This window comes from Lepeophtheirus salmonis, chromosome 3 (genome assembly GCF_016086655.4).
Source record: "Lepeophtheirus salmonis chromosome 3, UVic_Lsal_1.4, whole genome shotgun sequence".
NCBI classification, from domain to species: domain Eukaryota; kingdom Metazoa; phylum Arthropoda; class Copepoda; order Siphonostomatoida; family Caligidae; genus Lepeophtheirus; species Lepeophtheirus salmonis.
Window position 1 is genome coordinate 22,161,435 of NC_052133.2, and position 72,089 is coordinate 22,233,523.

At 31.1% G+C, this 72,089-nt stretch overlaps 5 protein-coding genes and 1 long non-coding RNA gene across 7 annotated transcripts; 4 read left to right on the forward strand and 2 right to left on the reverse strand.

The window, feature by feature from the left end:
* The first annotated feature begins 25,291 nt into the window (after positions 1-25,291).
* Positions 25,292-27,125, forward strand: LOC121114651 (uncharacterized). The gene is made up of 2 exons (XR_005863311.2): positions 25,292-25,422; positions 25,483-27,125. It is a non-coding gene; the product is annotated as an uncharacterized lncRNA (long non-coding RNA).
* A 6,875-nt stretch (positions 27,126-34,000) lies between these two features.
* On the forward strand, positions 34,001-37,270 carry LOC121114652 (actin-like protein 6B). 2 transcript variants are annotated; one of them, XM_040708685.1, is made up of 4 exons: positions 34,001-34,025; positions 35,624-35,826; positions 35,889-36,744; positions 36,802-37,270. In XM_040708685.1, the coding sequence occupies exons 1-4, from the start codon at positions 34,016-34,018 to the stop codon at positions 37,089-37,091; spliced, it is 1,359 nt and encodes a 452-aa protein (XP_040564619.1). In that variant the 5' UTR covers positions 34,001-34,015; the 3' UTR covers positions 37,092-37,270. The 2 variants fall into 2 exon arrangements, with proteins under 2 accessions (XP_040564619.1, XP_040564618.1); XM_040708684.1 differs by lacking the exon at positions 34,001-34,025 and adding an exon at positions 35,269-35,320.
* On the reverse strand, positions 37,113-39,486 carry LOC121114653 (transmembrane protein 164-like; the record flags this gene model as incomplete). The annotated part of the gene is given in 3 exon segments (XM_040708686.2): positions 37,113-38,960; positions 38,962-39,038; positions 39,099-39,486. Coding segments are annotated over 3 exon segments (852 nt in total), but the record flags the coding sequence as incomplete, so codon positions are not given.
* Positions 39,487-44,542: 5,056 nt separating this feature from the next.
* Positions 44,543-49,638, forward strand: LOC121114655 (juvenile hormone esterase-like). Its single transcript, XM_040708688.2, is given in 8 exon segments — positions 44,543-45,217; positions 45,271-45,454; positions 45,520-45,843; positions 45,913-46,078; positions 46,080-46,093; positions 48,960-49,057; positions 49,060-49,147; positions 49,209-49,638. Coding segments are annotated over 8 exon segments (1,761 nt in total). The 5' UTR covers positions 44,543-44,604; the 3' UTR covers positions 49,483-49,638.
* Positions 49,639-51,338: 1,700 nt separating this feature from the next.
* On the reverse strand, positions 51,339-52,422 carry LOC121114656 (uncharacterized). The gene is made up of 2 exons (XM_040708689.2): positions 51,814-52,422; positions 51,339-51,754 (listed from the first exon to the last, which is right to left on the reverse strand). The coding sequence occupies exons 1-2, from the start codon at positions 52,326-52,328 to the stop codon at positions 51,619-51,621; spliced, it is 651 nt and encodes a 216-aa protein (XP_040564623.1). The 5' UTR covers positions 52,329-52,422; the 3' UTR covers positions 51,339-51,618.
* Positions 52,423-70,379: 17,957 nt separating this feature from the next.
* LOC121114372 (general transcription factor II-I repeat domain-containing protein 2B-like) lies at positions 70,380-71,300 on the forward strand. The gene is made up of 2 exons (XM_040708321.1): positions 70,380-70,580; positions 70,845-71,300. The coding sequence occupies exons 1-2, from the start codon at positions 70,380-70,382 to the stop codon at positions 71,298-71,300; spliced, it is 657 nt and encodes a 218-aa protein (XP_040564255.1).
* Positions 71,301-72,089: the final 789 nt, after the last annotated feature.

The following is a 72,089-nucleotide window of genomic DNA, read 5'->3' on the forward strand; positions in this document are numbered from 1 at the left end:
ACAATATGAAAAATAGAAATAGGTAATTACTGTAAGTGACACTTTATTTTGAAGTTGATTGATTTCCAATAACAATATTTAAATATGGGATTCTTTGTTGTTGAAATATCTACTACACCTTTACAAATAATCTTTTTCGAAATATAATAAACATCAGTTATTTGAAAAGCATGGTTTTTTTCTGCACTCAAACTAAGATGAACTAAGTTTTGTAATTATTGTCACGCCGTTTTGATATTTTGAGGATGTTTCTGTCAAATTTTTAACTGCTCTTTCGACAGGTTTAGTATGCAATTCATGTTCAAGGACGTTCACAGGCTTTAGTCCCCTACCCAACAAAAAAAAAAGAATTTGGGCTTTTCACAAGATTTTTTTTTATTTGAATTTTTCTCAAAAATTTAATATTTGAAACTTAATTTTTTCCAAAAGTTTAATTTTCTATAAATTATTAAGGATTTATCAAATTTTTCTCAAATAAAAATTTAATTTTAGAAATTTTTTCCGGAAAATTTAATTTTTGAAATTTTTTCCAAAAACTTAATATTCCGTAAATTATTAATGATTTCTCAAATTTTTCTCAAAAAAAATTTTTTTTTTAAATTTTTTTAACTTTTTCCAAAAAATTTAATTTTGAGACTTTTTTCCCGAAAATGTAATTTTTGTGAATAGCTGTGGAGTTTTGACTTTTTTTCAAAAAATTTAACATTTGAAGTTTAATTTTTGATTTCTTTTTTCAAAAAATTTAATATTTGAAATTTAATTTTTTCAATTTTTTTCAAAAAAAATTCAATTATGCATTTCCTTAGAACAAAAAATATTTACCAACGGGTAGGAAATATGAGACGTTAAACTTATTTAGAAGTGGGTACGTCAATAAAAAAGATTGAGAACCACTGATTTATACTTTAAAATTATTTTAACCAAGATACTAATTAAAAATGGAATAATTTATTTACTATTGAGTATGAATTGTTCGAATTACCATGCATCGTAGGTCTGTATTTATTCATCAATTTTTATGTTTTCCCCTTCAAAGTAATCCCCTTCAGATACAATACACTTCTGCCAACCCTTTTTCCAATCCTTGAAGCAGTACTCATAAGCATTTTTCGGTATAGCCTTCAGATCTTTCAGCGATGCGGTCCTTATCTCCTCAGTCGTTACAAATCTCCGTCCTTTCAAAGGTCTCTACAGGTTTTGGGAACAAGAAAATATCACAAGGGGCCAAATCTATTGAATATGGGGGCTGAGGCATGATTGTATTGTTTTTGTTTTATTATGCCAACAAATATCTTAACATCAAAGATAAGTGAGCAGGAGCATCATTGTGAGGCAAAAACCATGAATTACAGGGAGCGGGGATCAAATTGTTGCCAAAATATTTTTCTACAAAAAACAACACAAAATATTTTTTAACTTTTTTATTGAAAATCAAAACTATGACGAGCATATAGGTATAGAGTAGCCATTCATTCGATATAATCACCGTTGGCATCAATAACGGCCTCAATACGGCCTCTGAACCGGCCGCAGGCTCTTCTGACTATCTTTTGTCCATGTTGCCGAATACCTCTTTGATGGAATACATCAGGCTGGCCTTGGTGCTATGGGGATGTCTGTTGTTATGTCTCTCGACATAGTTCCAGACAAAATAGTCCACAGGATTAAGGTCGGGAGAGTTAGGAGGCCACAAATCCTTGGTTACGACGTCATAACAGTTCTCGGTTAACCACTACATGGAGATTTTGGACATATGGCAGGGTGCTGAGTCCTGTTGCCACACCCAGGGCTTGTCTCCGGTCACCCCAAGGATCCAGGGCAGAACTACCTTCTCCATAACATCCAGGTAGACCTCTGTGTTGACCTTTAGACCCGTTTCAAACATGTGGGGAGGCATAACATGACCTTCACTGATGACCACCCCGAACACCATGACCATTGCAGGAAACTTGGTCTTCATTACCTTCCTCACATGGCTGGTGCAGGTGGCTATCCACATGTTGTTCTGCTTGTTGACCTTCTGATCTTGACAGAAATTATTTTCATCAGAGAAAAACCAAAGCATCCAGGGCTACTTTGGGTGCTTGAGCTTGTTGAGCAATTTTGTTGACTTTTGATGTCCTTTGCCTTCTGGGTCAAGATCTCAGATACACAGTCCCTTATTGTTTTCTCATGGCAGCCCAGATCCCTCGCCATGGCCTTCATGGAACTTGTTGGGTCATCCTCAACCATCTTCTTCACCTTGTCGACAAAGTCGGTGTCCCTGACCTTCCTGTCGGCGCCCTCCTCCTTGGGTGCCCTCTTTATGGTGGCATCAACATCCCAGGTGTCCTCGAGTTTCTTACGGATACGCTGAACAGTCCGTAAATTCACTTCTAAGGTTGAAGCAATCGTTGAATTGGATATTTCACCTCCATTATTAACCAATGCCATGACTACGGGGGACCTCGAAAGCTCCTCGTTCCACTTATAGCTCTTTATCTCCTCATATGATGCTAACTGAACTGCGTATCGTCAGCTGTCGAGAATAGCTTTCTTATTTGGTAACAAGTTTTTTATTTGATAAGTTCGTCTTCAAGTTATCAAGGTTTAAAGTAGTAGCCGTGTTATTATGATTATTTTTTTAATAAACTAAATCAAATTAAATGTAATTTTATAACTTTATATATATTTTATGTTTATTTTTTTATAAAATTTCATGTTTTATTTTACTAACTTTATGTGTACAAATATAACTGATAGTATTGTGTGTCCATGAAAAATTTGTAAAGAAAGGCAGGGAAAACTATATGGGAAGCATGGTTCTGATGAATAAAATCAATAGCGGTCGAAAATAAGTTTTAAAGGACTATATAATTACCCATCCCGTAAGGGACAAAATTTTAAAAATAGGAACCCCGTAACAGGACAGGGGTGGCCCATTCATTGCAAGAACACAGTGCCATGTTTCTTTAATAATCAACTCTCTGCCTTCCTTCCTTTAACTGGGAGAGGTCCAGGGTTCCCAATCCCAGACCAGCCTAAGCTTTTTTCAGTTTATTTTTTTTAACATACATATATAATATTCATCACTGATTATCATTATCCTCCCACGCCCTTTTAGGTTACAATTTCATAACTTTATTGGAATACCGATATTTTCTAAAGGATATTCAAATACAGAGACGCAAAAATAGAAAAAAAATCGTTGCAATAATTTGAGAATGGGTTTTGAATGAAAAAAATAATAATGACACATAAACTAATAAGCTGTTAATAATTGAGAGAAGTTTAGATTTTTGGTACAATGAGATGAAAGATTATTTACAGATTTGCATTCCTAAGTTACAATTTCTATAAAAAAGTATTTGATGAAAGTTGATTGTCCAATCCAAATGTTCCTTTGAACTAAATCTTGTGTAACATTTATTTCATAAAATAGGGGTTTAGTCGGAAGTCTACAATTTTGAATCTATCAGATTTTTCTCTTAATATATGGGATTGAGCCACTTCACTTCCATCTATCAACTTTATATAAATAGTTGCTAAATTTATCTGCATTTATCAAATAATAAAGACAGGGAGAAATATTTCATATAAAAAATCAATCTCCTCCATATAAATTAATTAAGTTGAATTCGAGTACCTTGGAGATTGTTTTTGTCTTTAAAGATTTTTCTTAAGTTTGCAATTAAGTTTATCTTCTCCTCCAGATTTAACGAATTCCTCTGGTTGTTTAATAAAATGGTGTTTGGTGATTTGTCTATTGAGGATTTTGAAAAAAAAAATATTTTGCAAATGCAGCCTTGCTTTGTAACTCAGATGGTGACCTTTCTCATCTTTCTTAATTTGGAAACCCCATTTTATAAACAACAATTTACCTTTGAGCATTCTTAATAAGATTCTAAACTTCGTTTCAGTTCAAGGAGTTCATTCTTCCATTTTTTTTTCTTTTCTCCAGTGTATAAGTATTTTTATTTGCCTCCTTACTCAACCGTCATATCGATCAGGATACATTCGTTTACGTCCAGATTTTCTTACGATTGGTATAGCAGTTCCAGATTTATATAAGTCAGAATCGGATATACTAATTTTTTATTAAACAAAACATCGCTACTGTAAAGAATTTTTCTCTTATATTTATCAGAAAGAATATCCCATCATCTCAATATCTTGCAATGAGGAAGATTCTTCAAATAAATTTAAAACGTATTCAGCTTCAATGTCAGGATGTGATATCTTAATGATCTTGCTAGTTTCCTTCTCAACCACTTTCTTATATGACATTGTACTACCTCTTAATTCAGACTCAACAGATTTTAGATTCTCATTTCATAATATTTCAATTACAATATCCCATTTTGGAACTTTTTCATGCTCATCCAATCCAGCTATTAGAACACTGTGACTCTTCAGAAGACTTTCCAATTGGTAAAAAAAACAACTAGTTCTCAAACTCTACTGGACTTTTAACAACGTTCATAAAGTTATGCTTTATATACATATATGCTGATTATGTGGAGTAATATCATTACAATACATTATCTTATAAGATATGAAAAGTCCATTGATTTATAAACTATGGATTATGTATTGTATTCTGTAGAAGCAACATTTTGACAATTAGAATTACTATTTCAAGGTAATGACTTCAAATACATGTCTTGTTAATGATAGAGCCTATATCTTTGCAACATATCGGGACACTTCATATCAATTAACATCATTATTATTAGATAGCAAATATCATTCATAAAAAAAGTTCAAATTTTCATTTATTATATTTTATTTATTCTTCTCAGTATTATCTTAGTTTGTCCATGATATATTAAGATTAGTCACATCTATATATTCTCTGTATTATATTTTTGTCCTATAAAGATATATTTACATTTATTAAAACAAATAAATCAATTAATGCAATTAAACATTGACAAAGGAATCTATATATTAATATTAGTTATACACATAAATAAAGTGGGAGCCAGATTATCATTCTGAATTGGAATGAATGTATGTATTAAGTTGTAATTTTAATATTGCTTGATAAATATCACTGAAGTTTATTACTAGAAATGAAGTTACATATTGAAATATCATTGTATCATATTATGAAAATACATTCAAAAATTTGTTGAAGGAGTGCACAAGTCAATTGTTAAGGTCTTGTAACTTGGCTTAAGATCAATTTGAGGTATGAATTCCTAGTTCTAGATATATAAATATTGTGATTCAAGTCTCTGGTCTGACAACGTAGTGCAACCTGCTTCCTACTCTTCAATTAAGAAAGAAGATAAACGAAGAGACGAAGAACATCTTTCACATCTATTTAGATTTCAATTCTAGGTTGCTCCAAACGTACTGAGATGTATATGTCCCCTCCCTTACATCTCTCATTTTCTCGTGCTCTCGTACAATCCTACCTTTGAGTGCCTCCTCAAATCGTCACAATGATTTGCTTCACAACATCCAACCATCTCTTCTGTGAATGAAATTTCCTGAAATTCAAAAATACTATTAATAAAATCCATTAATATTGTATTACTGTTTAACAAATTTTTGGGAATTCGAAGGTATTTATATATCGTTTTAAAATAAATAAATTTAATGAGAAATGCTAATGCTAAGTGGGCCAAATGGGACAAAAGGTACTTTTTGGCCGTTTCGACCTGTATTACAATTCCACATTTGGTTCAATAACCCCAAGACACGCAATCAGATTAAAATGAAGTTCAACTCTTAGGTTTGCCTTAACCATAGCTTTTCAACAAAGATTGTTTCGAGTTTGTACTATTATCCAGTCCAGAGATATGGAAGGAGGTTATTACATAAACCGTTCCAAATTGAAGATTTTACTTCAATCTAAAACTTCCAAAACTATTGTTTGATTTTAAAATAAATTACATATTTGGAATGAGTGTATCAAGACACAAATTTTGATAACCAATTTACGATAAAAAAATATTTCTGTACGCGAATTTAATCTATGTTAATAATATCTATGTCTGAAACAGCAGTTGTGGCCAAGTGGTTAAGGATTTAACTATGGAAAATGTATTACAATTGCAAAGTGGTGTATAACATTGATTAAGTCAGCCCCTACAAATTTTTTGATATTGCAGTAGATGTAAAATTGCCTTCCCGAGGTCCTGCGTAATTTTTTTTCAAAAATTTAGAAATATGAAAAACTTTAGTAAAATAAACTGGATTTTACTAAATAAACTTTTAGCTCCCTTAATTTGGCTTAAATCGTCCATGGCAGGTCAGAGCCAGCACAGATCTTTAACCTTGCAGATCGATTGATACCGTTTTCAGCGAAATATTTTTTTCAGAAAAGACACTTTGATGTATTTTTTTTCATATATTCAATAAATATATCATCATTCACCTCAAAGTTAGAACCAGATGCAATCTGGAAAAACGTAATATAACATATCCTCCTGCCTTTGACGAGGAATCTAATAATGCCTTCAAATTTTGGATATCTTGATGGTAAGTGGGCCAAATGGGCCAAAATGTACTTTTTGGCCAAGTCGACCTGTATTACAATTCCACATTTGGTTGAATAACTCCAAGACACGCAATCACAAAATGAAATTCAACACTTAAGGTTGCCTATACCATAGCTTTTAAACAATGTATATTTTGAATTTTTACTATTATCCAGCCCTGAGATATGGAAGGAGGTTATTACATAAACTGTGCCAAATTGAAGATTTTACTTTCGTGTAGTACTTTGGAAAATATTGTTTGATTTTAAAATAAATTACATATTTGTAATGAGTGTATCAAGACACAAATTGTGATATCCAATTTACGCTCAAAAAATATTTCTGTACACAAATCTAATAAAGGTTAATAATATCTATGTCTGAGACAGCAGTCGTGGCCAAGTGGTTAAGGATTTAACTACGGAAATGACCAACATTTTATTTCGCAGTAAAAGAGTTCTTCTTTTACACAACTGTAATCTATTGGAAGCTAAGTTTTTTTTCTCGTGTAAAATGCACAAAAAGTAAATATGGGAACTGTTTCACTGTGGATTAATCAGGTCTATTCCAATCAAGTATTCGTTTTAAGATACTTAAGTTTAATTAAATCATTATATAAACAATGTTTATTATGATTTTTTGTTTTAAATTTATAATCCCTAGTGTATGTAATTATATTGCACTTTATCACAATGCCTATTCTTTAATGCCGGGAGTGACAAAGTAACACTATCTTTTTTTTAGATTGAACTCCACACATTCTCCAAGGAGTTTTCATCTAGTATCTTCTATTTTATGAAGAATGAGTATTATGATAATTTATAGCCATTCTAACAAATGGCAGTCAATACGAATAACTTATATGTAATTAAAATATATATGGATTGAATATATTGTTCTTGGATTGAATGAGATAATTGATGATGACAAGGCTGAAGAGTTAACACAGAATGGCTAATAAATAATAACAAATAAGCCTTCAATTTAATTTTCTGGATGGCTTTGAATGAAATACGACAATCTTCTTCGTTCTTCGTTGTAGTCGACTATGGCAAAGTGATCCTCTTTAGTTACTGTGACTTAGCTTCATATGCTTCACTATGGTATGGAAGATCCTCAATGGGTTTAATGTCTTTTAATAAAATGAAGACCTTATGAGTTGTAGAATCAAGAATGTAGATCGTTTCTTTTTTTATACGATGGAAAAATTAATAAAAAACACGCAACTAGTTATACACTATGACGTGACTATTAAAAGCGAGGTGAAAGTCAAGCATCAGTCGTAAACACGTTATGGTTAAGATTCATAATTTTAGTAAGGATACAAAAGCGTGCAAGGAGGAGGGCATAAACACTTATGGTATCATTGTCCATTGACTAAAATAATAAACATCTTCCTCTATCAAGAGCGTTATCAATTACCACCTTTGTTCTTCAATATTAAAATAATGTTAGATACTAATAGTCGATAGAGAACTGAATAAAATGCCTAAAATAACGTCTCCTCCTGTCTGGATTTCTGGAAATGGAGGCCTAGGAATTTGGAAATACTTATTGTACAAGAATCAGATGGCTTGTTTGATTTGTCGATATAAATGTGCCATTAATCCCCTGTCTAGAATTAAACGCCACTCATTATCCTCAATTGTGAAGTAGAGATAATTTTCAAAATGTTTTGAGTCATCCACACCAAATTACGATGAGAGTTTCCAGTAAAAAGTATAAAATATTTACTTACTTCAAAATGGAACTCTCAATTTTGTACCATCTAAAAGTAAGTATTCATTTTTTATTTTTTTTAAGTCTAACCATAAAATATGATTCTATTTTAGCTCAAAATATCAATAATTATGATATGCAACTTGTTAAATGTTAGAAACAACTACTGAAATGGTCACAACAAGGGGGGTAGTAGCTTTGGACGATTGACAACTAGTTAGTCTGACATTAATTTATTCACTTAAGGATTTGGTATGATCATTAGGTTTTCCAATATTACATAGTCAATAAATATTACTTTTTCATCACTGAAGGATTAGCTATGGTTGATAAGCTCTAAAAAATGGTGTTCAGAAAACTCATAAAAGGCAAAAACAACTCCTTAAATGGTCACACCAATGGGGGTAGTTGCATTCAATGTAGCATTACAAAGCAATTCTGTATATCCTTCATGATAATAATATGTTGTTATACAGGCATAAATAAAGGGAAAAATCTATTTTGATGCTCATAATAAGGAGTAATATCGCTGGACATTACAACATAATTAGCGTTTGCTCTAAATTTTTACAATGCCTTAAATTCTAACATTTTTTTATTACTATAACTTTTGTCTAATTTTATAATTTTGATATTTAGATTATTATAAATATATAAATAATTATTTAGATCTCATCGGTAGAGATAAATCTATCCTGTGCACAATTGCGAAGAGCAACTTCCACATGAAGAAGAGGATTTTGATTGAACTCTTGTTATTTTTCAATCTAAACTTATAACATATTTAACTGAATTCCGATGTCAGAACCAGAAAATATTATTTGGAGCAATCTATTATTTCAATATTCTGTATTTATAATTTATTGTAATTATTAATTATTATGATTCTAATTGTTTAATTTTGTATATTTAAAATAAATGTATGATGGTTTATTTTTTAGTATGTAGATTATAATCAATTTAACCCTTGTATTTTAAACTTGGAACTTCAAATATATTTCGAAATACTCTACTTTGTCGTATCATTAGTTATTACTCTCACAATATGGTTGATAATGAATTACAATTTCATGGAGTGTGACGTTTTCAAATCTACTGTGACAGATAAAAAACGTCTAAGTTAATTTATACATAGTATATCTTTATTAAACATTTTGCTAATAAATACTTTTCGTTATACCCTCAAAAATCATAATAAAGCAGGCAGCTGATAATCCCATCAGTATTTTAAAGAATGATACCATAAGTATTTTCACCCCCGTAAAGTTCACTTCCCTCTTTTCATCCCAAGGCAAGTTCATGCCAATACAAGTTTATCCTGAAGCAAGTTCATTGCGAAGAAATTTCATCCCAAAACAAGTCCATTGCGAAGCGAGTTCATCACGAGAAAAGCTCATCCCAAAACAAGTTCATCCCGAGGAAAATTCATACTGACAATATAATATTTGGAATATATCTTAATGAAAAAAAAAATCATCTATGATGTAGTACTTTATTTTAATTTTAATACAAAGATTTAAAAATTCAGTAATATATTTATTATCTTAGTAAAGAAGTTCCTAATTGAAATAAGAACTTAAATTTTTAAACTTAACGATAACCACCAATTGCAACAAATTTACAATATAGCTTTATGTTATTTTTACTTTCTTAATTGAATATAGATATCTTAGTAATTTAGAGTGATCATTGTCTCAAATTATCTAGACAAATTGAAATACAAAAAAAAAACTGGTTTAAAATGGTTTTTTATGACTATAAAAATGTTTTTATTGATTCTGTAATTTTTTTTGAACTCGACATATTTACATTTTAGACTGATTAAGAATAAAAAATGACTCTCTTCTTTATACCCTTATTACATATTTATCATTCTTAAGGATAAGGAATTTCATGCTTATATTATAGAAATATATACGATATATTATTCAAAAAAAGATCAAAGATTAAAAAAATATGCATATCATAGAATTTCGGTTGAATTTTATATTTTTGGGTGATCCTAATTTTTGTATGTTTAAAATATTTTAATTTTTTTAAAGTGGATTAGCAAATATATAAAATTATCTTAATAATATTTACTATTTCAATGTGACGATAAATAAGTCATAACCCATAATAAATAATAATAATTAATACCACAATGTCAAGAAGAGTATAATAATTAATACCGTGCTTCGTACAAATTCAAATAAAGTAATTACTAATTATATTTAAAATATTGAAATTCCCTACTCATTGTGAATAAATCTCTTCATTGTTGCACTCCTTGAACCTTTTTTGCCAAGGAAGGAGTCAACTTGGCTCTGTTATGAAGCCTGGTAGTTGGGTGAATTTTTATCCCGTTGTCGCCCATGGTATACGGCATTTTGATTAAAAATATCTTTAAGATGGATGATCAATTTAGGAGTATCTCTCTCTAATTCCCTCGATCTGCCTTCTTTGGTCCTAACTCTTGGAAAAAATATAAGTCTACTTCTTCCTGCCTGAATGAATGAAGAATGATCTTAGTCCTTAACAATTCTCAAATTAAGAATTCATTTAAATTTCAAATTGATGTACATTTTATTTATATGGTTATATCTTCAAATTGTTGCAGTACCTTATTAACATATCTTTATTTTATATTTCATATCCAGAACATTTTATCTTAATGTAAATGTAAACTGAACCCGTCATAGTTTCAACCCTTGAATCAGAAGCGCGCCCGCAAATACAACTTCCACTTTCTGGTTACTTTGTTTTCTTTCGGACATAAGCAAACCTTTATTCATAATTCATACTTGATGGATGATGGGTAATTTCGAGCATACTTATAAAAATATATCAATTATATATGCCTGACTATCTTCGGTTAAATTGATACATGTGTAGGAGAACAAGTTGACAAAGGAACAAAATTGTTATGGTTAGAAGTAGATGGAAACACAAAATCGTAATCTTAAGAAGAAGGAATATTAACTTATTTTGGGTCAGATAAGTTAGATTTGTTTTTATAGACTATAAGAAAAACTATTTTTTTTTTTCATTACAATAAACCAAAGTAACGACATTTTTCATAAAGTATTCCATTCTTTCCTCCGGTAATTTATTTTTTGTGGTAATATATTCTTCAGGAATAGATAATGGCAAATTAGAATATGGAATTCCAAGTTTTAATTAATTTATAGGAATAGCTAGTGTACTATCGGACCATTTTTTAACGTATTCAACTCCAAGAAAAGCAGATGTGAGGTAAATGTGTGATAATTTTCTATTCCTTTTGAAAGGCGGGAATAATTGTCTGAAAATGTAGGACAATTATACCACTGAATTAGTGGGCATCCTCTCTTCTGGGATGATATCACACTAAATTTAGTTATATGCATTTTGGACTACTTCCACTAAATATCAACAAAATCAAGTTTTTGATGATTATACTAGGACTTTGAAATGAGACCGAAGCTGGGGTCTGGCGAAAACTTTGAATTATTTTCAGCAAGAAAGTGAATAGAAATTTCATCAAATGTACAACAAATAACCATGTATGCCACAAATGCCATTATATTGTAATTTTTATTCTGTCCTCTGTAAAGAAAAATCGAATGTAGAAAGTGGAAAAAATTAAAAACTTATTAAAAATTCCTTACAATTATGCACTTATACTCTGTAGATAAGAGAGATGCTACACAATTTGATTCTTTCTTACATGTTCCCTATAAATATTTTAGAATAAGATTATATAAATTCAGAATGTTAGAAATCGAAATGTACCTGTTAGCCCCATCAAACATATATGTTTTGGACGTTCGTAATCCTTCATTCTCAATAGCTTATGATTAACTTTATAAATTGGAAAAAAATAAGTTTTCCCAATTGTATTGACGTATTAGGAATTGATGTATCTTCAACAAAGGCCATAGTTAATAATGTAACAGATTCTGATTTATTTTTGGCGTATTCAATCCTCAAATTGTAATATCTACGTTCAGTTTGGACATGGTCATTAATAATTGAGGTATTTAAGGGAAGAGACACTCCATAAAACGTAAGACCCCTTTTCAAATTCATATTTTGACTTTTTTCAGACTTTGTAACATATCTACACATCTTCCAACCCATTATCACAATGAAGAAAGAGCTATGGTCTGTCCAGTTAAATACCAGATATGATGACGATGAGTCTTTAACACGCACCAATATTTCAATATTGATTTGTTTCATTTTAATAAAAGCCAAATTAGGATTGAACTGACGGTAATTGAGAATCAAAAAATTAAGATAGAGATCATTTCTAGCTGCTAAAATTGTCACTGCTGAGTGGTGATTCTAACCAATACTTTGACATATAAATCAATCCGTTATGATTTAATATATATATTTTTTGATCTTTCCTAATTTGAACTTTTAAGCCAGCATTAAACATTTACTCATCCAGCGAGCAATATACTCTGCTCCAGGGAGAAGAAACGAAAACTTATCAATATTTCAATCAAGATAGACTACAGACAACTAAAGAAGTTCCTTGCAATCAACTTGTGTGAAAACTATAGCATTGAAAACGTTCACACCCCAACTAAGAATCTTGTCTGATTCCCATATCTTGCCCATGATTGTTAACTCAACATATTTTACGGTAAAAAAGTTCCATCTCTTTTCAATCTTCTAAATAACTCCCCTCAGAGATCTCAAATGGGGCTAAAAATACAACTCCCAGTTTTTCTTTGATAATCCACTCGGTTATGTGGTATCGACACACACACCATAAGGCAGCAAGATCACAATACTTCTCAAGATATTTTGTAACAACCAATCTTTTTTGATTTATTGGATCTAGTAGTATTAAAGTTAATGCATTTAACCGGATGAAAACTTGAAACTTACACACTTAGAAAAAAAAAATAGTCTATCATTCTTTAACTATACATTTAGCAAAAATCTTTAATAATCTTTTTCTGATACATAGACAAAGGCAAATTGATTTATTTTATTCGGCCACCATTGGCCTCACAAATGTCGACAGCCTTTTGCAAAAGGAGTTGCAAGTATTGCAAATGAAGTTCAGGTCCATGCCAGCTCATTCCTTGTCGAAGGAGGCCTTCATGGCTTCTACATTCGGGTGATGGATGCTATAGGGCCGATGTGCAGTCAGAAGGAAAAGTCGAGGGGATTGATATCCAGACTGTATGGAGGCTAAATTCTCTTGTCTCAGAAAGGCAATGTTGTTAGCTAAGAATTATGAGTAATGTTTGCAGTGGGGTGGGGGCAAATTTGCTGAAAAAAGACACATGATAACATCGATATACATGGCTGCCTTGAGCCTTTAACCCTCTGTGGAACTAAATCAGGGACGCCACAATCCAGTTAGAGGTAACAACGTCTAGCACCATGCTGATGCCGTGTGTTTGGTAGTAGTCACCATTCTAATGTCCTCCTTGATTTCCTTGTAGATGGCATAACGTTAATTACGGCGATTGTATACCTCGGTTTAAGTGTGACTCACACAAGGAAAAGGTAGATGCCATAAACCTTGAATCTAGCTGCAATGACAGTTTCTCGTCCGCTTTAAAAAAATCTAAATGACTCAGATGCTTAAGATATATGGCTACCTATATAGTTATAGACAGTTTTATTTCTTCATACAGAACCTCTCAACTCAATATAATATAAGAGAGTTAGTTTTAAATTTCCAAACGATAAATGTAAATGCTATTCCCCCAAATACAAATATTTTATCTCACTCTAAATGCATCTTTTTACAATATTCCTAAATTATCAGGGACGAAAGCTATTCATAAGTGGTACAATGGGTTTAAACTCTTTAGGAGATAAATATGATGCCGAAAAGACTCCATCATGAGTGGCATAAAAAACATTCATAAAATGGTTGATGATATTTTTGGTATTTGGAGAGTGTCTCATAATAGGAAAAAACGATGTTAAAGTGTATCTATATAAAATCGACACACACATAGAAAAAATTTAGTATCATGTGTTTTGGAGTTATTGAACCAAATGTGGAATTGTAATACAGGTCAACTTCCCCAACAAGTACATTTTTGACCATTTGGCCCACTAACCATCAATAAATCCAAAATTTGAAAGTATCATTAAATTGTTTGTCTAAAGCTGGAGAATATGTAATTTTACGTCTTTCCAGATTGCATCCAGGTCGGACTTTCAGGTGAGTTATAAAATATTTATTGAATATATAATAAAAAAATTCATGAAAGTGTCTTGTTTGAAAAAAATATTACGCAAATAACAGTACCAATCGACCTTCAATGTTAAATGTCTGTGCCGGCTCTGACCTGCGATGGACGATCCAAGCAAAATTGAAGGAGCTAGAGCACATTAAGTAAAATACAGTTTATTTAACAAAAGTTTTTCATTTTTCAAAATTTTGGAAAAAAATTACGCAGTGACCTCAGGAAGGCAATTTAACATCTGTTGCAATATCCAAAAAAATTGTAGTGCCTGATATAACCAATGTTATACAACACTTTGTAATTGTAATACATTTTCCATAGGTAAATCCCGTAACCAGATGGCCACGACTACTGCCTCAGACAGAGATATTATTAACGTTGATTAAATTTGTGTACAGAAATATTTTTTTATCGTAATTGAATCAAAATTTGTGTCTTGATACATTGATTCCAAATATGTACTTTATTTTAAAATCAAACAATTTTTCCAAAGTACTAAACAGAAGTATAATCTACAATTTGTCACGGAATATGTAATAAAACCTCTTTATATTTCTGGACTGAATAATAGTAATAACTCAAAACATATCTTGGTCAGAACTATGGTTAAGGCAAACTTAAGTGCTGAACTTCTGTTTTATCTGATTGCGTGTCTTTGAGTTATTGATCCAAATGTGGACTTGTAATACAGGTCGACTTGGCCAAAAAGTAAATTATGGCCCATCTGGCTTTTTTTATATCAAGATACATAAAATTTGAAAACATAACTAGATTCTTCGTCAAAAGCTGCAAGATGTGAATTATATATATGACGTTTTTCCAGATTGCATGAGTTCGGACTTTGAGGAGAGTTATGAAATATTTTTTAATATATGAAAAAAATATATCAAACCGTCTTGTCTAAAAAAATTTTTCCACTAAAAACGGTACCAATCGATCGGCAAAGGTTACAGATCTGTGCTGGCTCTGATCTGCAATGGACGATCCAAGCAAAATTGAGGGAGCTAAAGTTGATTAAGTAAAATCAAGTTTATTTTACTAAAGTTTTTCATTTTTCAAAATTAAAAAAAAAAAAATTACGCAGGGACCTCTGGAAGGCAATTTTACATCTATTGCATTGTCAATAAAAATGTAGTGCTGATTTAACCAATGTTATACACCACTTTGTAATTGTAATACATTTTCCATAGTTAAATCCTTAACCAAACAGCCACGACTGCTGTTTCAGACATAGATATTATTAACCTTGATTAAATTTGTGTACAGAAATATTTTTTTATCGTAAATTGGATATCAAAATTTGTGTCTTGATACACTCATTCCAAATATGTAATTTATTTTAAAATCAAACAATGTTTTCCAAATACTAAGGACAGAAGTATAATCTCAATTTGTCACGGTTTATGTAATAACTCCTGCTATATTTCTGGACTGAATAATAGTAAAAAAAAAAACATATCTTCTTAAAAACCTATGGTAAAGGCAAACTCAATTGTTGAATTTCATTGTAATCTAATCGTGTCTTGGAGTAATTGAACCAAATGTGGAATTGTAATACAGGTCGACTTGGCTAAAAAGTACATTTTGGCCCATTTGGCTTTTTTTTATATCAAGATACACAAAATTTGAAAACATAACTAGATTCTTTGTCAAAAGCAGCAGGATATGTATGTTATATAACGTTTTTCTAGATTGCATATGGTTTGGGATTTAAGGTGAGTTATGAAATATTTGTTGAATATATGAAAAAAAATATATCAAAGTGTCTTGTCTAAAAAATATATTCCAAAAACGGTACCAATTTATTTTAAAATCAAAATATCTGTTCTGGCTTGATCTGCAATGGACGATCCAAGCAAAATTGAGGGAGCTAAAGTTGATTTGTAAAATCAAGTTTATTTAATAAAGTTTTCATTTTTCAAAATTTTTGAAAAAAAATTACGCAGGGACCTCGGGAAGGCAATTTTACATCTGTTGCAATATCAAAAAAATTGTAGTGGCTGATTTAACCAATGTTATACACCACTTTGTAATTGTAATACATTTTCCATAGTTAAATCCTTAACCAAACAGCCACGACTGCTGTCTCAGACATAGATATTATTAACCTTGATTAAATTTGTGTACAGAAATATTTTTTATCGTAAATTGGATATCAAAATTTGTGTCTTGATACATTCATTCCAAATATGGAATTTATTTTAAAATGTGGACTTGTAATACAGGTCGACTTGGCCAAAAAGTAAATTATGGCCCATTTGGCTTTTTTTATATCAAGATACACAAAATTTGAAAACATAATTAGGTTTTTTGTCAAAAGCTGGAGGATATGTTTGGTCTATGACGTTTTTCTAGATTGCATGCAGTTCGGGATTTGAGGTGAGTTATGCAATATTTGTTAATTATATGAAAAAAAAATATATCGAACCGTCTTGTCTAAAGAAAAATTTTCCGCTAAACACGGTACCATGACGGAGACCTCCAGTGCGCTAAATACGATCAAGGATAACCAGAAGCCCATACATCGTGGAACTGGCAAAGAAGAAGAATGTTTTTACAACAAATTTTTTATTTGAAAAGATAACAAAATTCGCAAATAATAAGTGTTACCCAAACTGCTGGTTCAAAAAAAACATATTTTAATCGTCCTTGACGTTAAATCTCTATAATTCTCCAAGCATACTCCTTTTGTGGTATATACGGCCAACATCATTTGCTCCAGATCCTGATAAAGTAGTGTTCCCTCAACTCATTGCAGCCAATGACGCTCCAGTAGAAATTTGTGGAGTGAGAAATCTCTCTGTTAGGCTCGACCCTGTAGGAGAGGTATAATGGGAGTTTATTGTTAAAATAATTATAAATTTCTTAATTTCGAAATTTCTCACTGAAATATTGATAATATTACAAAAAAAAAAAAAAAAAGCTGATGATAATTGATATACTAAGAAGGGATTTGCTTATGCAACAAATAAATTGTGTTGAAATTTTCTTTTCTTATTGCGTCTTGAATAGTAATTTTGGTGTTTAGTCGCAACCTATTCAAATGTATTTTTAAAAATAAATGAAAAAAAAATGAGATCTACAGTACTCCAAAGCATTATATCATTCATATTAATTGACTGGAAAATGAATTAAGTGATGTAATTATATTGAAAAAAAAATCCAGTTGTCCTATTTTAATACTTTTTGCATACTTTTAACCCAAAATTTTATGTTCTACAACTTTTACTAAGATAAATTTTTTTCTAAAGTAAAATTAAGACTTTCTAAAATAGTTATTCAAATTTTACCAAATTTTTCAGATTTTAATTCCCAATCCAGACAAATCATACAAAAATATTTTGAATTAGAAAATAAACTAATCAAACTATTGTCTATCACGCATCGCTTAGAATATTTCATCTTCCATATTTTGATGATTGATCCAAACTCAAAATCATCTTGTACAAAAAAACTAGACAAAGTGACAGATGGGCCTTTAATTAATTTTTTGAATAGTTTCAAATTTACAAGTTTTTATAAAACATTTGTAACATCAGAAGACGCTATTCAAAAGGATGCATATTTTAATTCAACACTTAAGTTTGCCTTAACCATAGTTCTGACCAAGATATGTTTCGAGTTATTACTATTATTCAGTCCAGAAATATAGCAGGAGTTTATTACATAATCCGTGACAAATTGTAGATTATACTTCTGTTTAGTACTTTGGAAAACATTGTTTGATTTTAAAATAAATTCCATATTTGGGATGAATGTATCAAGACACAAATTTGGATATCCAATTTACGATAAAAAAATATTTCTGTACACAAATTTAATCAAGGTTAATAATATCTCTATCTGAGGCAGTAGTCGTGGCCATCTGGTTAAGGATCTAACTATGAAAAATGTATTACAATTGCAAAGTGGTGTATAACATTGGTTAAATCAGGCACTACATTTTTATTGACAATGCAATAGATGTAAAATTGCCTTCCAGAGGTCCCTGCGTAATTTTTTTTCAAAATTTTTGAAAAATGAAAAACTTTATTAAAATAAACTTGATTTTACTTAATCAACTTTAGCTCCCTCAATTTTGCTTGGATCGTCCATTGCAGATCAGAGCCAGCACAGATCTGTAACCTTTGCCGATCGATTGGTACCGTTTTTAGTGGAAAAATTTTCTTTAGACAAGACGGTTTGATATATTTTTTTTCATATATTAAACAAATATTTCATAACTCTCCTCAAAGTCCGAACTCATGCAATCTGGAAAAACGTCATATATATAATTCACATCTTGCAGCTTTTGACGAAGAATCTAGTTATGTTTTCAAATTTTATGTATCTTGATATAAAAAAAGCCAGATGGGCCATAATTTACTTTTTGGCCAAGTCGACCTGTATTACAAGTCCACATTTGGATCAATAACTCAAAGACAGGCAATCAGATAAAACAGAAGTTCAGCACTTAAGTTTGCCTTAACCATAGTTCTGACCAAGATATGTTTCGAGTTATTACTATTATTCAGTCCAGAAATATAGCAGGTGTTTATTACATATTCCGTGACAAATTGTAGATTATACTTCTGTTTAGTACTTTGGAAAACATTGTTTGATTTTAAAATAAAGTCCATATTTGGAATCAATGTATCAAGACACAAATTTGGATATTCAATTTACGATGAAAAAATATTTCTGTACACAAATTTAATCAACGTTAATAATATCTCTATCTGAGGCAGTAGTCGTGGCCATCTGGTTACGGATCTAACTATGGAAAATGTATTACAATTGCAAAGTGGTGTATAACATTGGTTAAGTCAGGCACTACAATTTTTTTTTGATATTGCAACAAATGTAAAATTGCCTTCCTGAGGTCACTGCGTAATTTTTTTTCCAAAATTTTGAAAAATGAAAAACTTTTGTTAAATAAACTGTATTTTACTTAATGTGCTCTAGCTCCTTCAATTTTGCTTGGATCGTCCATCGCAGGTCAGAGCCGGCACAGACATTTAACATTGAAGGTCGATTGGTACTGTTATTTGCGTAATATTTTTTTCAAACAAGACACTTTCATGAATTTTTTTATTATATATTCAATAAATATTTTATAACTCACCTGAAAGTCCGACCTGGATGCAATCTGGAAAGACGTAAAATTACATATTCTCCAGCTTTAGACAAACAATTTAATGATACTTTCAAATTTTGGATTTATTGATGGTTAGTGGGCCAAATGGTCACTTGTTGGGGAAGTTGACCTGTATTACAATTCCACATTTGGTTCAATAACTCCAAAACACATGATACTAAATTTTTTCTATGTGTGTGTCGATTTTATATAGATACACTTTAACATCGTTTTTTCCTATTATGAGACACTCTCCAAATACCAAAAATATCATCAACCATTTTATGAATGTTTTTTATGCCACTCATGATGGAGTCTTTTCGGCATCATATTTATCTCCTAAAGAGTTTAAACCCATTGTACCACTTATGAATAGCTTTCGTCCCTGATAATTTAGGAATATTGTAAAAAAGATGCATTTAGAGTGAGATAAAATATTTGTATTTGGGGGAATAGCATTTACATTTATCGTTTGAAATTTAAAACTAACTCACTTATATTATATTGAGTTGAGAGGTTCTGTATGAGGAAATAAAACTGTCTATAATTATATAGGTAGCCATGTATCTTAAGCATCTGACGCATTTAGATTTTTTAAAGCGGCCTGATTTAGTTCCACGGAGGGTTAAAGGCTCAAGGCAGCCATGTATATCGACGTTCTCATATGTCTTTTTCCAGTAAATTTCTAAGATAGCAATGTTTTCTTTCAGCAAACTGCAAAAATTACTCAGACCTTCTTAGCTAATAACATTGCTTTCTGAGACAAGAGAATTTAGCCTCAATACAGTCTGGATATCAATCCCCTCGACTTTTCCTTCTGACTGCACATCGGGCCTATAGCATCCGTCACCCAAATGTACAAGCCATGAAGGCCTTCGTTGACAAGGAATGGGCTGACATGGACCCGAACTTCATTTGCAATACTTGCAACTCCTTTTGCAAGACGCTGTTGATATTTGTGAGGCCAATGGTGTCGGAAAAAAATAGATCATTTTGCCTTTGTCTATGTATCAGAAAAAGATTATTAAAGATTTTTGGTAAATGTATAATTAAAGAATGATAGACTTTTTTTTTTCTAAGTGTGTAAGTTTCAAGTTTTCATCCGGTTAAATGCATTATCTTTAATACTACTAGATCCAATAAATCAAATAAGATTGGTTGTTACAAAATATCTTGAGAAGTATTGTGATCTTGCTGCCTTATGGTGTATGTGTCGATACCACATAACCGAGTGGATTATCAAAGAAAAACTGGGAGTTGTATTTTTAGCCCCATTTGAGATCTCTGAGGGGAGTTATTTAGAAGATTGAAAAGAGATGGAACTTTTTTACCGTAAAATATGTTGAGTTAACAATCATGGGCAAGATATGGAAATCAGACAAGATTCTTAGTTGGGGTGTGAACGTTTTCAATGCTATAGTTTTCACACAAGTTGATTGCAAGGAACTTCTTTAGTTGTCTGTTGTCTATCTAGATTGAAATATTGATAAGTTTTCGTTTCTTCTCCCTGGAGCAGAGTATATTGCTCGCTGGATGAGTAAATGCCTTAATGCTGGCTTAAAAGTTCAAATTAGGAAAGATCAAAAAAATATATATATCAAATCATAACAAATTGATTTATATGCAAAGTATTGGTTAGAATCACGACTCAGCAGTGACAATCTTAGCAGCTAGAAATGATCTCTATCTTAATTGTTTGATTCTCAATTACCGTCAGTTCAATCCTAATTTGGCTTTTATTAAAATGAAACAAATCAATATTGAAATATTGGTGCGTGTTAAAGACTCATCGTCCTCATATCTGGTATTTAACTGGACAGATGATACTCTTCTTCAATGTGTAATGGGTTGGATATGTGTAGATATGTTACAAAGTCTGAAAAAAGTCAAAATATGAATTTGAAAAGGGGTTCTTACGTTGTGTATGGAGTGTTTAAATACCTCAATTATTAATGACCATGTCCAAACTGAACGTAGATATTACAATTCGAGGATTGAATACGCCAAAAATAAATCAGAATCTGTTACATTATTAACTATGGCCTTTGTTGAAGATAAATCAATTCCTAATACGTCAATACAATTGGAAAAACTAATTTTATTTCACTTTATAAAGTTAATCATAAGCTATTGAGAATGAAGGATTAAGAACGTCCAAAACATATATGTTTGATGGGGCTAACAGGTACATTTCGATTTCTAACATTCTGAATCTATATAATCTTATTCTAAAATATTTATAGGAAACATGTAAGAATGAATCAAATTGTGTAGCATCTCTCTTATCTACAGAGTATAAGTGCGATAATTGTAAGGAATTTTTAATAGGTTTTTAATTTTTTCCACTTTCTACATTCGATTTTTCTTTACAGAGGACAGAATAAAAATTACATTATAATAACATTGGGGCATACATGGTTATTTGTTGTACATTTGATGAAATTTCTATTCACTTTCTTGCTGAAAATAATTCAAAGTCTTCTCCAGACCCCAGCTTCGGTCTCATTTCAAAGTTCTAGTATAATCATCAAAAACTTGATTATTTGAATATTTAGTGGAAGTATTCCAAAATGCATATAACTAAATTTAGTTGGATATCATCCCAGAAGAGAGGATGCCCACTAATTCAGTGGTATAATTGGCCAACATTTTCAGACAATTATTTCCGCCCTTTAAAAGGAATAGAAAATTATCACACATTTACCTCACATCTGCTTTTCTTGGAGTTGTATACGTTAAAAAATGGTCTGATAGTACACTATCTATTCCTATAAATTAATTAAAACTTGGAATTCCATATTCTAATTTGCCATTATCCATTCCTGAAGAATATATTATTCTAACCATAACAATTTCGTTCCTTCGTCAACTTGTTCTCCTACACATGTATCAATTTAACCGAAGATAGTCAGGCATATATAATTGATATATCTTTATAAGTATGCTCGAAATTACCCCAGCCATCAAGTATGAATTATGAATAAAGGTTTGCTTATGTCCGAAAGAAAACAAAGGAACCAGAAAGTTGATGATTAAAAGATGAATTTCTAATAAAATTCATTAAATTTGGAGTTTTTTCGAAAAATATGGTCATTTTAAGCCATATTTCACTTGAATTTCATGAAAAAAGCTTCAAATTGCGATATTTCTTTGCTCAAACGCCTGTATAGGTCCTCAAAGTGCTATATTTGATGATTAACAGATGAATTTGTAATAAAATAGGCAAAATTTGGAGTTTTTCGAGAAATATGGTCTTTTAAGCCATATTTGACTTGAAATAGCTTGGATATTTCTTTGCTTTTAAGGTCCTCAAAGTGCTATATTTTTGATTTGAATGTCTTTTTTCATGAAAAAAGCTTCAAATTGCGATATTTCTTTGCTCAAACGCCTTTATAGGTCCTCAAAGTGCTATATTTTATGATTTAAAGATTAATGTCTTTTAAAATTCACAAAATTTGGAGTAATTTCGAAAAATATAATAAAATTTAACTTGAATTTCATGAAAAAATTTGCGATATTTCTTTGCTCAAAGCCTTTTTTGAAAAATGATTTAAAGATGAATTTCTAATAAAATTCACGAAATTTAGAGTTTTTGAAAAATATAGTCATTTGAAGCCACATTTGACTTGAATTTTATGAAAAAAGCTTAAAATTGCGATATTTCTTTGCTCAAACGCGTTTAGAGGTCCTCAAAGTGCTATATTTGATGATTAAAAGATGAATTTGTAATTTAATACACAAAATTTATATATCTATACGTAATATATCTTCATTAAACATTTTGCTAATAAATACTTTCGTTATACCCTCAAATATCATTATAAAGCTGGCAGATGATAATCACATCAGTATTTTAAACAATGATACCATATGTATTTCCCCCCCCCCTTCTCCTTGCATGCGTTTTTCTCTACAATAATATCAAATTTACAAATGAGGAGATAAAGAGCTTTAAGTGGAACGGGGAGCTTGGTAGGTCTGCCGTAGTCATGGCATTGGTTAATAATGGAGGTGAAATCTCTAATTCAACGATTGCTTTAACCTTAGGAGTGAATTTATGGACTGTTCAGCGTATTTGTAAGAAGCTAGAGGACACCTGGGATGTTGATGCCACCATAAAGAGGGCACCCAAGGTGGAGGGCGCTGACAGGAAGGTCAGGGACACTGATTTTGTTGATAAGGTGAAGAAGATGGTTAAGGATGACCCTACCAGGTCCATGAAGGCCATGGCGAGTGATCTGGGCTGCCATGAGAAAACAATAAGGGACTGTTTATCTGATCTGTTTCAAACATGTGGGGAGGCATAACATGACCTTCAGTGCTTACCACCCCGAACACCATGACCATTGCAGGGAACATGGTCTTCATTACCTTCCTCACAAGGCTGGTGCAGGTGGCTAACCACCTGTTGTTCTGCTTGTTGACCTTCTGATCTTGACAAAAAAAAAAAAATTTCATCAGAGAAAAACCCCAGGTGCAGGTGGACCAGATTTTGACCCAGAAGGCAAAGGACAACAGGCTGATGAAGTCAACAAAATTGCTCTACAAACTCAAGCACCCAAAGCAGCCCGGGATGCTGTGGTTTTTCCCTGATGAAAAGAATTTTTGTCAAGATCAGAAGGTCAACAAGCAGAACAACAGGTGGTTAGCCACCTGCACCAGCCTTGTGAGGAAGGTAATGAAGACCATGTTCCCTGCAATGGTCATGGTGTTCGGGGTGGTAAGCACTGAAGGTCATGTTATGCCTCCCCACATGTTTGAAACGGATCTAAAGGTCAATACAGAGGTCTATGTGGATGTTATGGAGAAGGTGGTCCTGCCCTGGATCCAAGGGGTGGCGGAGACAGGCTGTGGGTGTGGCAACAGGACTCAGCAACCTGCCATGTGTCCAAAATCTCCATGCAGTGGTTAACCGAGAAATGTTATGACGTCGTAACCAAGGATTTGTGGCCTCCTAACTCTCCCGACCTTAATACTTTGGACTATTTTGGCTTGGGCTATGTCGAGAGACATACCAACAGACATCCCCATAGCACCAAGGCCAGCCTGATGGACTCCATCAAGGAAGTATTCGGCAACATGGACAATGAGATGGTCAGAAGAGCCTGCGGCCGGTTCAGAGGCTGTTCTTGATGCCAACGGTGATTATATCGAATGAATGGCTACTCTATACCTATATGCTCGTCATAGTTTTGATTTTTAATAAAAAAGGTAAAAAATGTATATTTTGTGTTGTTTTTTGTAGAAAAATATTTTGGCGACAATTTGATCCCCGCTCCCTTTACATGCAATAAGCATTTTTGTAAGATCAGAGTTGAAGTCTGACATGATGTATTCATCGTTAACTTGATTTTATAGATGAATATCCATACTCTTGATATGAGATGAGGATAATGAGTTGCGTGTAATTCTAGACTGGGGACTAAAGGCACATTTATATCGACAAATCCGACAAGCTATCTGTTTCTCATCCGGAAAGTATTTTTCAAATTCCTGGGCGTCCATTTTCAGAAATCCAGACAGAAGGCGACGTTATTCTAGGCATTTTATTAAGTTCTCTATCGACTATCAGCATCTAATATTATATTAATATTGAGTAATAAAGGCGGGAATGATAACGTTCTTGATTGATAGAAGAAGATGTATATTATTTAATCAATTATGCCATGCGTATTTATTTATTTCTCCTCGCACACTTTTCTATTCTTACCAAAATATCACCCTTGCCTAGGCTATGATATATATAAGGTGGAGGCATTTCAGTCAAGACTGCTAACCAGGCAGATGACGTCACCAACGGGATAAAAATCAAAATAAACTCAGTGATACTTCATACTTGACTGAGAATTAAATAAATTACTTTCCAATATAATTTTAAAATATCCTTTGGATCTAAATAATAATGGACTTGAATCTATATGGAGAGAAGGTAAGCAACGATAAGAAAGATATTTCGTTAGAGTTTTACTATCAATAATTCATTATTTAGGTGAAACCTCCTGAGTCCAACCCCCTAAAATATGTGCAATCTTCGGTTGCAAAAGTCCTAATGGTGTCATATACAACAATTTTCCAAAGAACAACATGGTTTGACAGAGGATTTGGAAGAATCTTTGCAAGAGGAAGGATACATTTAAAGCAGAAAATGCACAAAAGTATGCACTTTAATTCTGGAAGCTACAAGAGGGACCTGGAACATGACCTTCTTAATTTGACTCCCAGAAAGAGACTAAAAACAGATACAGTACCAAGTCTGCTACTTCCATTGTTCCTAAGCCTGAGGATCAATGTGATAAAAAGTTCCCGAAAAATTTGCATGAATCAACATCCTCTCAAACTCCCAGCAGTGTCGATAATCAAGGTGAAGACCAAGTAGATTTTGTTTTACCTCGTTCCAGGAGGGAAATGAGGAGGTAGAACAAACAAATGCTAACCAATTTGGATACAGACAGAACATTCCCTTTTTCTGGAAAATATTGATAATCTCAAAGCAGAATTAAAGAAAACGAAAGCAGATTTATGTAAACAAAAAGTCAAGTTAAACATTCTCACAAAGAAACTCGAGCGACTTGAAGCGAAGGAAAAGAAACACTCCAAAATTGTAAGGACTCTTCATGATAAATGTACTCCAGCTCAGGCTAAGAGAGTTTTGACCCCTAATCAAAAATGGGTTCATCACTCAAAAGAAGATATTGTCCCTGCCTCGATAATAAGATCAATGAGTAGACGTGCTTTTGAAAAATTTAAGACAGAAGAAAATCATGCAAATGCCAAGCATTCGAATTCAAGAGAGATAGCTTCAACATTTTAAAATGAATCCAGGATTTCAAGATGATAACATCAAAGTCCTTGAAGAAATGATCAAGACCAACACATTTCAAAACAAGTTTTCTGTGCTCTGCTTTGATGAATGTCAAATTAAGAAAAAATATGATATTCACATGTAGACGCAAAAGATTTATGGGACTCACTCTAAAGTTCAAGTTGTTATGATGAGAGGATTAGTTGAGAAATGGAAACAACCGATCTTGTTCCATTTTGATACCACTAGGACCAAGAAGCTGCTTGATGATATCATAATGAACATGGAGAGCAATAGTTTTGAAATAAGAGCAATTGTTTGTGATCTTGGGAACCACAAGCTTTGTTCTGAACTTGGGATTGACAAAGGAAACTTTTTCTTCACCAATCCATTTAATTACAGCAGAGTTGTCTACATTTTTCCTGATTCTCCTCATCTTCTCAAGCTCTGTAGGAATAATTTACTAGATAAAAGGCTTATGGTTCCTGCAGAGGATGGAACATTAGTCCCCCTTGTTAAGACTGATTTTGAGGGATTATTGATGAAAGATTCCGGATAATTTAAAAATGATTTTAAGCTTAAACCTCTTCACATTTACTGCAAAGGAGGAGCGAGACAACGAGTAAGATTGGTTGCACAAGTTTTGAGTAATACAGTAGCTAAAGCTTTCACCATTCATAGCCAAAGTAATAAGCAAGAGCAAAGTAAAACGCAGTAGAAATAATCAACAATTGGTTTGATGTAGTAAATAGTAGATGTGCTTTACTTTTTATTGAGGGATAAATTTATAACGAATAAGATACCTCATTGCACAATTAGAATTTAGTACTTGAGGGAGTGAAAAAAATAAGAGGAAAAAAGCAAATCGCCCAATTTCAAGTTTAATTATAATTTAACCAAATATTTAATATAATATTTATTATCACCAAATAGATTATTTTATATATTTATAGTATATAACTTATCTACGGCAAAAACCAATTCTTATTATTTCCTATGTTCTGCATAGGAAATGTATCCTTCAATAAAAAGTGAAGCACATCTGCTGTTCATTATATAATCGTTAGTATAACACACAAGCCTCTAAATTTCATATTAGTGATATACTGATATATTGTTTATAGTTGATGGAACTGGGGAGCCGAAGGGGCCCAGACCCTCCCAAGAATTTCATAGTGATATTTATTACTTGTAACTATTAAGAAGCCAATAAAGTTTACACAGGAAATTTGAAATCCTTAAAATGGCTAGCACCCCTCCCCAAGGAGATCTTGCCACCTTCCCCAGATTTGTTACTTCGTCTCCCTAATATTTTTTATGTTATTGCTATAGTTGATAATATTGTAGAGAAAACGAGGAGGAGGGGGAAAAATACATATGGTATCATTGTTTAAAATACTGAGTGATTATCATTGCCTGCTTTATTATGATTTTTACCCTCAAAATCATAGTAGTATATCTTCATTAAACATTTTGCTAATAAACGAATGTATTTATTAGCAAAATGTTTAATGAAGATATTATAATTGACTTCGACGTTTTTTATCCGTTACAGTAGATTTGAAAACGTCACACTCCATGAAATTGTAATTATTATGAACCTTATTCTCAGAATAATAGCTAATGAAACGACAAAGTAGAGTATTTGAAATATATTTGAAGCTCAAAGTTTAAAAAAGAAGGCTTTAATTAAATATAATCTACATACTATAAACCATTAAACATTTAAGTTAAATATACAAAATTAAACAATTAAAATCATATAACTATTAATAATAAAAAATTATAAATACAGAATATTGAAATAATAGATTGATCCAGAAATGTTTTTTGTTTTATAGTTCAGTTAAATATGTCATAACTTTATATACATAGACCAAAAAGATAATCACCCCTCTTCTTCATGTGGAAGTTGCTATAACAATTGTGCACAGGATAGATATATCTCTAGTGATGAGATCTAACTAATTATTAATAATAAAGTAAATGTCCTAAAATTAGACAATAAATATATTAATAAAAAATGTCAGAAATAAATTAATCGTTCTATTAAGAGCATCAAAAAGATTTTCCCCCGTTATTTAGGTACTTATACATGAAGGATATACACAATTGTTAATTATAATGCAACACCCAATGAACCCTCGTTGTTGTGACCATTTAAACAGTTGTTTTTGCCTTTTATGAGTTTTCTGAACACCATTCAACCATAGCTAAGCCTTTAGTGATAAAAAGTATTGACTATGTAATATTGGAAAACCTAATTATCATACCCAAGTTTGTAAGTATCAGACAAACTAGGAATTTACTGAGTTATTGTATCCCCATAAGCATAGAGAATCTTCCAAAATGAAATTTCGATATTGTCAGATTACTCTGAAATTTACGGGAAGGATATGCCTTGTATTTCTCCAAAATTGATTAGCAAAGAAAATATTATATTAAAGCAAGCAGCAAATCAAAGATTTGAAATCGTATTGTAATTGTTTTATCAAATGGATATAGCATTTGTTTCATGTAAGGAGATCTTGCCACCATTAATTTGATTTATTCAGTTGTCACTATTCCATTTGATGTTCATGATTGAGATTACAGATAGAAGAGAAGATCACTTAACTCTCTCAGTCACTTCACCAATATCTAGATCGAGATCAACTCGTCAAGAGTTCCTTAGATGGATGGATGAATGATCATGTTTACTGCCTACCTATGCGAGTAGCACGCATTGCCAACAGATGAGTTGTGAACATGTTAGTAAGTTTCTTATCAAATAGAACAGTTCAAAAGCAAGTTTTCCTCGAGTGAATTTCTATCCTGTGTCTCATATTCCATTAGGATTCGTCTCCATCCGAAGATGTATTGCCATGGATTGCTCTCAAGCAGAGTTTCTTTTAATGACCACCAACGAGAGCGGATTTAAAAGGATGTGAATTATTTTGTTCATACCTTTTATATGCCCCATGTCAATCTACATAGTGAACATAACAATCATAGCAATAAGAACTGTGGAACAATATCATAAGGACCTTCACACTGCCTCAGGTGTCCACAAGGTTTCCCAAATTTCCCCGTGAGATTAAATTCCCAAAGTTTCTCCGTCGAGGTGACTTCTGACTATGATATTTTTAATTAGTTGATTTCTTTTTGTTAAAATTGATTTACCTGACCCGGATTTTTAAATGGTATCTTTTTATTATTACGAATTATGCCTATAGTTTAAATCAAATAGTAACACAATACAAATTTTAAAGTAAATAAAAATATATCTATAAGACTAAAACTTTTCAAATATATCTTTTTCATAAATACATAACAGAAAATCAGATTACCAAAAAACGGTTACCCCCTACTACATACGTTAAGATAAAAAATTAGAAACTTAAGAATATTAAATAAAAATCTAAAAAATAAGCGTAAATGTGAAAATAAAAACTAATAAGGACTGATCCAATTGTTCCAAATTCATATATTTATTTTCAGTTCTTCTAATTCTAATTTTACTATGGAAGAATAGAATCTCAAGCCAATCTATTGTTTTATATATCTGGATACATAGACTCTTCCATCATTAAGTTTTTTCAAAATTAAAGATTGCAAACCTTTTTTATTTTTGAGAAATCAATAACACACGGTGTGTGAATTTTCTGGCGAAGATCGAGATCTCATCGAAACTTATGAAGATAATGTTAATAGAGGTTATCTTAAAGGGGCTTCAGATTTATTATTATATTTAACTACGTTACATGCTAGTCAGCTTAAAATAATAATACATTTTCATAATAATATAGGTATAAATCCAAGAAAAGCAGGATAAAATATAAATAGCTTTTAATTTTGAACCTTTGTAGTAATGATTATTATATTATCTGTATTAATGTCATTAATGAGAATTTTTAAAATAAATAATAATTAAATATAAGAACTGTTATGGGAAATATTTAGGAATAATTTTTTTAGTGTGGAGATCCTATATCTTCATGGGGGATATATTCCAATATGATGATAAGTAATAAAGTTTCAAAATTGCAATTCTACAGGAGTTCTTATAATTTGGTAACAGATAATCACTTAGTACTCAATAATTCTCAAACTCTATTTATGCAGATAGCAGCAAAATACATATATGTATTGCAGACTCAAGTATCTAGAAAAAAGGGTGCATATTCATTGAGAATCTGAGATTGACTTTTACTTTTTTCCTAGGGGTGTATGTATTATTTACATCAAGGAAACTGAAGGATTCATAACACTTAAATATTTTTCTCAGAATAAGATGACGAAACAAAAGGTCAACTTTGGAAGGAACAAGATTCAAGACTTTCAACGAAGGAGCTGTGGATGAGAAATGAAACTCTTTTTTCCTCACTGGGTAATTTATTCGGGAACGATTTCTTATTGTGGAACTCTCCAGTTCTAAATAACTATTTATATGTAATATCAGAATAGAATATGCATAGTAGACCAAAATATCGAGAAAAGAGAAGTACATTATCTTTACGAGTCGCGAATTATCTTGCATTTGTTTTCCAATGACAAAAGAGACTCAGTAGTAATAAAGAAGTATACGATGATTCCATAGAGGATCTGGAGGAATTTATGTATAGGACAATGATTAACGAGAACCAAAGTCACTATCACAGACCTTGACATGGAGAGGCACCTGCAAAATCAACGATCTTTCCATTAAAGGATACAAGATCCATCGACTTAGTGAAGCACATGATCAAGGTATCCCACCTTAAGAGTCGAGATCCCTTGCACATGATCAAGGTATCCCACCTTAAGAGTCGAGATCCCTTGAAGAGAGTATCTAGAAGAAGTGTGAATAGGAGATTCCAAGGAACGGGATGGATGCAGATCCAACTCCTCACTTTTCTCACCAATGACTTATATTTGTTGGATAGGCACTGAGCTATTGCATTTTTTCTAAGCCGAAAACTGAATTTTCTTCTCATACCTCCTCAAAAAATGACGCCACTTATTCTTTTGAATATTATGTTTATATAGGTAGATGCCTATCCTATACTCACCACCATCTGTGTAAATTAATTTTAATATAGATATTCCAACAAAACCTTTCATTTATTTAAGGATGGAAATTCAAATGAAATTATATATTAATAATAATAAATCTCTTATAAAAATATCTTATTTAACATAAATATATTGAATATCATAAATCGTTGGTGGATAACCAAATTGGGTAAATGTCTTTTTTTACAATGTTATATTACCACCTAGCTATTGTAATTAAGTGCTAGTTTCATTACCAATTTAGTACTTTGTCATATTTAAAATCAAATTAATTTTTTGAAATATAAAATTGTGCTAAATTTATAGAATGTGTTAAATAGTTAAAGTCAAATTTTTATATTTACTAATATATATTGTAACTAATATTATGTTAAATTATTCCAAAATAATATTAATGATAAACTGGATTTACTACATACTTTGATATTATGATTGTCTTTCCAGCCCCTAAACTCTCTGTTGGAAAAACATATAAACGAATTTTTGAATACATTTAAATTAACATTCATGAAAATTAAAAGGCAGAGGCAGGAAGATGTTCTAATGAGATGGCAACGGATATAATACACCATCTTCTGGAGTTTGACTATTCTGGAGCCTCTGATTATTATTTTTTTTTTTTTTTTTTGATAAGTGTGGTAGAGAGGATATAAACAGAATAGTCATCACTTATCATATCTTTAGTTTCATTTCTGCAATATCTTAAGAATATTGAGTGTTGAGCAGAATTTTTTTAGTGATAATTCATATATTGAATATATTCTGTAAGTGAAAGCGATAAAGAGAATTGACGTCATTTATACTCTGTATTTAATCAAAGCATCTGTCGTGTTTTTGTCAAACAGCCTTGCAAAGCTCATAAGTTTATTGATAACACAGTGATATACCTTCATTATCATATTTGTTGAATAAGTTTTAGACTGTAAACCATTTAGACGATTCTTTCTAGATAATTTGGTAACTTCTTGACAGTGAACATTTTCTTGTAAAAATAAGTTTTATGTCTTGAATCTTTTTATAATTACTTCTTTCTTCTTCAATCTAGACATTAAATTATTTAAGCTAACTCTTGGAACCATAATGATTTTATTTTTATACTATTATAAGACAATAATTTAGAATACGTATTTATCATACGCTTTAATTTAGATTGAGATCATTTTAATTCCTCCTTAAGGGCACTTTCATTTAATTTTTTTTTACCACAATCTCCCATTCATATATATTTTTTTCAAATTATCAATGTTATGTTTATTAGAAAAAATGGTAATTTTGCTACACTTTAATTCAGATTTAGTCTTTGATAGTGTTGATCTTAAATTAAAGTTCTTAATTCTGAGATGGGAAAGCCTTTTTTTCAAAAATTGAAGCCTTGTTTATCATTTTGGTCTTCAGGTTTTTACAACGAGGTGTTAATGATTGAACTTCGCTACTGCTACATGGTTTATCAGAAGAAGGAATTTTAAGTTGTTGATCACTTTCATGCAATGCACTTTTGGATGGAGAAGCGTCCAATGGAAAAAGTAATGTCTCATTGCATGCCATTTAAATTTATCCATAACAGTTTGATTTTTAAGATTAATAAATTTCTTTAAGATCTTACTAACAATTTGCCTGATATTATTATAAAAAAATTAAAATCATCGTCTATGGAATATTTGGAAAAACAAAATTCCTTCAATTTCGTTGCTGTTTTGAGTTTATTATATTCTCCAGATGTAGTATACATGTAAAGAATGTGTCCATTTTGTAAGTTTTTACAGGAATTTTGAAGTTTATCGAAATGTTGAAGAATAAATTCTAGTGTGAGTGTATGAACGAATATTTTCGATGTTTCGTTTTTTCTTATATGGAGACATTTTTCAATATGTTATTAATCTATACAGAAATAAATAAATATTCATTAATTAAAAATATACTTATTTAATAAAACAAACAATAAAAATTAAGAAATATAATAAGTTGATTAACATTGTAGCATTAATTAATTTTAATGGAAAACATTTAAATTATTATTATATATAATTTCAATTATATTCTACAGTTGATTATTATAAAAGCAATGTTTTGAAAGTCCATATTTTTGTAAGAAGTTGATCGAATTTGATGAAATTTCTTATGTTAATTTACAAAATAATAAAATTTGCCACATCCTACTCGTAGATAACTAACCAGAAATATTCAAAAGTTGACAATAAACCACCTTTTCAAAAAAACGAATTTTAAAAAGTAGATTTTTAATATATTATAACGATTTTAACTCCAAATACTTTTACAAAGAGATTAAGTTCGGGTCCACCCCTGGGGATGCCCCTGAATTTAGTTTCCCTTGGAAAAAAAAGAAGTTTTGGAACCATTGTCTTTGGGGACATGTATTTACGAGGTTTTTTGAACGAGGTGCAGGATTTTTTAAGAAAAATGGACATTTTCTTATGTAGTTAATTTTTCTGTTTTTTTTTAAGCGCACAGTTGACAGTCCTTAAAATCTTACCTACTATTTTTTTATTTTTTTTTTACAATATGAATAATATTCAACTGGAAAACAAATTTAAAAAAAGTATATAATTCGCAAAGTAATTATCGATATAAGCTTATATTTTTAAATGTTTTATAATAAACAAGATAATCTTAACAATATAGATCAATGATTTCTATCTATAAGTATCTGGAATGGAACCAACAATAAATGTATAACGGTAGGGTAAATGACATTTTATTAAAGAAATAATAATTCGTAGTCAATTTGGGTAATTTTAATTTATGTTATTCTTTAATACATAATAGTCCCTCGTTATTTGTGTATCGCCACCAAATTATCATAATGTTTCATTAGAAAAATAATAATTATTTCAACTTTTAAATAGAGTAAATAATATAAAAAGTTAATATTTAATAGGTTAATTAAGTCTTGCGTGATAATAAATACGATGGAGTATCATATATTTTAACGATGGGTAGTAAAAAATGGATTTACTACGCTCTGTCTCCTTTATTAATCTTAATTTTTATCAAATTCCTACATCTCTTCGAGTATGAAGTATAAATTTTATATAAGCATTTTGATAAGATTTGATATACAATTTTAAGATTTTCTATGTTTAAATAATGTATTAACTAAATAACATTTTATATATATATTTGTTTTAATCTATCCATTACTCTTGCGCCAAGATTAGAGATAACGTAGACAATGCAACTTTGTAGTTTGTACTCGACGTAATTAAAATATGTGGAGGATCAATGAGTTACTCGACGAATGCATTATCACTGCAAAACATAATTAATATATTTTAATATTTAATTTTTACACCCAAGACTCTATTTCACCGCATGTAATTAAGGATTTCTCCGAAAATCCCTTGAGATATTTATTATAACATCATGAGATACTCATTCAAAAAATGGTCTTTAAGTTCATCATGTAAATTAATCAACTAAAATTCATTATTTTATCAATTTATTGTACTGGGATTATATGTAAGTCTTTATTGAAGATTAATTATATATCATGCATAGTTATAAATAATACTTCTTAGTGTTAATTTAAATAAAAAAATATTGAAATTAAGATGTTTTAGTGGACATAAGCGTTATACTACATGACTTATGAATAAAAAGGGAACGATTATTAATTATAAAAATAAATTAATTGTTCATGTCGACTATGAATCTCCCTCTTTCTTTCTTAAAATGTTAATTATAACACAGATGATGTTGCGCAATTATAGCATGTACCACTCCCGAAATTTATATAACTCATCAAGGAATACTTTAAATTAAGTAACTGGAGATCTCAGAAAGGTGACGAAAATTAACTTTTAAAAAAGTTGATTTTTAATGTGTTAGAGATATTGAAAAAGAATAATAATCCACACAGAGTTGTAGCTTAGTTCATGAAGAATAGTTATCCGAAAAAAAAAATTAAATTTCGCAGAGTAATTAGCGACAAAAGAAATGCACATTTTTTTTTTTCTTAGAAAAACCACTAAAAGTATGTATAACAATTTTATTGTGACTCCCTCTAGGTTTGTAACCTACCTACTCTATGGAACTCACAGTCATTACATTTATTTTAGATATTTATTTTACTCTCTATATATAACATCACGTGATAACGCTCTGAAATGTATTTTTTTTTTTAATAAAGAAAAAAAACTATAATAGCTATTTTCAGCTATACGGTGTAATCACTCGCTATAGGCGCGTTTATTGTTATTATATATTTTCTTTCTTGTTTATTTTTTTGTATTATTGAAATTGTTTCAACCGGTGATTAATTGTTTTAAACTTTCAGTCTCTTTGGTCGTAGAAACCTTTGATAACGGAATGTCTGGCGGAGTATATGGTGGAGACGAAGTAGGAGCATTGGTTTTCGACCCTGGTCACTTCTCTTTTCGAGTTGGTTATGCTGGAGAGGATTGTCCGAAGGCAGAAATCCCTTCTTTCGTTGGTGTTGCTCCGGAGCATGAAAAAGAAGTATCTCAAGAGTCCATGGAAGTAAGTTATTATTATGAAGGATTCTTTATCATTCGGACGGGTTCAATTGATTTCATTTTTAGATCGATGGAACCGACACGAAACCTAGATTGAATACTGGTAAAAATGGGAAACTGCGATATTATATTGATACCTGCAGTCTTCACTATCCCAAGAAGGGAATGGAAATCAGTACGTTCATGAAAGATGGAATGATAGACAATTGGGAGGTGTTTGAGGAGCTTATGAATTATTCCTACTCTCAAATTATAAAATCAAAAGCTGAAGAACATCCAGTTCTTTTTTCAGAGGCTCCTTGGAATCAAAAAGCAAGAAGAGAAAAACTCACTGAAATCATGTTTGAGAAATATAACATTCCTGCATTTTTCCTCGCAAAAAATGCTATTTTAGCTGCTTTTGCAAATGGGAGATCAAGTGGACTGGTTCTTGATTCAGGAGCAACACATACTTCAGCGATCCCTGTTCATGATGGATACGTTTTACAACAAGCTATTGTTAAATCCCCTCTTGCAGGAGATTTTCTTACGTCTCAGTGCAAACAATTTCTTGATGAACGTAATGTAGAAATAATTCCACCATACATTATTGCTAGTAAAGAAGAAGTAAAAGAGGGAGATCCTCCTAAATGGACGAAAAAAAAGAATATTCCGGACGTTACTATGTCTTGGCACAATTATATGTGTAGAAATGTAATACAAGATTTCCAAACCTCCGTCTTACAAGTATCTGATTGCTCATATGACGAAGAAACGATTTCAACTATTCCTCATCAAAGTTATGAATTCCCCAATGGATATAACGACGAATATGAGTCTGAAAGATTTAAAATCCCTGAAGCCCTTTTTGACCCCTCTATTATTAGAGCTCCTCAAGCTGCATCTATGCTGAGCCCTGCCCATGTAGTCACCACATCAGTTGGTAAGGTTATGTTCGATCTCTTTATTTTAGATGTTTACTCATTCCTGTTACAATTAGGTATGTGCGATATCGACTTAAGACCTGCGTTGTACGGATCTGTTATTGTCACAGGAGGCAACTCTCTTTTGTCTGGATTCACGGATCGTCTTAACCGAGACTTGTCTCAAAAGACACCAACTAATATGAGATTAAAACTTATTTCAGCGAACGGAAATCAAGAAAGACGGTATGGATCTTGGATTGGAGGCTCAATTCTAGCCTCTCTTGGGTCTTTTCAGCAAATGTGGATTTCAAAAGCTGAATATCAGGAATCAGGAAAAGTACAGGTGGATCGTAAATGCCCCTAGAATTGACTATTAGTAATAAAATCATTTTTATATGATTGTGTATTTTATCCACATTAACTACCTATATTATAACAATATACACTAAAAGAAACATTTTAAAAGATAATCCTATAAATCTCTTATTGTAAGTAAATAACTTTTAAAAGAAATAATAACACTCATTGTTCGTATTACTTAAACTCCATATGGTTCTCGTAAATACTGAAAACTTTTGATAGATCACCAATTTGATGTCCTAAATATTAATAACTTATGTTAGATGACTAATTTGATGTACATATTTGAGTGCATTTTCGTTTCAGTAGTTAAAAACTTTTGACAAATTTTACAGAAAGTTATACATGTACAATGAATAAGTTCTATCTGACTCAAAATGGTAAAAAATAAAAACATGGAAAAATTCATTAAAGTAGAAATAATTCAGGTTTTTGAAAAATTTAATCTTACAAATTATAATTTATTAAAATAAGGTATTAATGTAGTGCTATGGTTCAGGCACTACAGTACAAGCAGCAGGTGGGTTCCACTCGAATTATAAACGAAATCTGGTTTGTAATCTAATTACTACATTCTCGAGGCTATTTAAATTTTATAAATCTGCAAAATCATGTTTGATTAATTTGGATATCGGAAGAAAAATATTTTATTTTTTTTCAATTACGGATTAGATTAAAGATATCACTTTATTATTACTATAATTCGATTATATTATATGACGGAGGTTGCTTTTCAATTACATTTTGGTTCAAAAAATTTGATTGAATTTGGATGTCACAAATAAAAAGATTTTTTAAATTTTTATACTCTTTTCACAATGGTTATTTACTTTAAAGAAGTCAATTTGCACCTTGGGATTGAAAAATGTTAAGCTTAAAAAACTGACATTGTCATGAAATTTACTTCAAAAAATAATATTGCATGTAAATAACTTTTTAAAAGAAACCAAAACAATGTATGTATTGCTTTTACTCGATTGTTTGTAACTATAATTAATTATTACTTGAGATATTTGAATTATCTTCGTCTAACAATATGGACTTTTTAAGTTTCTTATATTATAATATAAAGTTCAGATTTGAAATTTTGGATATGTAGCTTAATTCAATTCTGACATTTGAGCCATTAAACTTTGAAAATATTAATACTTAATTTATTAAAATATGCACTCTTTATAATATGTCTTTTAAGATCTTGTTTATTTTTTCTTTTGGCTAAGATATAATTTATTTCATAATTAAGCCTATAAAAAACAAAAATAGCATTGTTTCTAGTAGTTAAAATGGTTTATAGGATTACAAATATTCTAGAATATTACTAAGTAGTATCTAAATATAACAATATATTAAGATTATAATTGAATACTTACCTCAATCGTGAACAAAGCAATAAAAATTTGTTCAATATGTAGTATAACAGATTACTAAATAAATAATTCAAATTAAATCGGTAAATTTTCAAAAGCAAATGTAGAATTGATAAATTTCATTCAAATTTTTGTATTGTAAAAGGACGTAAAAAATATGACTCAATGCAGGACCAAATTTGTCCTATTAAAATAATACAAAATAACTGGTGACAAATGCCGTAAAGTCTATAATGCTTCCCAGCAAATGGGTCTGAACTCGCTGGGCATAACATAGATCCTACGTTAGCACTAGTAATTAAGGATATTCCATGAAGTATTATCCAATGTATTAGCATCCATATGCCATAACTTAAATAGGACCAAGACCAGGAAAATTCACCGGGATTAGACAAATTGAAGTGGTACTTCATGAGATAAAGAGGAGTCAAACAAAGAATGAAAAAATGTTGAATCCAATAGACTTCTACTTCATATGGCAAGCGAAGACAATCTGTTACAGGGAAAAAGTAAGGCCGTAAAAGGTCCATGTAGAAAATGAAGCATAATACGAAATATATATTCATTATACAAAGTTTCTTTTCCTTAAATGCGAAAATAATAATAACTAATTATCGATCGATATGAAACAACTCTAAAATTACCTAGCAAAAGTGAAGTTAAAAGATAAATTTGACATATAGTGATGAGATGGCATGGCATCCATAGGAATATGACTTGTTTCGATACAATTTTATAACCTATCTCTACGATGAAGATAACATACAGAGTAAATGTCACCCATTTGAGATAGGCATTCTTAATATTGGAATGTGACTTCGGTGGAGAGTGTCTCAAAAAGCCATAAAGAAGAAAAATAACACCTAACGTAATTCCAAAAAGTGTTTCCTTAAAACGATGTGATAGAGGGACATGATGCCAGCAGATGGATCCCCCTTCTGATATATCACTTTTGTTTATTCCTCCGACACTGATGTCAACTATCAACTGAACGATAGTGTTCATATCAAGCTTTTTCCATACTCTAATATATAAAGATATATACAATTAATAAGAAATCCATAATTAAGAAAATTATACTCATCCACAACAATAAACTCTATAAACATTGAAAATAAATATTAATAACATTTGTTAATTTTTTCCTATCAGGTGTTAAGATTATATAAAAACACCTATCAAAAATATTACTCGTGTCATTAATATCCAACACTTCTTAATTCATAATAGGAAGTTAATTTTATTTTATGATATTAAAAAAAAATAATATATATATACATAATAAAATAGGGATATCCCTAGTTAGTAGATAGGCTATGTTACTGTGTTACACAATAAAAATAAAAAACAAATATTATCTGAGTAACCACTAATCCCAAAGTGTCAATGAATACAGTTAATGAGTGAATAACTTAACATTAACTTTAAATAAAAACGGAATACAAAATAATAAACGTCAATATTCAATTCCAGGAAAGTAAATTAAATTTGGAAACTTAAAAGTCTACGCCCAAAATGATATAATGAGGAACGCATATTTCCCTAACAACCTGGAAGAATAAACGGTTTTCTGTTCATCAAAAACATAATGTTGATGATAAACTAAGCAGGTTACAGCAGAGAGAGAAAATTCATCTCATGTAAATATACATTTATTCTTAATATTTAGAATTCACTTTAACTTTGAGTTTTTATAGTACAAAATGTATAACTCAATATCTTAGAAGGTATTTTTGGATAACTCGTTAGTTGATCATAAATAAATAATAAAAATAGTTAAATATGTCTCGCAGAGACATATATATTTAAGTTTAATGCATTGGTCAATAATGTCTTGCACCAGGAATAGAGAAGACGGATTACGTAAAAAATCTAGAAATTACTAGATCTAAAATTTTATAGTATGGACTAGGGTTGCAAAATTCCGGGAATTTTCAAACATGAAAACTTTACATGGGAATTTTGGAGAATTAACGGGAAATAATTGGAATTTTTGACTAAAAAAAGTGTTAAACTTGGAATTTTTAATGTTGAAGGCTGGAGACATTTTTTTTAACATATTAGTACATAAAAAAAAAAAATCATCGACAAGATATCAAAAATGTTACAAAATAGTTGCATTGTTGAATATAATTGAATATACTGCGTTATTGGCTCTTATATTCTATGTGTACTTATTGTTATTAGTCATCTCAATCTCAAATATGAACAGATATATTTAGAATTTAGTTAAAAACCTGTAGCTACCGAAAATAACAAATAAAGATGTTTGGGCATTAATTTCGGAAGTTCGTTAGAAAATGGTTTAAAACTGGCTATACTTTGTGTGAAATTAAAAATCTATGTATTCTGTAAAAAATAATTTTGGTACAGTCATGTGAAGGAAAATTCATAACTGACCCATAAAATAAATTTTGTTCTTTACAATATAAATATTTATAAAAAAGTAAGTGGGGTGGAATATTATTCCTACTGTCCCTGATAACCCGCTACTATCTAAATATTTAACTGAAAAAGTTAAGACCCTTCCTCCCCTCTTTCGCAGCCCCTAAGGTGTATGCACAGAGGCAGCGCACAAATAACAGATTTATTGGGCTGAAGTTATAATTAAAATAAGTATAATAAGAAAATTAATCTTTTTCTATAATTATGGATATTAAGATGTATTTGTGATAGAGGAAATGGAGGTCGAAAGAGAAGGAATCTTCAGTGTAGTAAGAATCACAGTATCTAATAGTCGGAAAAAAATCCTAAGTATTGTCCTGGCTTTAAATAGATACGGAGCATTTCATAATCACATAACCTACTTATTTGAAAATTCCCGAATCAAAGTTTCCATGGGAACTTTCGGAAAGCTTTCCTCATTAGCAACTTTAGCAAGAACACATCACAAATCAGCTTATTCGTGTAGTTGCATAATGACTCTTGAATCATGACAGATAGTTTATAAAAGAAGGTATAATAATATTAATTAATGTATCAATAAAAATTATGAAATGACAAAATAAGAAATTTATGACACCAAATACTTACCATTCATGCAAATTTAAATAAGCCTCTTGAACTAATTGTCGATTTTTATTGCCAAATATCTGTCCATCTGAACCATATTTTTTTTAATATCCTTCCTGAATATTTTTGTACCTGGAGACGACCTAGCTGCTACACTAAGATTTATATACATACATACACTTTATATACTTGTACTTTAATTACAACATCGCTACTAAAAAAGAGGATATCATTATTAACACCCACGACAACATACAATACATTGATAATAACAAGGTATTTAAACTATCTTGGATAATAATTCAACTCATGTTGCAACAGTTTTCAAAAATTAAAGGAACCATTTTACATACATAAGGTAAATTTATACATAAAATGACATATTTGTATTCCCTAATTCACGAGAAATAACAGGGCAGTATAACTCATAATCATAAGCGCTGCCATTAGATGGAAAAGAAGCGAAAAAGCCTCATAATTATGTAACATAACTTATGTATGCTACATAAGATTTATTTACGTTACGTCATATCAATTATTTATTTTTGTTGTGTTTATTTCTCTTTGGTCACTCAAAAGTCAGGAGCTGATGAGTCATGATTAATAACTACCTAAAGGCTATAGCTATAAACTAAATCTATATTTAAAGTATATAGACTTAAATGACTCAATAGTAGTTATATTGGCTATAAAACATATTATTTAAAAATAATAATGTGTGTTGAGTCGGAGTCGGGCGTTATATATAACGACTCCGCAGCCCTGGTTCCAACTCTCTTCTTCTCTCCCTCTTTCCTTCTACTAAGAAATACACGCGTCCACAGGTTTGGTGAATTTAAAAGAAGCTGTAATTCAGCCTTGGACTGCCAGTTGGAGCCAGCAGCCTAGGGTAATGTAAATCAGGGAGTGTACTCCTTGTGTAAATCCATACAATGATAATTATTAATTAATAACTGATAATAAATAATAGATAACTCTTGTATTTTATGGTAAAGCCAAGTCTACAGCTACCCTTTGGTAAAGCCATGGACATCTCGAGCTATTTAAACTACATGCAGATGAATAAAAAAGCGTGCCGGCTCCAAGACACGGCTTCTTTTTAAAATTCATTTATTACATTAGTGAAAGATACTTATAGCTTCAGGATTCCGATCGTGACTATTAAGTTTAAGGTGATGAGAGGAAATTGCTGTGCCCGCAGATGCCATCAAGATTACGACGGCACCTCCAAGAATCCTAAGATACTATACCATAGTTTTCCTTGTTCCAATGTGCGTCCTAATCTGGATCTGCACAAGCTAAAAAACAGGTTCTAGCTTTGGGTAAAAGGCTTAGTTGCATTAAAATGAAAAAATATAGAACTGATTCAAGGATTGAAATATGTACTTAATTGAATTACTTAACTTTTCATGAGACTGAAAAAGAATACTGTACCTTGAGTGTGGCCAAACCTTCGGCTCTACCTATACCTAGACCCACCCGAGCATCCAATAGTGGCTTACAACTCTAGCTTAAAAACAAGCATGAGGAAGCCTTGGAGCTCAAAATATTTGGGGAAGAAGAGGTGCTAACCGTTAACGAGCTTTATGATTTGTTATGAATTTATGGAAACATTACTGTCGGGATTTATACAAATTAACTCCCCCCAAATTGTCCCTGATTAAGTAGGAAGCGACTGAAGGCAGGGGTCTTGATATTAAGGCTAGCCTTGAAATCCTAGAAGACTTAACCTTTTGTATTTTTTATAGGCATCATACGCTAAGCAATAGTTCAGTCTCCCACTGTCCAAAAAAAGGCTAAAGTCCTCAAATTAGTAACTGAAGTAATCAACATTGCTGCGTATTTAGGATCAAAAGAGTTTTTGAATAACGAATAGAATTATGAAATCCTAATGGGATTATTGAACAAACTACTTGGATCCCCAGACACGGAACAAAAAAACCAGCAGAAGGAGATTTTCACCTTGTCTTCTGTGGCAAAATGTGAGTACTTCCATGTCCCAAGTATTTTAGAACTCTGTCTACAACAATTACCGTAGAGACTGAACTACCGTCATCTATATTTAAGTATCTTGGAAAAAGGATCAAACACCTTAACAGCAGAGAGCGTAATGTCAATGAGATCTACACGGCAGAAAGAGTTGAGTTTGTTAGAGGTAAGTTATTGGACTTCGAGAACAACCACACAACTAAAATGGCCCTTACATTTATGATCAAATCTGTCGGAGGACTTAACTTATACTAGTTAAATTCAACGTTGAATTCCTCTACAGCAAATATACTCTAATTATGAAAAACCTTCTATCAAATCGGATTTATCGTTGTGGGCGTATTAGTCAACAGGAAGTTCTTCACTCATTTTCTTTGTAGTGGTGAACTTCAAACTTCAATTACTCACCCATACAACATCAATAGAAAGTTCATCTCATCTTATAAAAATATTTACGATTGTTTCCAAAGGCAAGAACACTTCAGCATTCCTCTGAACAGTCTAGGATTTAAATCATCATTACACCCTAACTTTGCTCATATCAAACATAACCACCATAAAGAGTCAAGAAAGAGCTCAGAAACTACAATTGAAGTAATAGTTGATGTTGTTTGTGATCAAGGTCACAAATCCTCTTCAACGTGATGGATAAAAAAAATGGGTCCTCAACTCCATGACAACATCTGATCATCTAAAAACAAGCTCAAATATAGAAAGGTTGGCAAACTTCAAACTTATAATGTTTAATGGATTAACATCAATGTTTTTGGTGTGCATCTATTTTTTAAATACTTAATGTAACTTATGTTGGGAATATATTGCAGCTTATTCAGTCTTGAATTCTTATTAATTGCCCTATTATGAATAAATATTTATAGATATTTTAACTCATATAATCCGTATTGAAAAAGCGTATTAATATATTTTATTAAAAAAATAACATATTTGTGAACTTTTTCTAAGCCCCCTTGGAGCGCGTTTTCTAATCTGTTGTCTAGGTGCTTGAGACGTCCATGGTAAAGCTTTAAGCCGGGTGATGGTCTAAAGCTTAATGGTGATGACAAGAAGCGAGTGAAATGTAAATATAACTTGCTCGCTAAGCCTGTATCTTAATAGCTGTAGTAGGAATACTCAATAGCATGGGCAAAGATGTCTGAGATATCTTCTTTCAACATCTATTTATACTTTAGTTTACTCACTTTGTTTTCCATCTACGGCCCGGAAAAGTTCTTCGATGAATTTTGGAGTCCTCTAATTGTGCATAGTCCCTCAGGTTTAGTTCAAGGAGCCCGAGAAAAAGGCCATCAAGCCTTTTATGGTATCCCTTACGCTTTACCGCCCACTGGAGAACGTCGTTTTCGGTCTCCTGAACCATATCCAACTCCTTGGAAAGGGACACTTCAGGCTGGAAGAAGCTATCCCCCGGCATGTCCTCAACAACTCAGGTCTTACTTCAAATCCCTTCTATGGGACGTTGAAGGGAATGAAGACTGTCTCTATCTCAACATCTTTTCACCAGACTCTGCGTCCCTGCAGCTATCCAATGAGTCTCCACCATCTCAGGAAAACCTGTTTCCCTGTGATGGTTTGGATCCATGGGGGAATTTTATGAGTGGGACTGCCTCAGACTACGAATCCATTTATTTTATGACCAAAGATGTCATACTTGTCATGATATCTTACAGATTAGGTCCTTTAGGCTTCCTTAATCTTGGAGAAGAGTACGCGAGGGGGAATCAAGGCATTGAGGATCAGATTCTTGGTAACAGAAAAGCTAAAATTGAACGTCCAACTATTTAATTCTTAATTTAATAGCTCTATCGTGGATTCAGGATAATATTTCGAGTTTTGGTGGTGATCCTCAAAGAGTAACGATTTTTGGAGAGAGCTCCGGAGCGATAAGTGTATTACATCATATGTCCGTTCCAATGAGTAAATTATTATTCCAGTCTGCTATAATTCAAAGCGGTTCAATTTATCAACCCACAATTAAAGAAACGTAAATTTGAAAGACTCGTTTTATTCTGAATATTTGAATATACATAAATATGTCTTTATTTGTAGATTCATGATGGAAATGCACGAAGCTTGGATTGCGGAAATGGGATGTATCGGTGTAATAGATACACAAGAATGTATTCAGAAGCTTCCTTTGGCTAAAATAGTGAATAAAAATCCCTTTTTAAGTGATTGTAACCTTAAAAAAAATGGACATCCTTTTCCTAACCCATGGTTCCCCGTCCTAGAGGGAAGTTATCTCCTGAAAGAAGTATCTGCAGAAAATAAAAAATCACATGCACCCAGAGTCATGATAGGAACAACTTCAAATGAAGGTTTTTTGGCAACATCACGCTTCATGCTTCAAAATAATTATACTGAAGGCTTTATGTAAGCTCTTTAAATTCTTTAAACACAACATTTTTATTTTATAAGAGGCTGTTGATGTCCATATGTCAGGTCAAAGTGGGAGGAATGCTTTAAACTGAATACTGCAGGAGATGAATCTTATGATTTAGAACCTGTTATGGACTATTACTTTGGCTCAAACAAAAAACCTGATTTTCCATCTCAAGTGCAGAATTTTTCCAATCTCATCTCTGATTTTTGGTATAATGGTCCGACTTTTTGAAACAGTTAAGTATGTACTCTTAAATTGTCAAGCAACTCATTCATATTCAATTCATGAGGTTATTTTAGCGAAATCATAGATTTATATTTTATTAGTTTACTTTAATTATTATTATATTTATACTGTCCCTTTCCTGTTAAAACATGTTATCCCTACGAAAAATATGCTTCACACAGTATAATAATTTGTATATTGGCTATAACTCCTATTTTGCAAATTTTGACAATTTTATGCCAAATTCAAAGTTGTGACTTGATGCACCTCCTACAAATTGAGGATATAAGAAACATCTTCTAAGCTATGGTGAATATTACCCCCTTTAGTTTGTCTATCTTTATTATTTAATCTTCGTTTTTTATGCAATTAAAAAACTTAAAAAAACTCTGAAAAAAGGTAAAAATAATAAATACACACCTTCTTCACATTGGTGGCATAATTAGCTTGAATATAATATGGTTGAAAGGGTAATTTATTTACTGCCACATGTCTAAGCAAAGTAACCCTAGAATGAATAATAATGAGTGTATATTTTAGTGTCTCTGTTACACCTACTTTGTTATAAACTAAATTTCATTGCATAATGTTATTTAACTAGGCGATTAGATCCATCTAATATGATTTGTCTGAAAAAATACTAACTTGATCGATTTATCATATAACATGCATCATCAACTAACCTGTTATATAATAATTGAAATTTTGATCGCTAAAAACTTTTAAAATGAGCGATAAATTATATTATAAAATAAACTACGAAGATTTAGTTTCAATTTTATTAATCAAATGATCACGTCACATATTTTATAAAAAAGCAAGTAAGAAATGTAGATATTTACATGAAAAACATAATTATGAACGATCCAATAAAGGAACCCTGTTCTTGTGTGAACAATTGCATTTAAAAAAAATCTATTTAGAATTATGGTCCCTCAACTGTAATGACCTTAAAAAGTTTATTCATAGGCGTGTTGATTAAAAGACTACAAAAACTGCTCCCAAAGCAATAACTGTAGCATCATCAGAATTATTGAAGGATTTGACCTGTTATACGGCACAGATGAGAATAAAAATCCAGACAGATTTAGGAAATCTGTCTAGATTTTTATTCTAATTCAAATAATTTAATCTATAATGATGAATAAATATATTTTTTATTGCTTGAACATTATATCCGCTTTTACTTGAATTAAAATATTTTTAAATACTAAATATTTTTAATACTAAAATTTTCAAATCAAGCAACAATAACAGTTCAGAAAAGTTATTTTAATATGATTTATTATTTTAATAGTTTTTAGGTCTTCAAAATTTCAAATAAAGCCGGCGAATTGATGAAACCATATATTACGAGAAATCTAATAAGAAAGTCTTTATTCCTTTTTTCTTAGAAAAAATAATAGTTTTATATAATCACAAGATAATAATCATTTATTTGCTAAGATATGTTTTATCAGAAAGAGACAGTATATATATCTTGAGTTTTACAAGATCTCAATTATTTTTATTTTTTGGGATATAGTGATATGTTTTAAGGAAAAATTGGAAAAAAATTAGTATTTGTTATTAATATTATGAATTAAAGATCCTAAAATCCTGTCTCAATGTTCCTTTAAGAAAAAAATAATTTTTAATGATATTTTCTATTTTTGATACACTTATGGAGTGCAATAATATAATGATCAATTTATGCGCTAAAAGTTTATTCTTAATCTGATAACCCTGAGATTCAGATATAGTGTCAATTTTATCCTGATTGTGACTTTTGGTACTAATTGACACCAAATCGACAATTTGGTTATCTATATGTCCAGCTTTTACCCCTTCGAAACCTGATCAAACAGCTTCGAATGTTCCATTGCTCCTCAGAGGTCGATATCAACCACTTTTAATCCTGAGATTCAGTTACTATATTTTTGTGAACAAGTAGGGCTAAAAGTGTTAAAATATGATTCAAATTAATAAATATAGAATGTACAGGACAAAAAAACCTTTGACAAAAAATATTTTCCCTCATTTTTATTATTCTTGCATAACTTTTTTAAGTATCTATTCATAAATTGTACTCAAATTTTGTCACTGTTAAAGGTAACCTCCAATTCTTATAAAAGCTCTTAGTCCAAATTTGATCTTTAAATCCCCACACATCTCAAAGTTACACGCGTTGAAACTTCAACTTATTCTCCCCCGAAACTTTACAAATGTGGATTATATCCCTATCATTCTCATTCAATGAAAAAGTTTAACGAGTTAACAGATTCGAATCAAATTTGGTTGTATAATTGTCCTTTTCAGAAATGAAATATTGGATGTATAACTCAATCCAAAGAAATGATAGGCATAATTGAAAAATTATCAAATAGCTAAAAAAATTACTTTATCTGTGAAATAATGATTTTCATAAATAATACGATTACTCCTAATTCCATGATTTTTTTTTTTAATATTAATAAAGCGTTCTATATTATACTGGTTTATGTTTAAAAAAAAAAAATATATATATATATATATTAAAGACCACCAATCTTAAAATATTTAAATTTTTTAACTTTTTTTTTTTTTTTTTTCATAACAAAAATAAATAAAAAATTATCGGATACTATTTGATAGCTTCCCAATTATGTATTATACTTCCCTATCATTGCTTTGGTTTACAATTTATCTAATCAAAATGCGAATTTCTCCATTAAGACCTCAGAACCAAGTTGTTGTACTGAGTCACGCATCCAATATATATCGCATCTTCTATCAATTATACCGCATACCAATTTTGAGTCGAATCCATTTCCTCATAGATAGTCTTATATATATATATATATATATATTGAAAGGTACAGTCATTTAGAAATATAATTTGTTACATACTACCTTCTTCTAGAGAAATTGCAAATAAGGGATCACCTGTCTATTACTATTTATATGATCACGATGGGTTTCTCTCCATGACAGACTCACTAAGTCGCGCATCGTACGATTATTGAAATTCATAGTTCGCTATGCTTTTGGTCAGGAAAGTGGGAAAACTAATGGAGCATCACATGCTGATGAACTTCCATTTCTGTTTAGGTAAGATATCAAAAGGTATTTTTTTATGCTTAATTTTTAAATGAAATATTCTTTGGAATAGAGAATATCCTAGAAATTTACTCAAACGACCTGTTGATGAAAAAATGTGGAGACTCATGATCGACGTTTGGACAAATTTTGCAACTTCGGGTGATCCGAATGGTGCAAAAGAAGGATACAATTGGAAACCGGTTTCCCACAAGAATGACTATACATATATAGTACTAAAAAATGGCGAGATCAAATTTCCAAGCCATGGTCAAATGAAGGAACAACGTGATAGACTAAAGGTATGGGATTCTGCAATCATAAAGAAAAGGATCATTATCAAATAGTCTATTTTTATTTTTAAATTAAATCCGCCTCTTTATTTATTTGACTGAGCACGGATATCACCAATGGATACTTACTGGTGTGATAAATTTGTGATAGTAATTGTTATTGGTTTTTTTATTTTTAAGGATGTAGTTGAATAAATTTTCTTTAGCATAGCTTATTACCTTATTTTATAGTCTTGATAATTTTTTAGCGCTGCCCCATCCCATGTAGGCTCAACAAACACTTGAATTGCATATTTAAAAATATTTTTACTTGTGGGCAATATGAGTCACATGAGTATTTGTAATGGAGAATTATCACTATCTCAATCATTTATGAAGTTGTTAATAAACGGAATCATATGCATTACATCAATTAAATACTGATAGTGTATCTTTTTATTGCAGCCGGTGTACATTGTATGTAAAGATCAATAAATGTACAGTACTATAACTAGAAATAAGGATGTACTCAAAATTCTAAGATGGCTAGGGCCTATTCTAGGAGTTTCCTTTAAAAGGTTGACTAGATTAGGATTACCTCTTTTATATTAAAGTCCATAATTTGATTCCCCTAGAAAATAAATTTTCTCTTAACATTTGTTATCATTACGTACTTTAGAAGTCACAGCGAAGGTAGACTTTATACGAAACAGCGATTTCAAAACGTTTGTCCGTTCAAAATGAGACTTGGAGTAAGGAAAAAATGGATACTATTTGATTTTTCTAAATATCGTTTTCACGTGACGTCAGCATTGTTGATGTCGGCTATTTTGGGGCCCTAAAACAACCAAGTCTTAAAGCAATGAAAATCCTTTTGAATTAATATAAAAAAAGTAATACATTATTATTATCTAAGACTTGATATCAAAATGGAACCCATCAGATAAAAGAGAAAAAATATTATACTTCTATTGCAAAATTTAATTATATCTATGACCCTAAAATGTACATATTACATTGATTTAATTCAAGTATCAGTGTTTATCTTATGCATCAAGTAGATGATTATAGATAGTTTACTTGTGATCAATGCTAATGCGAAGTCTTTATTTATTCTTAATGGCATTTGATGATGTTACATCAAGATTTATTGGAAATTCGTCCCTTTTATGAAGTAAAAATACTAACATTAAGCCTGTTTCAATTATTACAGCATAAAAATGCAATATTTGCACCCTTAAATCTGGTCGATATGCACTATTAACAAGTGAAACAAGAAACTTAGAAGCTTGAAACTCTCATTGAACATGATGATGAGATAAAACTGTGTGCAAGATATTCCGATGATGAAAAATTGATTTCAGCACTCTCACCTTTAAAAATTGTTGATAAAATGTTGTGCAGGGGACTGTGATTTGATACAAACTGACGTAATTTCCAATTATATTATATCTTACTACAGATTCCAAAACATCTCATGTGGACTTCAGAGAAACTTTCCTACCAAACTCACAATGCTTAAATTTGCAAAAGCTACTTCGATTGTATCCTACCTATATCCAAGATGAGGAATATATTGAAGGAATTAAAAATTATTCATCTTGTACTCGATGCAACTATAAAAACAATTTTTTCCAGTTGAATAGAAAAGAACCCCTATAAAATGGAGAGAATAAAAAAAATCCCAATACTGTTATTCCTCAGCAGGACTTTTTTAAATTTTACTTAAGATTGCTCCCAAACACAGGCAAAATTTTGAAATTTATCTGTTTTACTATATTGAGATATTTTTAACCTTCCCGAATTCCCGGAAACTTTGAAACGTCGGGAAATGTATGAAGCTTATTTACATGTCTGGAAACATATAAATAAAAGATTGCTACGCAGAATAATTTTTAATGTGGTCACAATCAGTGGTAATTTCCGTCAAGAAAATAAAGTATTTGTTTTAATCAGATTAAACATTAAAAAAAATAGTTTTGTCTCGTAATCGTCATGCAAAAAACATTAGTTAACATTTCGTCTAGTCATAGCTGAAAAAATTATCAAATTTTCGTAGAATAAAATTTAAATTATACTATTACCGAGGAGCAGGCGGGGCAAAATCGATTAGAGCTGACACAGCTTCCTTATATCCCAACCGTAGTTAAGGTATTATCTAATCCCGAGTAATATCATAAATGTAAAAATAAATTATATTAAGGTAAGGAACTATATTTTCACCCAGCATTTCTCTGAAAGACATTTAATTCTCTGAATGATATTGTAAAGTTCCTTAATGGATCTAAGTTTGCCTTCACAAAGGAATCGACTAAAAATCGCTTTTGAGACCGGAATATCTCGTTTCCTAAAAAGTAAAAGATAAAAAAGATAAACGATATAGAAATCATTAAAAGATAGGCATACCATGCATTTATTTTCAATTCTTGATCCAGAACAACACTAAACATAACATGAGGAGATCCACCATTTACATAGTCCATCCCCATGAAAAGCCATTGTTCCTTTTCGAAATCAAAGTAACTCATTACTCCAGAAGGAAGATGAGTCTCATTCAAACATAAGATAACATCGTCAATGGAGAGTATCCTTTGAGTAGGAAAAGTATGAACTCCACAAACATTTTTCTTAGGAAAAATAGAAGGAACTGCATTTTGTTTAAGGCGAAATTTCATTAATTTAGGAGTGTTTCCTTGAGAGTTGCTAATCTTTTGATCAAATGGTGTGGATAGAAAGTCAGTAGTCAGAAAATGCTTAGAACATACACGGGAGGCGTCATTGACTTTTGATTCGCCAAATCCAATTGCTTTTAGCCATTTACTTCGGGTAGAGACATCCTTGGGTATTCTATGGCGCGAAATTCTAGAATTCGGAAAATACCTTGATTGACATCCACGCACAACACAGTAACTATTCATCATCAGTCATCACCCATCAGTATAATTGTATCAATATTAGTCACTTTAGTCAGTATAAGTATGATAAACCTGGTTATAAATTATCTTCTTTACCAGTATTTTTTAATGTTAATAGGGATGAGTCAATTCGTTATTGATTCAAATTTCAAATCTCATTATTTTATAGGGATGGGAATATTGGCTAAATTAAAATATAATATAGAGGGATGACAATTGACCCACACCTCGCACTGTAAAATTGCTATGAGGAAGGATGAAATTATTTTATTAATTGAATTTTCTGAATATCCCTCCAAAGAGATAAGGAGCTTTTAATTATACATTTATGATTTATTATTAATAATTGTTATTATGATTAATATTATAATGATAGATATATAATTTAATGGCAATGGTATATTATTGCCAGAGGAGGGAAATTGGACTCGAGACTCAAGTTGGGATTGAGTCCATACTTTGAAGACGATTTCACAATCAAAGACTCGAGACTTCACTTCAACTCTATAGCTAAGTCTTGTGAGTCAACCTTGGACTCCAACGCTAGTATATTGTGGACTCGAGAAAAGCACTATAACTATGGATCCTATATTATTGTTATGGACTTGAAATGAGCTTGAATTAAATCTGAAGACTCGATGAAAATATTCAAGGACTTGGACATGACTTGAGATTTGACGGGGACATGTAGTATTAGGACTTTTTCCCTACTCTGATATTAATGCTGTGTCGTAAGCTCCATGAGTGGAACCGACACTCCAAAATCTTTGGAGGCTATGGATTATATATATTTGTAGAAAGGATTAGACACATATTAGAATACAAGTGTGCCCTCATTATATTTTTCAATAAGGACTTTGAAGACGATAACAAATCTTGCCGTTATACATGTTATGGAATTATATCAGTTTAATTAAAATAATTTTGCTATTTTTTTCACTTTGTCACCTTTCCTTTACTTTGATATTATATTATCAAAATTTGCTCGGATTTGAATTTATTTTGTACTTATTGATCGAAATGAAGATATAATTTAGGAAATAAATTATTAATTATGTTATGAAGATGGAGTTTTTGAATAAAATAAAGAAAATAAGGATATATTTAATTAGATATTTATTTTGAAGATTTTATGCGATTTTTTTTTATTTTGTTTGTGTTGACTTTTTTTTTTTAGAGTCTAAAATTATTTTTAGATATTTTTGTAAACATAATATTTATTATTTTAGACAATGAAAAATGTGTTGGGTATAATTTTTGTCAATCATAACTTAAACTTATGTTTTAAAATATTAAATATATTTAGCCGATTTTTTTGGCGTTTGTTGTATTAATTAGCCGATTTCAAAAGTACATTTGGTAGTGATGGGAATTCCAGATCTTTTTAGAGAACCAGTTCTTTCGGCTTGGATCACTTAAAAAGCCAGGTCTTTCAGCTCCCAAACGACTCTCCAGATTTTTTTTGTTTCTTTAATAGATATATTACAATTACAGAAGCGTCTGCTGGGATGGGCTGACGGGGCTGTAGCCCCCCCCCCAATAATAATAATAATATATATAATCCTGCGGAAGCCCCTGCTGCAGGATAATATTCTTTAAAAAAATCTTCTGCTGCATAGTTTTTTTAAAAGAAAAATATCTTTCATTGCTGGCGGGGATCCAGCCCCCTCCTTGCAGACGCTCTGACCTGGCGCCGGATTGGGGGAGATGTCTCCCGTCGTTCTCTTCAAAGATCCGGCTCATAGAGCTGTTACGTTCTTGAACACATCACTAACATATAGTCGATTTTACATAAACCCAAATGTGTTGTTGTCATTATTTTTTTATTATAATTTGGTGAGGAGTGAACTTCCTTTTCTACTACATACTTACGACATTCTACATTTATTTATACAAAACCGGATTCAATATTTGTTTTTGCTCATAAAAGACGAAGAGTAAACTTGAGAATTTGTTGCGGAGTTAAACATTCTAAGTCCCCGTAGGACTCAGATTAAAATTGAGGATTGACACCGAAGTAATTCTTGCCTATGTCCTTGTCCGGTGTCGGGAAAAAAATGTCAAGGGAAAAATGTCAAGATAAAAAAAAGGAAAATTGTCTAAATGGAAAAAATGGCAAGATTCTTTTATACTGATATAATATCTATCACCAATATAATAAGAGAAAAGAAAAATAAACAAACACGACTGCGGTTCCAATGGAAGGAGTGGAAATCACTTAATTCTCCGTTATTACCCAACCTTTAAAACTTCGATTATTGAAGAAGGGTGCTATTCCTAAAGAGAGTGATTTAGTAGAGCTCAACCATTTAATAGAAAATTTGTTGAACATGAATAATAGAGGTAGATTTGTTTCCCCTTCTGCCCGGCCAAGGAGAGGTAAACTAAAGCATTAAATTACATGCTTTAAGGTAAACAAGTAACACTTTTCTCCTAAATACTGAAAAGTTATGATCTACATGTATATAACTTTTTAAATAAAAATGACTCATAAGGATGATAAGTTAAACAAAAATTAATAATATATATTGTTATAAATATACACAATGTTATGAGACGCCATATACGTTCAAGATCGTTATTAGCTGAGATAAATATTAAATAAATAGATGATACAGTTAAACTAAAATAATGTAAGTGATGTTTCAAGAACTCTACAAGATATAGTTCATGGTTCCACTAGTAGCTTTTACCTTTAAAGCTCAGTATTTTCCAATGAGTCCTTTAAGTGTTTGTTATGATATCAACGACATAAATTAAAACAATATGTAAAGTTATATCGGTTAAGGAGAGTAATTCTAGTTCATCTATAAATTCTTAAACTTTAAGAAATAACATTAATATAGTAAAGGGAATGTGCTGTATTATAATTTATACATATTATAAGATTTTTATTCCTAAATATAATAAAATCTGTGCGTCATATAGAAATTGTAACCCAAAGTTTGTTGTTTATAGACTCTTAAACCGGCAAATCTACGTCTATAAACCATAAAACAAAGTATATAGGCCCAAATTTAATCTACTAAATAGGTTGGTTTTTATCCGGATATATATTGCCATGGTCCGGAAAACAGGGACGGCAAAATCGAAATAAAATCTACCTTGTGTAAAAAAATGTGTTGGCTAACTTTTGACAAAAGTGTATGTTTGATCACTTCCACCATTATACCTTTGAGGGTTTAAAGGTAAAAACAGCGGTGTCTTTTTGACGCAAAATCCGGGTATCTTGGAAAAATTACTAATAATCCGGAAATCTGAAAGTAAAAAAAGTTACGGCCTGGCTTGAAGATTATTATTGGCTTTTAAAAAATACAAATATCTTTAACCCAAGGCCACAACACCGTCCAGGGTGAGGCCATGTGCTTTTTCTGGCATACCTTTTCAAAATGCATTTTTGACACAACTTTGAGGGTTATATACGTCGAAAGTAAAGGGTGTAAGGCTATAGTTGATAACATAAATGCTGTAGACCATTAAAAGATGAATCATGTTGGATGTTTTTTTTTTTTCAAATATCTTATGCCAAGGTCTGGATTATCTGTTACAAAAAACGGGAAAATATCTTTCATTTTTATTCTTTCATATTTTAATTTTTATGGTATATAAAAGTATTATATATATATTATTTAATTAAATAACTCTTAACAAATATAAAGGAAAATAAATTATTTTACTCTATTGTTGTAATTTATTGTTCGTTTGAATAGAAATGTGAGTCAACTCTTATCTGGGGAAGGGTTCAGTTTATTAAATTTTTCTTGATAAAATTGACTTAATTTGCATATTTTAATTAAATATTTGCTAATTATTGGTATAAATTCCTAATGGTTCCTATTGACTCTTATGTGGGTTTGTTTGAATAGAAATGTGAGTCCACTCTTTTCTGGGGAGGGGTGCAGTTCAATTAAATTTTTCTGGATAAAATTGACTTAATTTGCATATTTTAATAAAATATTTGCAAATTATTTTATAAAATCCTAATTTGCTGCTATTCATTCTGATGTGTGTCTGACTGAATAGAAATGTGAGTCGAGTCTTATCTGGGGAAGATTCCAGTTTATTTAATTTTTCCGGGTTCAATTTAGTTATTTTGAATATTTAAAATGAATAATTGCAAATTATTTATATAAAATCCTAATTGACTGCTATTGCCTCTGATGTGGGTCTGTTTAATAGAAATTTGAGTCGAGTCTTATCTGGGAAAAGAGTCCAATTCATAATTTTTTTCTTGGTTCAATTGACTTCATTTGAATATTTAAAATAAATATTTGCAAATTATTTTTATAAATTCCTAATTGGCTGCTATTGACTCTGAAGTGGGTTTATTTGAATAGAAATGTGAGTCCACTCTTTTCTGGGGAGGGGGCAGTTCAATTAAATTTTTCTGGATACATTTGATTTAATTTGAATGTTTTAATTAAATATTTGCAAATTATTTGTATGAAATCCTAATCGGCTGTTATTGACTCTGATATAGGTTTGCTTGAATAGAAATGTGAGTCCACACTTATCTGGGCAAGGTTCCAGTTCATTTAATTTTTCTGGGTTCAATTGACTTAATTTGAATATTTTAATTGAATATTAGGAAATTATTAATATAAAATCCTAATTGGCTACTTTTGACTCTGAGTTGTCTCTTTTTTTTGATAGAAATGTGAGTAGAGTATTATCTGGTAAGGGTCTAGATCATTTAATTTTGTTGGGTTTAATTTGCATATTTTATTAAATATTTGCAAATAATGATGAACTCTGTTTAGGTCAGTCCGTGGAGTGATATATAAGTAGATAAACTAACTTTTGAAATATAAATTGCTTACTAAATTAATTTAGTAAAATATTTCTAATATTTGTAAATTATTTGTCAATTTAATTAAAGATGACTGTATAATATTGGTACAATTTACAAATAAACTTATGACTAAATTAATATAAGATTGGAAATTATTGGCATGGAGCCTCTTATCGGCTGTTAGTCCTTAAATAATAAAAACTATTATAATTATCATAAATGTATTATTAAAAATTCACATTTATACCATTATCTGTGACTTATATTAAGTATTATTTCTTCATGAAAATTAAATAAATTCCTTCAAATAAAAAAATAATTAATTAACATAACTTGAATCACATACATTAAACTACAGAATATATTTACACTTATGTTTATAGTTATGTACCAAAAATTATAATTATTTGGAATTATAAAAGTTACTATTGTTATGATTAATAAAAATATAAAGGTTACATTGGTATAAACCGCAAATATGGTAAGTAAAAATGAAATTTTTATAAAATAGAAGGTTGAACAGAAAAATGGATTTGAAGTACAATTTTGGAAATATAAATGATTGTTCGTGAATTCATTATTATTTTTATTACATAAAAATTGTTTCTTCTCCTGCGGAGTTAGTTTTGCGCGCTCCCTACAACGTTTTTAACATACTTAGTTCTGGGACTAATAAAAGAGTGGACCGATCACTTATTTTCAATTACTTAAACCTCTGTACAGTTAGAGCCGAGAAGATGGAATAGTAGTAGTTGAAGGAACATTACTTGCATGACTTCTGTCCTGTTCAATGTTCCGCTTTCTTTGATATATATTCGATCATAAGAATAACATAATAAATTATTAAGTAGCATGAAATTCTCAGGCACAATGAATCAATATTCAATATCACGTTATGCATTCCAGTAGAACAAATGAACACAATAATTCCAGAAACAATGTGATGTTATTTTTAAAAAAATATAACTAGTAATGAAATAAAACACTAGTTAACATTTAACAAATACCTTATTTATTAAAAGGGGAGCAAAATAAAACTTCAAGATTTTGAAGTCAACTTAGTAATTTTTCTACCTGCAGGACAATTTGGCAGTTTCGGTTTTTGTTAGATTGATGTATGTAGCCATTTTTTTCATTTACTAAATTTTTACTAAAAAAATCTGCAGTTTAGGTTGTACTTCTTGGAGCTGGAAGGGATTTTATTAATAGGGAAGTAATGCTCTCAAACACAGATGGAATAGATGAGGCTAAGGTAACGATGATGGAAAGTCGTTACATCCTAAGTATGAGGATTGGAATCACTCCTCCCCTCCTTATAGTCCTCTTTTTTGAAATGTTTGCTACATAATGTTGAATTTTTGTTCGCTTCCTGGTTTTTTCTTGGTATAGCACGAACTATGAAAAAGTTCTTCATATTGAAAGGGGAACCGGTGACAAACAATATGATCATATTTACCCTCATTAGAATAGCCTGATTCACATCCCGGAGCATTTCTTCCACTTTGCTTCAACTCTAGCACTAAATCACTCTTTAAAATTTCTACAATTTTTAGTAATGATTATGTGATGACGTTATTCTATCATGCATTTGCCTAATTATGAAATAGCTATTTGTTGTTTTAGTGACGTAGATACTAAATCTACGGAAAATAGATGCAGCTGTTCCTCTCTTCTTTCGGCTCCAGTTGTAGATCATCAAAATAAGTGATCAGTCTCCCTAACTCGTTCCGTTCATTTTTAGAACGAATGCACGATGAACGGGAAAAAAATATTAACAACGTTCATTTTGAAATTCATTTTCTTATTGTCAAGACTATTATTTCCGAAGATTACTACATCTTCTTTTCTTGATTATGGGTTTAATTATTATCATTTTCTTTGATGGTAGTTAAAATATAGTTTATCTAGTCTTTTTTTTCAATCCGTTGCTTCGTTTAATTAATTCACTGAAAAATAAGTCATCTCAAAATAGCCTTCAAAATCACAAATATGTTGTTATGGATCAAATATAAGGTATACTGGAGGTTAATGCATTTATTTATCTAGTATCTCATAAATTTTATAACCAATTGGTCCATTCGTAGTACATAAGTTTTAACCCGACATTACATCACAAATATTGGTGTAGGAAATTTGAGTATGCGAATATCTTCCCACGCTCTCCAGACAATAAATGAGAATTATTGAAAGAAAGAAAAGTTAATAATTAAGACAAAGTACTTTGATATTGTGCAGTATTAAAGATTAAAGGTGCTTATGTCGAGTTGAAATTGATGTACGTCTCAGAAACATGTTAAATGGAAACTTTACAAGATACTAGATAAATAAATGTTTTTAAGTTCATTTTAACTTATATTTAATCCATTACACCCCATTTGTAATTTTAAAGGCTATCTTGAGATGACTTATTTTACAGCAAATGGTGCAAATAAACGTAGCAATGGATTGAACAAAACTGGGTGAAATATTAAGAATTTATCTACAATAAATCAAAGGACTTGGCCCCCGTTTAAGAATCCTCCAAAAAACTTCTATACTGCCCTGCACTTCTCCTACAAGTTTTTTTTCTCTCTATAAATCGGCATTTCGTTACATACCTACTTTATTTTCTCTATTTTTGGCTAAGGTATTATATATAATTGACACTTATATTTAGATTTTCATCGTGAACTTCAATCCAAGGTAATTAATTTACTGAAGCTCAAAACACTATGAAATCTAACGGGCATATACAAGTTCTCCACAAATAATTATTTAATAAACTTAGGGAGATATATGTCTTTAAGACCCGGTACCATACACAGCTTGATGAATTGACTTAGTAAACCGTGGAGGATTTATTATTGCTATATTAAATTCAAATCATTTATCTTAAACTATAATTCGCAGTTTCGAGTCTATGTGTACCTATTTAATTCTGGTCGATTTTATAGCTTCATCTTGGAGATTGTTAGATTTAGTTACTCATTTACCGGCCTCAGGCAAAACCAGTTGAAAAATCGAAAAAAAACAAAACACGAATGGATGACGTTTGACGCTTCTCCCTATTCTTATTTTTTGTATATAAATTTAATTTATATGGTATTGTGATTAACCATTCAATCGAACAGGGCTACTCTAAATTAATTTGGCGCCCTGTGCAAAATATTAAGCAATAGTATGTATGTTCAATATTATACTGTTATACAAAGCTGAATATATTAATTGCCTTAGACATTTATTATATTCTGAGAAATTATAAATACTTCTAATAAATAATTCAAAAATCCATAGCCAATGCAAAATATAAAATTGAATGTACAAAAAGAAAACTGTAGACAAGTGTTACAAAAAAATAAATATTACAACAGCATGAATATATGTATGGTGTAATCCGTTTGATATCCACTTATTATTTTTATATTAAGAAATGCAGTTATTAACTGGTCGGAGCAGTGCATTCAGGTCGGGTTGAAGCTGAACACAGACTAGTGATTCGGGACTAATTTTATCCTCTCACACAGCAAGCACCCCTCCACCCCAAAGTCTTCCATTAATGTCTCTAACAATAAATAATAATAATAAACACAGAACCCACCTATCTGAAAATGTTAACACTATCGAGACACTAGGACCAGTTTGGGTATGTCAGAGATTAACTTACAGGAGGATTATAGAACCTTTTGAAAAAATCAGCAAAGCAAGTAAAAACCAATCAGATAATTCTCCAAAAAAAAATCAGCCAGAAAATGGGTACTGGTAATATCTTTACCCCTGGACTCGTACCCGGAACATTAATTAAAAATACAGCCGCATTTTACCCGAAAAAAGGAGTACTCGGCGGGTAAAAACTCTTCACGGGTAATATTTCATCAAAAGAATATCGGTATTTCTTTTCTGAAGCGGGTACACGTTTAACTCCATTTGTGTTTGAAAACTGTAGCATATCTTACTGTAGACAATAAAAGAAGAGCTATTTATATTAAAATAACGCAACCTCGCGCATTCAGTTATTGTATGATTACAACTCCAAGGTATATTGATTTTTTGTTGTAGTACATATAAATATTTCTACCTATGTATTTTCATTTCATCAATAAAAATAAGCTTTGCCTAGGTATATTTTATTTTATGAGATGAAGTGTGAGGAAGAGTGTGATCCTTTTTCAACTTGCCAAGGCATGAACCTGGATAGACCTGGAAGTAGTACGGAAGGACTATTTGATTATTATCAATGGAGTCCTGATGATGATTTTATTGAACAAAGCCTCCCAATGCAATTATCAAAGGATATTGAAAGTTAGTACAATATTTATTTATTATTGAATAATGATTCATAGACGTCTATAAATCCATAGATGAGCCGTCAACTACCGAGAACAAATTAAGTTCTTTTTTTTTGGAGCAGTATGCCCGAAGTCAGGATATTGAATTAATATTTTTTTACAAGAACCAAGATGGACAAAAAGGTGGTTTGTAATCTCTGCAAAAAAAAAAAAAAAATAATAATAATGATAACAGCTTGTGGGAGGAGTACCTCTAATATGGTGCAACATCTAAAGTATCTTCATCTTATGTAGTTTAGTAAAGAGTCTAACAAGCATAACACCATATCAGAATACATGTGTCGTATCAAAAAGTCATCCAATCCTCGAAAAAACAAATTAGACAATCTTGTTTTTGAAATGATTTTCTCTTATGTTGAAGAGTCTGGATTCCAAAATTTGGTCGCTAATATTGATTCAGGATACGTTTTGCCTAATAGAAGGACACTTTCTTAATAAATTGCTCTCTCTTAAGTTCGACAGAATGAAGACTCCTCTCATGGGTGAATTAGCAACAGCAGAACAGATTTCCCTCACTACAGATATTTGGACTTCCTGTAACAATACCGCCTATATTATTTTCACCGCACATTTCATCCATCGTATGCAAAACCCAGATCAAAGTTGTTCTTGTCTTCAGCAGAGATGCCTTGCTTGCCATTCATTTATGAACGTCCATAATGCACATAATATTCAATCTTCCATTGAAAACACTATCCACGAGCTATCCATCAAGGAGTTGTTATTATTAATACCGACAATGCACATGTTATGATTGGGCTGTTAGAAATACCAACATCAAGCATGTCAGCTGCTTTACCCGCTGCCTTAATTTGGTAGCTCAAGAGGGGATGAAGAATAATACTGCATTGGATGACCTTAAATGACCAAATTGACAAGACGAAGCACAAATGTGAAGCGAGTACTTCAATAAGCTTAATGTATAATTCTTTTGTATTATTGTTTATTTTATGATTAAATAGCTATAAAATATATAACAAGATAAATGATTTAATACTTTCTCCTTGATTACCCAGATTTACTCGGATCCAAAGATTCATTATCTGCAATTATCCGTTCACCAAAAAAATACCAGAAACCCATCCCTACTCGTGGGTTAAAGATAGCAAGGAACTCAAAAAGATCCCTAGTCCATTTTGAAAACGGGAGCTCTTTTAATTGTGGGATTTGAATGATACAATCTTTAAAGAGCTGTACAGCCTCTTGAACGACAGGATCTGAGATGAGTTTCCCATTTTCATCTTTTAATGTTTTTGTTAATAGGTTATCATCCCAAGAAGTCTTCTTGTGCCAAAGTATAAGTAGGGCTTGTTTGAATTTTAATACAAACTATTATAATCTGAGCCTTTTGCATATCTGGCCATATAATTACATATGGCAACCCTGGTTATATGAAACTGTTTTTTCCCTCCAAAAAGAAAGCTGATTTTTTTTCTGTTCTTTTTATTATATTATTATTCATTCGAAATATCGAACTCATTGATGTAACCCTATACCTGTGTTATTATTGTCCAGTGTTTATTACAGAGTAATTAATACAGTCAGGCTTGTACCAGTTTACTCTTTTTCTGTTCATTCGTTACTTTTTTTCGTTCATTTTTGAATTTTTGTTTATTCATTTAAATTTACCTAGTATAAAAAGTCAAACCTAAAAAATACTAATTAATATGTAGGGTCAACGAGAGTTCAAATGACCAAAAAAATAACATTTTCCAATTATGTAGTATGTGTAACACTTACAACTAATTAATAAGGTCATTATCAGCTTATTTTTCATAAAAATTATTTAACACTCCGTTCGTAAACGAGAAATTTATCAAAATGCTTCTTATTCTTTTCCTCTACATTTTATCGCCAATACTTGGTTGTTAGTATAATGTAAATACTTAAACTAGGTATGCACCTATGAAATGAGACTTTCGACTATTGGTCCGTATATGTCGCCAATGAAATCCCGATGTAGCTCTTAGACAACTGTAGAGTATGCGTAGGGATGCATTTTTAGTGACCCACAGCGCTTTCAGAAAGATGGACCTCACATTTTTTAGTCCCCCAAGGATATGTAAAAGTTAGTTTAGTTTGATTAATTAGACAACGTTACTTTGGGTCTTTTTGTCGAGTATCTTTAAAGGCAATAGTGGTATTAAGTGTAGTAGAAGATCTTTTACTATCTGCATGGTCAAGTAGGGAGGTCCCATCCAAGTCACTCGAGTGTGTAGTCAACCACTTTGGAGACAATCTGAATGAACTTGGAGTATTCCTCATGAGAGAAAGAGTGAGGTGATGTTGAGAGATTTGTTGATTTAGTTTTGTAACCAGATAAAAAATTAGAAAAAAAACATTTTTTTTGAATGAAAAGCATATTCAAGAAAAAATCTCAAAACTTCCTATCTCCTCACTCGATCATCTCAATGAAAAATCATACTGAAATTAAGTGCAGTTAGGCAGGTTTTTTTATAGATATTTCAGCTATTGTTTTATTTATGTCATCTATAAATAAAGACATTTATGACATATTTTGTGCTGATTATGAGGGTAACGAAATGTAGATAACTTTAGTGGGAGCCCTGACCATGAGTAATCATATAAATCCGTTTTTTTTTAGCTGGCCTGTTAATTTATAAAATGGGCATGTTCAAAAAAAGAAACTGAAAATCAACATGGTAACCCTTACAATTTGACGAATGTTTTGGGGGAGAGAAAGAATAATGGTCATGACGTTTCATTAGATCAGATACAATCAGCTGTGACGAAGGAGGAAGTAAAATAGGATATAAACAAAGATATTGGCTAGAATTACAACAATGTCCATTCCCAATTCCAAAAAAAATGGCCAGCTAAAAAATACAGCGGATTTTCATCCCTGAGAATAACTAATAAGTAGATATTATCACGACGAATCTACTCACTGTAAAAACGCACTCCAGAAAGTAGATGACAGTTTTAAAAAGGAATGTGAAGTTTTTATAACTTATATGATTAGGAACAGGTAATTGTTTTTATTAGAAAATAAAAGAGAATTCAAGTAATACATGTACATAATCGAGTGGAGTATGATAGAAGATTATAAATCTTTTTTGAGCAAAGGTAGATATTCTTAGTTGTATTCTCATTTGAAGTCATTTTTCTTCTCTCTTGACATTTCGTTGACTTACCAAATTCTTCCTCATCATATTGAAGAGAATTAGCGAAATCTTGCCATGCTAACTACTCCACTTTCGACCTTGTGTGCAAACAATAGCATTCATAGCTTCAATAGCTGAATCAGAACTATCCAGCTATTTTTCCCGAAACTTCCTTAATCTCAAAGATCGTCATACAATTGAATTTTATGAGTCACTTTACTCTGATTTGCTTTTCAGACTTGAGTATCTGTCTGACACTAATATATAAATTAGCTCTATTTAGTTGTCCATACGAGCTGAACCTTCCCTCTATACTATCAAACTGGAACAGGGCAAGAAATTTGTAGTCCAAGTCCTTATTCTCACTATCCAGCAAGTACTAAGATATGCAAGTATATGTTGAAGACATACTGGTGTTCTTATTTTGTCTAAAAAAAGTTTCTTTAGTGAGTTCCCTTTAACTACTATCTTCTCAAACAGTGAGTAAGTCGGCAAACTCTTTGAGGAGGCCCCACCAATAGGATTTTCTTTTGTTATGGGTTTTCTAATATTGTTACTTTTCCTATATCCCCCTGTTATGGCTTTTACACTTAAGATGTTTCACATGGCCCGGACAAATTAAAAAAAAACTTAATGTGTCCATGAACTCAGGTCTTTCATTGGAGTAAAACTTAAGGGCTCCAATGGTTGATTTATGAAAAATAGAATCAGCTAACTGCACGTTGGTCTTTTCCATTGCTGTCGGTTGAAGGGACTTGAGATTAAGTTTATGTTCTTGTCTTACTTTATACGTGGATTCCCTGTGATAGATCTCCTTAATGTGGGTAATATTTGGATGTAAAAACGTTTTGGCACCCATCGAGTTCAGGGAGATATTGAAGTATTCTTGCCGCTGAAAACAGTTATAGATGTTTTTGAAATTCTGCTTAGAATCGAAGAGGAGATGCACCTCTAGAGAATTATTCTGATGATAAATTATTGATTATTGCAGAAGACCACCACAAAGAAGCTGCGAGTAAAAGTTACTGTTGGCTGGGTGGTTATTGAATGATAAGGCTACAATAATAAATCCAATTTGGTCACTATATATTGACTAAAAATGAATTCTGCATTCAAATTTGCCACGGGGATAAGAGATACAACATCCATGAATTTTCCTCCAGCAGACTTTATCATAAAGGTGAGGACGGTTTTAGTAGTTTTATTGTTCTCTGTTACACGATTATTTGGGTGATAATTTGGGTGCTTTTCAAAGAAGAAATCTTTATGGCAATGTCTCCTGTGATCACTTATCAAACAAATACCTTGACGTGTCCACTTCTTCCTCCTTGAACATTTAGGATTCCAAGGCCTCATGACATTTGTGTTCAAGTTGGAGTATTTGACTACTAGTGGAAGCTTGAGTTGACCTCGTTGGTGGTGATGAGAAGGAAAGGAAGTCCGGAGGCTTAATGGAGGTATTGCTTTGCAATGACCAAATTGAGGATACAACATGATTTTACAAGCGTCTGAAAGTAATAAATAATACATTAATTACTAAAAATTTGAGCTACTTTATACGACTATGAAGTTGCTTTCCATTGCCAGGTCGCTTGTTAAGGATATTAATAATAAAGTCCACTTCATTGAACATTAGACCCATAGTCTATGATAGAACTCGGCCCATGGACTGTGCAATTGAACTTGTAAATGGAAATCTCCATTACTAACAACCTCAGAAATCATATGAGAGAATAAATGGATACCTTCTTAAGATGTGGCAACGTGACAACAAAATACAGTTAGTTGGTTGATTGACATTGGTTTGTTCAGTATCCCAAGAATCACCGTTTTCACTCTGGTATTGGACAAACTTCATACCAAGCAATGTATGCCCATCTAATAAAGTTCGGTTGTGAGGTCTTGCATTTATCCAAAGAGTGTGATATAACCACGATGTAGCATCTATTAGAGATGTGTGAAAATAGAGACCAGAAAATTGGTATTCTGTCAACAATCTGTATCCGGCGAACAAAATAGTTCCATCTACATCCTTAAATACCACGCTTCAGAAACTTCCAGTGATGCCATTGAAGAAAATGATGATGATTGGACATATCCAAAGTGCTCACATTGCCAATCTGCTCAGGACCACCAAGAGAAATAGAGAGGAGCTAATCACAATTAAGAATAACAAGCAAAAACGGTTGATGCAGTTGTCCTCATCCTCTTAGATCTTTCAAAATCTATTGCTGCTATCCTGGTTGCAATTCAAGGACCAAAGTCAAGCGAGAATCTCTTGCTCATGAAATTAAACCTGATGATCAAAATGTGCCCTTTTATTCTTTTCCAAGAGATGCTAACCTTGCAACCAAATGGTTTAGCCTTATTCCAAGTTAAGACTAGAAACCCAGCCAACATTCAAAAATATGCAGGAAGCATTTTGCTGATTCATATTTCAAAGAAGAAAAATGTGACACAAATATATATAGAAGTAAGGAAAATTCTAAAATTGTGCAGGGAAAATTGAAAAACGATGCTCTACCAGCTTTATATCCAGGTCTTCCTTCCTATTATTCGGAAGTGTCATCTAATCCAAGACTTACCGTGAGTTCATCTTAGATTTAGAATTCAAATTTAGAACAGTCCTCATCCTGACTGATGGACATTTGGTAAACCATAATTTTTTAAAGAACGAATTAGGAAATGGTTTACCCCACTGTAAATTGAAAATCCGTCCTCCATCTCTAAAGAAAAGATATTCTTATTATTTGATTCCGTTTATATTTTCAAAAACTTCTACAATAACCTTGTAAAGAGCAATCATTTATTTTATTCTATCTTTTGAGAACCACTATGAACACTTGGAAGCTTATTATCACCATGTTGCTTATTTATAATTTACTAAAGTTTATATTTGATTGTGATATTTAAAAAAAAAAAAAAATTCTTTTAAAGATCCTAGAAATATATTTATATCTTGTCTAAAAGAAATGCTGATGTGTGGGTAGTTACAGCAAGTGTGCCGATGCCCATGAATTTTTAACTTTTTTGAATTTTATTGCTTCTAAATTGTTTTTTATTTTCAAAAAATTATATTAAAGATATTAAAAAACGAAGACAGACAAAAAAATAATGAATCTGGGGAAAAAAATAAAAAAGTATGTCCATTGTTGTAATTTTTGTATTTTGTATGGGTTTCTATGTATGTATGGATATATATGAAGTTATAATTACAATGATGTATAGTTTTTTATTTTTATTGATTCAAGGGTTGGGGTATCGAAACGAATTGAATCATTCTCAGAGTACGAAAAATATTATATCGTTAATCTTAACTATTAGAATGTTTCTACAACAGAAATTCTACAAATTATTCAAATGGGAATGGGAAGATTTGAAAATGATTTTATTTTGTGACATGGAGGAACTTTAAACGTTGTATATATATATATATTATGGGGCTGTCTACTAGTGTATAAAGAAGCATGTAGAAAATCTCTATAGTACTCCTTGATTATGCCAAAGAATCTATGTTAATGGGCAATTGTAGAAGATGCATTAACAATTGCAAGAGCAGAGGAATAGCTCTACTCATGATAGTGAGAGTGGGACTTTACTTCAAAGAAACCTTTAAGGAAAGAATCACAAGTAAATACATAGTTTACTTTACAGACTCTCTTCTGACCCTTCAAAGAACTCAGAGAGGTAAATGTCATAGTAAAATCTGGGAAAAACGTCGAATAATTGAAATACTGGACAATGTCAATTTTTGGAACAATAGTCCTTGTATTCAAATTTTCGAGATGAGGTAAGATACCTCAAGAATTTTAGATATAGTGAATAACCTTTCTTTTGATTTAAAAACTTTTATCAATTACTCATTCTTTTTTTATGTCAATAAATTTTTGCTACTTTCGAAAATTTCGCCTCCAAAGGTTTAATACGAATAATTTATTTATAATAATTGACGATCATTCATCGAAAAATACAAATTTTCTCAATTTTTGAGAAAGATCATTCTAGCTTTCTTTTGTGTTAAAAATACATTATACTAGAGCAGTTGCCCCCAAACTGTTGTACTTGAGCTCATTCTATTTCTACGTAGAAAAATAGTCATAAACGTCATAAATAGTTTATACCTCTACTATTATATATTCAGTTTTGTCATTATGATGTTACGCACTTTATTAAAGAACAAAGTCGTATTAATTCATAATTAATGTTTAACATAAAAGTGTAGAAATTATGTTATGAATTCATTTAAAGTTATATATTTATCTAAATGAATTAAAATATCCATGATTAATCAAGCATATTTGTTTATGTTTTTTCTTTTTAATTATTGTCATTTGAGATTTGATATATGAGACTATTAAAGTGAATAAAATTAATGTTGATTTTACTGCTATTATCGCTTATGTATGTGTATAAATCTTGTGCAAAAATGTTTCTTATACAATTTGTCTAAATGAGAGTGACACCAAATTTGCTAAAATTAACTTTGGCAACAAGGATTGATTAGAAATGCAGGCTTGTCTCATTAAACAGTTCTTGTAACAACATTTTAATGCATATCCCCCCCAATAGTGGAATACATTAATTTTTATCTTCTTCTTAATTATAAAATATATTCATTGTCATTTTGTAAAATGAATGCAGTCGTGGAAAAAAATATATAAAATCATTACTATCCATATTTCAATCTTATAATATACAATACAATGTATGCGTAATAATAAAAATAATTTTTCTAAATCATAGTAGAGGAGTGATTATAGTAGTTTACGTTTTTGACGTTGTGGAGAAATATATACCAAAAATATGCTTTTTCTTTTGTCTACAGATACAACATATCAACACTGTATTAACCAGATTGCACTAAAAAAATTGCTGTTAGGTGTTAATCATATCATTTTTCGAGTTTCTTTTGCCGTGTTGGGAATTTTCATAATGGCCTCTATGAAAAAGTAGGGATAAATACCAATGATATTTTATATTTTTTAAAACTTTTAAACATGGATATTTAGTTATCCCAAACAATGATTCATTATTCGAAACAATATTATCAATGTTATAGATAAATTATTTTTAACTACTAAATTTAAAAACATAAGTAGTTGGGTATACCTTAAGTTAACAAATAAATATATTTTAGACAAGCTGAAGGTATTAAGGAAAATAGATTTTTTCTTAGTTGACAGTACAAGAAATGTTAGACATTCTAGAGGAAGGAAGAAAAGAAGGAGAGGGAATTTTTATAACTCCTCCTACATTGAATTGCAATTCAGCTGATGAAGATAGTGGGGAATAACTGATAATATAAATCAACGTCAGCTTCAAAGTGAAGGTGAATATATATTGAAAAAGGATAAAGTTAGTGATAGAGGTAAACAAAATGCGAAGGGCCCTGAAACATCCAAAGTTAATACAAAAAAGGTGAAATCTCTCATGTATTATGGAAAACATCATGCCAATTTCAATCAGTCGTTGTGCAAGATAAATTAAATACTCAACATCTGGAAATCAATATATAAAAATTAAGTTCTTATGAAAAATTCATTTTTTTATGGCTGACACTATTATTAGCACAATAGTGTCAGAATCTATGAGATTTGAAAATCACAGATAGGATGGACCAAAATAGCAAATAATTATCAAATTCACATTCAATCAAGGAAGTGGGGATGCCAATTTTTAAAGGGATGGGGATGTAAGCATTCAAAATACCTGGCTTTACCATCAAAAAACAGAAAACATTTCACAGCTTGAGTTTAGAAGGAGTATTTCCAGTACATTGATCATACAAGCTTGTGTTGTAGCATCTCTACAGAAAATGGGAATTGAGGACTTCAGGAAATGTATATCACTATGTACAGATGGTGCACCATCTATGATTGGCTGTCACAATGGCCTCATTGCCAAAGTACGTGAGTTCAAACCAGATATTATTGCAGTTCATAGCATCATACACCAGGAGAACCTGAACGATAAATTCGACAATATGGATCATGTCAACTCCGTTGTAGTAACAACAGTAAGCGACATACGCTCACGAGGACTAAACCACAGATAGTTTCAGTAGGTCTTGAGACACCTTGAGAGCCAGTCTGAGGATGTTATTTATTTCATAGAGGTTCGCTCGCTTAGCAGAGCATCAACATTGCAACGTTTCTGGTTATTATTAGATGAGATCATTCTGTTCCTGAAGTTGAAACAAAAAGAGGTTCAAGAACTGTATGATCCTCTCTAGCGAAGGGACCTCGCTTTCTTAAATGATATATCCCAAAAATTATCCCAGCTCAATGTCAAGCTTCAAGGACAAAACAAGTTTGTACATGACTTGTTTAAGCACCTCCGAACATTTGAAGAAGATCTTCAGCTCTACGAACAAAAAGTTTACCCTTTTCCCACTCTTAAATATGTCTTTTATGACAAAAATGAGATTCTGGATATTTATGCTCAGAGAGTGGCAGTACTTAGAGAGGATGTTTCCTCACGTTTTACAGAGTTCAGAAATCTCAGTAGTGAGACGACTGTTTTCTCATTGCCTTGTACGAGTCAGATAAGCTCAGCAGCTGTACAGCTCCAGCTTGAATTGAACGCACTGCTAGAGGATGATATTCTCATACAAAATTTCAAAGATATGAACCTATTTGACGTTTATAAGTCTCTACCAGCTGCAGATTACTGTAATTTAAAACGGCTTGCCAGAAGATTTGTATGCATGTTTGGAAGTACGTATACCTGTGAGTAACTGTATGCCAAAGTGAAACGCATGAAAAGCAAATTCAGAAGCAATCTAACTGACAGTCATCTGCTGCATAGTTTGCGTCTGTGCACATCAAGAATAGAACCAAACATTAACCAATTGACTAAAAACATCCAGCATCATGCTTCTCACTAACTATGAATATTATAAAAATATACTTTTAATATCTCCTGTCATTTATAAATAAAATACATGCATGTTTATTGTTTCATATCCAAGTTATGCTATTATTTCAAATTTAAATAAAAGCAAATAATACCAAATCAAGGTTTTGTAGTGCGGGGTTGTTAGTCCAGGGGTGGCAACCTTTTCAAGAGCAGGGCCCACCAGTGGACTAAAGCTTTAGGACTAATACTCTTTTTACGTCAGTGAGAATTTTTTTGAAGGAAAAGGTGGAAGTCGATGAAGTGATACGAGAGGAAGAAACTAGGGAAGGAGAAACAATAGAAAAATAGAAACAAGAGTCCGTGGAAGAAGAAAATTCAAGATGCTGAGATAGCTTTAGATGCAGCAAATCTTCACGTTCTACAAAATCCTGACAAGAAACACTCTCCAACTCTGAATTTTGTTGGGACGTTAAATATGTTGGTGTAAAAATAAACTTCCAAAAAAGAGCATAAAACCTTGAACTTTTGCTAGATAAAATGCAATAAAAGAATATGTATATCAACATTTGAAAAAAAAAAAAAAAAACTTAAAAAAATAACGTGTAACAAATTTTTTTATTACAGTACAATTATACAATTTATATGTATGTGTAGATAGGAAATTCTG

Coding starts and splice junctions, on each gene's coding strand:
- LOC121114372 (XM_040708321.1), top strand. CDS start 70,380: ATGGGAATTGAGGACTTCAGGAAATGTATATCACTATGTACAGATGGT. Junction 70,581..70,844: donor ACTCCGTTGTAGTAACAACA/GTAAGCGACATA, acceptor AAATTATCCCAG/CTCAATGTCAAGCTTCAAGG.
- LOC121114656 (XM_040708689.2), bottom strand. CDS start 52,328: ATGATGAATAGTTACTGTGTTGTGCGTGGATGTCAATCAAGGTATTTT. Junction 51,755..51,813: donor GAATTGAAAATAAATGCATG/GTATGCCTATCT, acceptor TTTACTTTTTAG/GAAACGAGATATTCCGGTCT.
- LOC121114652 (XM_040708684.1), top strand. CDS start 35,284: ATGCACATTTTTTTTTTTCTTAGAAAAACCACTAAAA. Junction 35,827..35,888: donor TATCTCAAGAGTCCATGGAA/GTAAGTTATTAT, acceptor TTTCATTTTTAG/ATCGATGGAACCGACACGAA. Junction 36,745..36,801: donor TGTAGTCACCACATCAGTTG/GTAAGGTTATGT, acceptor TGTTACAATTAG/GTATGTGCGATATCGACTTA.